The following is a 72,089-nucleotide window of genomic DNA, read 5'->3' as shown; positions in this document are numbered from 1 at the left end:
GATCAAAGGAAAAGGTCCTGAGTATATTTAAAAAAAATACTCATAGTAGCTTAGATATTTATAGTAGTTCTTCTTATGGTAGCAAAGAACTAGAAGCCAGGAAGTACTCACCAAGTGGGGAATGATTGAATTAAATCTATGACATATAAAGGTAATAGAATATTATTTAGTTGTAAGAAAGGAAGAAAGAGATAGCTTCAGATATACCTAGGAAAACTTGTTTTTAACCGATGCAGAGAGAAGTGAGCAAAACCAGGAAAACAATTTATACTGTAACAGCAACATTGTAAAAAATGAACAATTTAGAAAGACCTGAGAACCCTAATCAATGCAATAATCAACTTGATTCTAGACAATTGATGAAGATTGCTATCTACTTCCTGATGGAATGATGGACTAAACATGAGAACTTATTTTGTTTTATTTTATATATTAAAAGGGTTTTGTTTTTCTTTTCAGTGAGAAAGGAGAGGTGGAAGAGAGGAAAAAAGATAAATAATTCTTAATTTAATTAAGTGCCAAAATAATAAAAGAGAAGCATAGTTTTCACATGGGGATTATAGCAGTGTAGGATATAAATAGTCCAGCTGGCATAAATATGAAAGCTTAAATTATCTTGTAAAGTATAGAGATGAATGCTTCATTTGAATGAAAATGTTTGGTGATTTTAGGAGAGAGCAATAACTTTGATTTGTTATAATATATGATGAAGAATAAAAAGTTTCAATAGCATGAGCTAAAATGAGTGACCATTTTGAAACCTCATAACTATAGAGAAGTATGGTTCTTCAGGTTATTTGCATATAACTGTTTTAAGACATATGAAGATAAAACTAAGAAAAAATGAGAACTATCTATCTGAACATTGAAGGGTGACTAAATATGGAATGTTGATGTTACTTCATAAGTGAAGAATGAGTCACTGAATACCAGGAGGTTCTGATTTAAATCATTAACAGGATAGAAAGTTAAGGCTAAGACTAAGGTTTAAATTGTCAAGAAAAGGCAGGGGAAGAAGATTTGGCAAAAACAGAAAGTTTAAAAAAACCACAGCTTTGTTGGAATTGTTTAAAGAAACCAGCTATAGTAGGAGCAGTTGGCTGACAAAAAAAAAATACTCATTGAACATAAGCTCATTGTAAGATAGTTGCAATTTCAGTTATTGACCTTCAATACTACTTTAAGTTTGAAGAAATGAAATCTCTTATAAATTCTTAGTGTTTTTTCTTGTACATTACTTTTTAATACAGTTGAATAGGAAGAAACCCAAAGGAGAAAGATAGATTATGCATCTATTTTATAAGAGATGCTGAGAACTAATTGGATGACACAGAATTGTGATGAGTGAAGAGCTGGCTAGGCTGGCATGTGGCACTCAAGAGTCAGTTTGATGAATTTTGCAGTTCTCTAACTAAAGAAAAATATTAGCTAAATTAAAAGTCTAACACTTTTCTAATTTTTTTGTTGTAGATTTTAAACATCTATAAATGCTTTGTTCAGAAATATGAAAAAAAGAAAGAGAATCTATATAATTAGAGAGTTACGCAGAATAGCAGACAAGCACTTAGCAGAGAAGTAGCTTGGTATGATATAGATTTTCTTTACACTGAGCATATGGGTTTGTTTTCCTGATATTCTTCCCTTCCAAGTGGGTAAAGGTTTTGATTATATATATACACATATATATGCATATATATGCATATATATGTATGTGTATATATAATATATATAATATGTATATAGCATGTGTGTATGTATGTATTTACGGAAAGAGACAGACAGAGACAGAGAGAAAGAAACAGAGAGAGAAAGAGGAGAGAGACAGAGAGAGACAGAGAAACAGAGAAACAGAGAGAAGAGACACAGAGAGAGAGAGAGAAGAAAAAGAGAACGAGAGCAGCACTCATTAGATTTGTTGATGTATAACTTGTATTCAATATTCATTTACTTTAGCATATATAGATAATTCTATGTACCTATTCACTTAAATAAAAGCTAAAAGTAAATTTGTCCCTTGGAGTAAGCATTGTGGGGTAATGAGCCAATGAGTGTGAGAATAAGGGGCCTAATTCCGAAAAAAAAAAAGGCTATGCAAATTTACCCTAAGTTCATCCCCTCAAAGATGAAGTTAGAGCAAATTTGAATAGCTGGGTAAGGACAAGAAGTTGTACAAGTTTCCAGCCCATGTTACCTGAGCCAAGTAGTTGTCGTTGGCTTTATGCTAGGTCATTAAATTATCAATGATTATTTTAAAAGAAATAGTTGGGATCAAATGGGCTTTAAGAAGAAAGATGCATTAATCCATTATTGATGGAGCTGTGATTTATTACTCCCATTCTAGGAAATAATTTAGAATTTTGCAGTAAAGATAACTGAACTCTCTATACTCTTATTAGTTATGTCCAAAATTAGACATATAGTCCAAGCAGATCAGTAATAGAAAAAAATGTCCTATGTATGAGAAAATATTCATAACAGAATTCTTCAATAGCCAAAACCTGGGAAGGGTGAATCAGTGACCATCAGTTTACAGTTGATATAGCTTAAATGTTTGGTAGGTGAACATAATGACATTATTATGCTACAAGAAATTATAAATATGAAGAAATGTGGAAATAAAGTAATGTTGATTAAAGAAAGTAGAACTAAGAGAAAATGCATATGATGATTATAGCAATATAAGTAAAAGCACATTGGATCTTGATACATTTTACTAAACAATACCAGTCACAGAGAAATAATATAGAACTAGTTCTTCGGTAGAAAGGTGAAGTGTAGTTTGAATTAATTTGTCATTTGCTTAATTTTTCCTAAATTTGCCTAAATATTTTCCCTCTGTAGCAGAAAGAGTTCTATGGAAGTAGGGAGTTGGAAAAAGTGTATATACTAAACTGCTCTTTTTTGGGGTAGCAAATAATTAGAAATTAAGGGGATGCCCATTAACTGGGAAATAACTGAACAAGTTTTTATATGTGATAGTAAAGGAATACTACTGTGCTATAAGAAATGATAAGCAGGATGATTTCAGAAAAATTTCAAATGACTTACATGAACTGATGCAAAATAAAATGAGCAGAACCAGGAGTAATAGCAATATTTTATTATGACCAAATATAAATGACTTAGCTCTCCTCAGGTATACAATGATACAAAACAATTCCAAAGGATCCATAATAAAAAATGTTATCCACCTGCAGAGAAATAACTGATGGAATCTGAATGAAGATCAAAAATACTATTTTTCACTTTTTTAATGTTTTTTTTTCCTTTTTAATCTGTGTCTTCTTTCATAACATGACATATGTGGTAATATAAGTATAACTTATAAAAAAGAGGAAGCAATTCAACTTCTAAAAAATATAATAAACTAAGGGCAGCTAGATGATGCAATGGATAGAGTACTAGTCTTGAAATCAGGAGGACTGAGTTCAAATCCAGACTTAGACATTTTATACTTACTAGTTGGGTGACCTTAGGCAAGTCACAACCTCAATTGCCTTGCAAAAACAAAACAAATTAAAATAGGGGTGATAATTCTTGTATTCCTTACCTTACAGAGTTAGTTGCTAGAGGAAAGATATTTTGTAAATCCCAAAGTGATAAAATAAGTATAAAAGGCTTTGTAAACTTTAAGGTGCTATACTATATATAAAGATACAAAGTGGAAATCTTAGATTCCTACAGTTTTCCAATAGTGGTACCACTGAAACAAACTTAATCTCATAAGATTTTATTCTATTTTAACCAATAAACAATAATAATCCCATAAGATTGTATGGCCTATTTTATCCATTTCATTTGTCATTTAATAACTTAACTTCTTCTCACATTAAATGAAGATTGAAATAATTGTTACCTACATGACAGAGACATTAGTTAACAAAACAGTAAAATAATGTTTGCAAAGTTCTTTGAGGTCTGCAGAAGAAAGGTAGTCCTTAAATATAACAACCACAAACTGCCTTCTTTTCTCTCCTTTTCTATTTCTTAGCTTCTAGATTTTTTTGTAATTAAGATCTCTTGAAAAGACAGGATTATTGACAGTTTTAAGCGGATCTCAAATGTTCTGTATCTGTAGGATTTTCTAAATTCTCCTTCCTACAACTCACATGAAATGATGCAAACTGAAATGAGCAGAAAACATTGTACAAAGTAACAGCAACATTTTGTGAGTATCAACTATAAATTACTTATCTCTTCTCAGCACAATTCCAAAGGACACATGATAGAAAATGCCATCCACATCCAGAAGATGGTTAGAGTCTGAATGCAAATCAAAGCATACTATTTTTGCCATTTTTATGATTTTTTCCTGTTTATTCTTTTACAACCTGATTAATATGCAATATGGTTTATATGATTACTCATGTGTAACCTAGATCAAATTGCTTACCGTTTGACAATATTGATGGGAAGATGAGAAAGAGAAAATTTGGTGACTCAAAAATTTTTAAATGGATACTAAAAATTGTTTTTATATGTAATTGAAAAAAGATACTATTTTTTGAAAAATTCTCCTTTCTAAATATTATATTCCATCCATATTCAAGTGTTTTATATAAGGTTTTCTACTGATCCTCAGTATCAGAAATTATTTCTTCCTGTTAAAAGTTAACACAAACATCTACATAAATTGAATGTAAACAAGAAAAGAGGCTATTCACTTTTTGTAAACAGAATTTCACAAAAACATGCCTCTTTGCTTTGTACATCCTATAGTTATAGTTTTCTAAAATCCTAACTCCTAAACTCCTAAGTATCTTACAGAAGTTTCTCATGAATACATTTGCAAGATTTTCCACATCATTGGCTTCTGATACTAATATCTATTTTCCATTGAAACTAATTATATTTAATTATATGCATGTGTATGTGTATATCCCTAAATTTATTAATAACAAGTTTAAATGAAACCCAAAGCTTTATAATCAGTTTTCATGACCCTTTTCAATAATGAGATAATAATAGACTGCTCTTTTTCATAGTGTATCTCATTGACTCATCATTCCTAGGCTATGCTTTGATTTGTTTTTCAAACAATGATAAGAAATTTGATCAGGACCATCCACCCTTATGCTGCTCATTTATGACTCAAAACAGATATATGCAAGACATCTGGTTGAAGGAAAGTCAAGTTGACCTCAAACTAAATGAATCTAACTGGTTCACATGAATATTATACACACACATATATGTGTATAAATATATATATAGGTTTTATGTATGTCACTTCATGTATAATATGTGCAAAGCTGACAATAAAGCATTTGATAATGGACATGACCCTGATATTCCAAGTTTTTATAATTTTTATAAGCATTTCATTTAACAAGCAAAAAATAAAATGATTTGTTTTTAATTCAAGGGAATTTGGAAGGAAAAATTTAACATTAGAGGTGAATTACATAGGAATCTGAGCTTCAGCCCCCCAAAAGAAAAGACTCTTATAAAGAAAAATTACATATGCAATTTGGGTACAATTGCTTAAAATTTTACTAAAGATTTACTTCAACACACCAGTGATCTGAACACAAACTATGGCTCTTCATTGTCCAGAAGACAATGTTCAAACTTCTTAGCATTATGTTCAAGGTCTTTCTTAATCTCATCCACCTATCTTTTCAGACTTAGATCTCATTACTTCTGTCTATAAATGTCCTCTCTAAGTTATCCTACTAACTGCCTGAAAAACAGTAACTTTCATCATGAAATGCTTGTAAAATTATAGCACTAGAACAAACCTCAATGGCCATCATGTCTATTCCGATCATTTACACACATTGAGAAATGTGTGGCTTAGGGAGGTTAATGAATTGATCCAATGTCGCACAGTTAGTAAACTTTTTTGTGAAATTTGAACTTAGCTCTTGACTCTAAGCTTAGTGTTTTCTCACTGTCATATTGCTTCTTCTATAGTCTCCCTTTTTACATCTAATCCATCCTTTATGTCCTCCTCCTCCATGAAAACTTTTCTAGCTCTCTCCATCCTATAAGTATCTTTTTTTTTTGAAATTTCAACACTTATTGTTTGTACCAGTTGACACCATTTAATATCATAGATTTATTTTAACTTTATAGCACTCCCCTATTTGCATTAATACTATATAAATCTCTGTTCCTCTTCACAAACACCAGTCAATACAGTTTTATATTCTTCTGAACAAAGGGACAAAGGCCCTTATGATCACCAGTATTCCCAAAGAAATCCTAAGTTTCATTTTCATTTACTATGACTTGAGGATGAAGGCTGGGGAGAATCTGCTGAAAGCAGGAATCAGGGGCCAGGGACTTTGTTCATACCATCCACTTGGAACTTGATCATTTAGCATTTAGCCCCATGCATCCTTTTTTTTTTTTTTTTTTTTTTTTTTTTTTTTTTTTTTTTAATGTTTTGCACTCCTATTTAATTTTTTATGTACTTAGGTTCTTTCTCCTCGACTAGATTATAAATTGCAAATATGCTGAAGGTGGCCCAAATCCTTCAAATCAAATGTTAAAATTTTAATATGAGTATGTATACTTCAGAAATTTAGAAACAGTACAATAAGGATACTCTTATTGACTTACAATATTTAACAAAATGATGAAAATGTTAATTCAAATTGAAATAAAAATATTCCATAGGTATACTTTTTTCCAAAGATCTATTTGTTAAACATATATCAATATTCTACTAAAGAGAAAAGATCCTATGGCTTTTTGTATTTCCAAAGAACCCAAGCAAGAGGAAAATGCTCAGTAAATATTTGTTGATTGATTAATTCCAATCCTTCCCTGTCACTCCCATTTTTTTGTTTACATCATTCACAGTTTCTGATACTTATCGCCAATAAAAATATTTTCCACATTGAGCTATTATATTGAACATTGGAGAGGACTCATGAAGACTTCTTAAAATTAAACTAGCTACACATTGAAAGTATTTTGAGAACTTCTTTAATGATTATTCTTCAGGCCTCTGTTGCTGAGAAGTCTATTTACCACCCCAGTTTTAGTGAGATCCTGTTGTTAGGATTTTCCTTGTTTCCTTCATAAACCCTCATTTTCAGAGGTTAATTACCTGGTTGTAAAAGTGCACTCCAGAATGAAACTTGACCTACAAGGTCTCCATCTTTGGATGAATATTTTTACCAGTAAAAAAAAAAAAAAATGAGAGAAAACCATCTGTTCAACCAATTTAAATATATAAACAGAGGAGAGAAAAACTTAAGACAGAGGTCCATGGATTTTGAGCACCCTTTGGTATTTGTGAAATGCATTATGGCTTTGATATTGTGAGGTGGGGTGGGGGGTGGGTGGGAAGGGAGGATAATGCAGTGGTTCTCTCTGTAATAAATCAGAGCTAGTAAATAAAGCAGGCTTGGAAGGAGGGGTTCCTTTAGCACAAGTATTTTTTGATCATCCAAAATGTAGCTTATTTGTGGGCTATGGAAAAGGAGTATTTTCCCTTTTGAATGGCCTGATTCTAAGAAAGATAAAGCACAGAGGGTTTAAGAGAACATCAAAAGGATGTGAAGAATGTGTTTCTCATTAATATCACATAACCTTTCCTACAAAACTTTTCACTTCTCCTCCCCAACTCCCAACAGAATCAAACCAAGGATGTTGACAGCTGCATGTTAGTAAGGTGTTAGACCAATGGTCTCCCCTTTTGAGAAACTAGGGTTTTAATTCAATATCATTTTCTTAGATTTCTTCATACACAAAATATATGAAGGCAAGCTTTTCTCTACAGAAGTTAATCACCTCTAGAGGGAGGAAAAAAAAACATGACCAGTGATGGAATAAAGTCCATAAGATTCTGAGCCCTGGATTATGGACTCCCTCCTAGGCACATATGTAACTCCCATTAGCATTAGCATGAATAAAACTTTACTTACTTTACACATTCATAACAGAATGGATCACAGTGTTTGTGAATTGATACATCCTCATAAAATATATATATATATATATATATATATATATATATATATATATATATATATATATATATATATATATATATATATATATATATATATATATATATATATATATATATATATGTTGATTCTGGGCCAGATGGGTTTGTGTTTTGTTTTTTTCCCAGAGGGATACATGCCCTTCCAGAACCAAACAAATCACAAATTGTTTCCTAGCTTCCTTCTTAGTCTGAATATTCATCATAATGTAAAGTTAATATTTTAGAACACAAATAGTACTTGCTAACTTGATTATTTTAAGAAAATAAGGAGAGCTCAGAGTCAGGAAGATTGAGGTTCAAATTTTGTCTTTGATATTTAACAAGATGAGTAATCACAAGCAGATCATTTAACGATTCTTTGCTTCAAACAATTCCCGAGGACTTTCTCAAGTTATAGTGGGTACTTCACTAATGGACAAAGTTCATATAGGGAGTGTCTTATGCTGGTAAAATCATAAATCTCTGAATTATGGTGGATATATAAATTATTGTTTCTCACAGAATCTCAAGTTGGAAGAAATCTGAGATTGTCTAGTCCAACCCGTATCTGTAGACTTCAGGAACATTTACAATAAATGGATATCCAACTTGTATTGCTAAAATTCACAGAAGAAATATTAGTTCTTCTGATGCTAAATGAAATGAGCAGAACCAGAAGATTATTATACACAGCAACAAGAAGATTATGCAATGATCAACTCTGATGGATGTGACTCTCATGGTGAGATGATTCAAACCAATGAGATGATTCAAACCAGTTCCAATTGTTCAGTAATGAAGAGCTACACCCACAGAGAAAAATATGGGAAATTAATATAGACCACATCATAGCATTTCCATTCTTTCGTTATTGTTTGCTTACATTTTTTTTCCTTCTCAGGTTTTTTTTTTTTACTTTCTATCTAGATCCAATTTTTCTTATGCAGCAAGATAACTGTATAGACATGTATACATATATTGGATTTAACATATACTTCAACATATTTAACATGTATTGGACTACATGCCAGCTAGGGAAAGGGGTTGCAGGAAGGAGGGGAAAAATTAGAACAGAACATTTTACAAGAGTCACTGTTGAAAGATTACCCATGCATATATTCTGTAAACAAAAAGCTATAATTAAAAATAATAATAATAAACTGGGACAACATTTGCTCTCTTAAAAAAAAAAAAAAAGAAAAAATAGTTCTTTAGTCTTTTCCTATCTTTTCTTCTGAACTCATGAGCTGATCTTTCCCAGAGCTTTATTCCCAGATCTGTATAGCAATGAGTACAGAAACAAATCATGCATCCAACAATATAAAGCTAAAGTGTACATCTCAAAGAAAATGGGGCTAAATTCAATTATGTTCATTTATATTGCTTGATTCTATTTATTTGCTAGTAAAATCTATGGATCTCTTCTTGTAGTAACAGAACACATAGGATTACAAAGGAAATCAATTATATCGAAATACTGTTATCAAAATATTTAAATATCAAATTTTTTAAAGTTTCTGGACATTAGCTTAAATCATTGTTTGAATGTTGCTGTCATAAATCATTCTGTCAAAATGAATATGGAAGTAAAGATCACTGAACTATAAAATAAATTTTTCTCAAGTACCTGTGTATATGCTAAGACTCAACATTCAAAATTATTTCTTCAGCCATGCCCCTCTATGTAAAAATTGTTGTGCCTACATCCCTTTAATATTAAAGTAAAAATAAAGTTTTAGATATGTGCTTTGGACAAACAAAAGGTCCTTGTTGTCATTTTGACAGGTAGGAGAAAACTCCCCCACATTGCTAATTGTTCTCTGGTCTTAACCTTAGACAATGATTTAGCGATTGAATGGATTGAATTTCATCCCTTCCATTTGAACTACTCTTACAGTCACTCACTGAAGGGTTTATGTTCATCGAGAGTGACCAAAGTGCCTGGGCATGTGTGCTTAGGTCAACATGGAGAGTTGTACATGTGGGCAGGGATTGGGGCATCTTAAAGTGAAACATCTGCACAAGAAGTGGTCAAGGCATTGGAAGCAACATGATAGCTGCTATTAAATCGCACTTTGGGGGCTTCTTGAGGGCTTTGATGATTTCTTTCTTCCTTTAAAAAGTTTATCATTTTTTCCCCCTGAACTCAAGTCAACCTCACAAAACCACCTAATCCCCTCTGTCATTTGTACCAGATTTGTGCATCTGTTTCTATAAATGTATTACTGTTTGAAGGTGTTACAGGTTTTGCTTTGGTAGGGGGAGGAGGAGTCGGAGGCTTTGGCAACGCAGAATAAAGAAATGTGCTTAAGTTAAAGTAAAGCATGATGGGTGGGCAGCTTAGTGACCTATTGCCATTGAGGCATTCAGAAGGACATTCTTTATCACAAGGCATTTTTATTTACACAATTAGCTATTTTTCCACCTCTTTCCCAACATTAGCATCCACATCCCTTGCCTCCACCACCACCCACAACATGTTTTTATACTGTGTCCCTTATTCCATCCATACTGGAAGTATAGCAGCCACTCACAGGTCCAAAATTGGCTTAGAAGCTTGGATCTGCTCCACTTCCAATCTGAGCTGGTCCAACCCTCTTTAGGCAACCTGGTGGCCCCTCACTCTTGGGTACTTACCATATTGGTGCCAAATTTGGTACAGACATCCCATCGGTTTCAACTAAGAACTCACCTACTTTAGCTATGAATTCCTAAACTGAATCTACAAGTTTTAGCCTCCTCCAGTGGCAAGAATTATAGGCCTATATCATCACTTCCCCTTCTACCACTAGCTACAAATGAAAAATACATTCCCCATGATATACATATATATATACATATACATATGTGTATGTATGTATATATACACATATGTGTATGTATGTATATATACACATATGTGTATGTATGTGTGTATATATGTATATATATATTGACTATGTGGGTATCCAGTCTCCTAGACCAGATCTTTCCAACCTCAGTATGATGTTTTTGAAGAGAGAGTCTTCATTTAAGCAGTGTCAAGCCCAATTTGGGCTTCAAGTACAAGATTTATTAACTCTTTCAATGTAGTAACTTTCTCAATTGAGGAACATTTCCTCATTCTATGTGATTCTTGTGCATGTCCTATCATAAAACTTCCATAGAGGATTTAGTCAAAAAAGGCAACATGGTGTGTTATTTTTAAGAGGTAGAGGTAGGTTTAGAGTTGAAATTTCAATGGTATAGTAAATTCCATCTCTCAATGTAGAATGGCAAATGTCTCCAAGAATCTTGTAAGTATGACTAAAATATCAAGTGAAATTGGGAACTTTTAACTCTAGTTTTCTTTCCAATTCCTCCCATTTTCAACATAGTTATATTAATATCATTAATTGGCAAGATAAAGGAGATAGGGACTTTCACTGACACAGAGAACTTCTTTGTGTGGAGATTCTACTAAAACAAGTTGGCACCTTTTTGCAAATCTAAGAGAAGTACCTAATAAACTGAGAGGTTAAGTGACTTGTTTTGAATGAAAGAGTTCATAAAACATTATGACAAGGTTATTGAACAGGTTTTAATAATCCTCTTCCTTGGAAATTGAGGTGAACAAGGATCAAGTCCTAGGTTTAAGCTGATTCCAATACAAATTGACTGTGACTGTGGGCAAGTTATCTAATTTCACTTAACATTTTTTACTTTTTTTATTTATTAAAGTTTTTTATTTTCAAAATATGTATATGGATAATTTTCGCTGATCTTTGCAAAACCTTGTGTTCCAAATTTTCCTTTCCTTCCCTTCACCTCCTCTCCTAGATGTGAATAATCCAATATATGTTAAACATGTGCAGTTCTTTTGTACATATTTCTACAATTATTGTGCTGCACAAGAAAAATCAGATCAAAAAGGAAAAAAATGAGAAAGAAAACAAAATGAAGGCAAACAACAACAAAAAAGAGTGAATATGCTATGTTGTGATCTATATTCAGGTCCCACAGTCCTCTCTCTCAGTGTGATGAGAATTAGGGAAGGGGAAGCCCTTTTGGGTCAGCACAAAGATAGTCACATGATGGTACAGAGTCCCCTGTAAAAGAATTTACAGGCCTGAAAACCTAGATTGATAAAAAGGTTCATTGTAAGGATTTGGAAGTAAAGTTAAAGGTAGAAAGACGCCAGGGCCAGAGGTGGTCGCTGGGCGGGCAGGAACCCTTACATGGCCGGAAGGATACCATGTTTGGGGGGAAGGGCTGCTGCAAAGAGAGAGCTCCAGTTTGGTTCTTTTATACCTAAAGGGGCTTGTGGGTAGAGTCCCAGGCTCCTGGCGGGCTTTCAGCCAGGGTCAACGTTGAATAGAATGCAATGGGTTTAAACTGTGGGAGTTGGGAAAACTCAAGTTAGTTCAGATCCGGTGGGGGATGGGGAAAACCCACTGACCAGGATTTATAAATAAAAGTCAGCCATGGGGGAGGTTTCTTAAAGGGACCTCAACCCCTATCAAGTGTAGATGCCTCTCTTCATCGCAAGACAATTGGGACTGGCCTCAACCATCTCATTGTTGTAAAGAGCCACATCAATCAGAATTGATCATCATATAATATTGTTGCCATATACAATGATTCTCCTGTTTCTACTCATTTCACTTAGCATCAGTTCATGTAAATCTCTCCAGGCTTCTCCAAAATCATCCTGCTAATCATTTCTTATAGAACAATAATATTCATAACATTCATATACCATAACTTATTTGGCCATTCTCCAATTGATACACTCAATTTCCAGTTTTTTTCCCACTACAAAAAGGGCTACAACAAACATTTTTGCACATGTGGGTCCCTTTCCCTCCTTTATGATCTCTTTGAGATACAAGCCCAGTAGAAACATTGCTGAATCAAAGGGTATGCACAGTTTGATAGCCCTTTGGGCATAGTTCCAAATTACTTTCCAGAATATTAGAATCACTTCAAAATTCTGCCAACAATGTATTAATGTCTCAGTTTTCCCATGTCCTCTCAAACATTCATTATTATCTTTTCCTGTCATCTTAGCCAATCTGAAAGGTGTGTGGTGGTACTGCAGAGTTGTCTTGATTTGCTTTTCTCTGATGGATAATGATCTAGAGCACCTTTTCATATGACTAGAAAATGGTTTCAATTTCTTCATCTGAAAATTGTCTGTTCATATCCTTCTACCATTTGTCAATTGGAGAATGGCTTGAATTTTATATAAATTTGAGTCAATTCTCTATATGTTTTAGAAATGAGGCCTTTATCGGAACCCTTGAATGAAATTTTTTCCAGTTTATTGCTTTACTTCTAATCTTGTCTGCATTGGGTTTGTGTGTACAAAACATTTAAATTTAATATAATCAAAATTATCTATTTTGTATTTAATAATGTCCTCCAATTTTTCTTTGGCCACAAATTCCTTCCTTCTCCACAGATCTGACAGGTATCCTTTGTTCTTCTAATTTTCTTATAATATCACTCTTTATGTCTAAATCATAAACCCATTTCAATCTTATCCTTGTATAGAATGTTAGGTGGGGGTCAATACCTAGTTTCTGCTATACTAATTTCCAATTTTCCCAACAGTTTTTGTCAAATAGTGAATTCTTATCCCAAAAGCTGAGGTCTTTAGGTTGTCAAACACTAGATTACTATGGTCATTGATTATTTTCTCCTGTGAACTTAACCTATTCTACTGATTGACTATTTCTTGGCCAGTACCAAGTGGTTTTGATGACTGATGCTTTGTAATATAGTTTTAAGTCTGGCACAGCTAGGGCACCTTCATTTGCATTTTTTCATTAATTTTCTTGAAATTCTTGACATTATGTTCTTCTAGATGAATTTTGTTATTATTTTTTCTAGATCTGTAAATTTCTTGGGAGTTTGATTGATATGGCATTGAATAAGTAGATTAATTTAGGTAGTATTGTCATTTTTCTTATATACTTCATGGCATTCTAAGAAATTTTCTAAGATTATAACTTGTAGAGGACATTGGTGGAAGGAGTCTTTTCATCCAAGCATTCCCTAGATTAGGAAAATCAAAGATCCAGTCCATAACCCTAACCTTTGGAGAAGAGTGATAGACTCTATTTAAAAAAAAAATTGTATTTAACTCCTTGCTCTGTCATTTATAATCTATGCATCACTAGAAAAATAATTTAAACCCCCAAACTTTTGTTCTCACTAACTTGAACCAAAAATAATGTTAATTTCTTCTATTGATTTAGTCCTTTACAAGCTTTACAAGCACTTTATAACTATGATTTTCTTAATGACATACAGTGTCCTCAAAATTTTAGTGGTTTTAAATTTTAAAAGATGATTCTCACTTGAGCAAACTGGAAAGTTTTAAGTGGAAGTCTGTTGGATTTATGATGGGTCCCCCATTAAACTATGAGCTACTTGAGAACAGGATCTGCCTTTTACATATTTTTGTATCTTTAGTGCTTCACAGGTTGGTATTCAATAAATGTTCTTGTTTGATAACATACCTATTGTCTGAGAATCAGCCCTGTTAAATTCAGAGAAATTTCTTTATCATGAGGTTGGCCTTGGGGTATTGACTTTTTTTGTTGTTATTTTTACCACAACTCTCAAAGGCCATGCATCTACTAAGTTATATTGAGATTACAAAATGTGTCAATGTAGGAAATCTGCCTATAAAATTACAAATTTTTTAACTTTTCAAGTATTTTATATATACAAAAATTAAATGCTTTATATCATAAAAAAGGACAGCTCAAAAATATTTTTCTGAATAGATTTAATAATCTTGTTTATTTGGAGGAGAGGACAGGAACAAGTAGAATTAATACCCTCATACTGAAATGTTATGCGCATAATTTTTGAAGTTATTATAATATGGTGTCAGCTTGAAATAATCCATTTTTGCTCTTTAGAAGTATACTCAGGTAGCAGCTAGGTGGTGTAGTGGATAGAGCACCAGCCCTGAAGTCAGGAGGACCTGAGTTCAAATTTGATCTCAGATGCTTAACACTTCCTAGCTGTATGACCTGGGGCAAGTCACTTAACCCCAATTGCCTCAGAAAAAAAGAAGAAGAAGAAATATATCCCGACATGGCCAATGTCATCTGTTGAATCCAAGATCCCAATTAGTTAAACTGTTCTAAAGGTAAAATTAGCTTGATGTTGTTTTTAATACAAAATGAGAAGGCTACCTATAGAATAGAACTTGCAAAGTACTTTGCCTTCATGATATCATTCAGTTCTCAACATAGCTCTGTGAAATAGTTGCTATGATCAACATTTAATTGCTTTATTTATCCTTCATTTTGAAAGAGGACCTTGATATCATCCATGAAGTGCAACTGAATTGAATTTAAGTGAAGGAGTCCTGTGCAAAGTCAACAGCCTCACTTTTTCTTCCAAAGTCATCTGGATTCACTGGCAAGATATAGATCAGAATAAATGGAGACGTCCCAGGGTGCATTGGTAATCCTTGACCTTTTTAAGCTAAAGTCTTTAACTGGTCTCAGTTGACTGAGGCAATGCCAGGTCAGTGATTAATGCTGAGTAAGAATGAGGCAGCAAATGGCCTCTTTTTTACCTAGTACAAAAAAAAAAAAAAATCAGCCAATTAATCTAGGAGGGGAAGGCTGCTTTTCTGGGCAAAACAGAACCATTTACCATTTCTATTCATTATAATCCAACAAGGACCAAGTGAGTGGGACTGGTCAATCTTCAAGTGCCAGAGTAAGGAGAAAAATCAATTGATTTATATACTAATAAAACTAGTAACTATCAAAAGCTAGATTTGAAATGCAGTGTTCTTAACCCCACATCCAGCCTTCTACCCCCTTTGCCATACTTTCTTTCCAGAACTAACCTCAGACAAACCTACCTCAATAATTTTTTTATTAAAATGATCAAACTTATTGATGAAAAGAAAAACATGGAGTTAAAGAGTCAGCCATTGGGGGGCAGCTAGGTGGCGAAGTGGATAGAGCCCCAGCCTTGAACTCAGGAGGACCAGAGTTTAAATCTGGTCTCAGACACTTAACAGAGCCTAGCTATGTGACCCTGGGCAAGTCACTTAACCCCAGCCTCAGAAGAAAAAAAAAAAAAAAAAAAAAAAGAGTCAGCCATCAAACCTGTCCAAAAGTGGAAAACTATCGTTTCATCCTACTGATGACCCTTTTGGGGTTATACACTATGACTGTAGGGACAAAGAAAACTAAGCTAAGACCACCAATTCATTTGAATGTTTTTCCAACAGCAATTATTATGGACCATTTGGGGTACATTTCAAAATTTCCTTATTAATTTTTTTAAATCAGTACTCAAAAGGACTCATACTATTACTAATTTTACCAAAGATAGAATTTTCTCCAAAAAGGCTTTTTAAAATTATTTCATTTTAAAACCCCAATTTGTTCTCATACAAGAGACACAGAACTAGATTTGGAGTCAGAGGTCACCTGAATGATATCAGTAAATCACTTCAACTATGGGTCTCCATTTTTTTTCATTTCCTAAATGAGGTGATTGAATGAATTGACCTCTAAGAATCTTATTACAAATACATAACAATATGATGCAGTTAACTTCATTTCATTGTCTAGTAAGTTAGGTGCTTAGAGAAAATTCATTAGACTAGTAGGCTAAAAAAAAAAAAAAATCATTCCACTCTCCCCCCTCCCAACCATATTCTCAGACAATAAAAGACAAAATTTCAAGCCAAATACCTTTTGGGGAAGAGAACCCTAGATTAGTGAATGTTAATTCACCTGTAAGTTTTGATCATTTGTATAATATAACAAGAGCATATCCTTGTAAAATCAAGAATATTTACATACTGCTGAATGAAATAAAAAATTAAACACTGCTTTTTTTTTTCCTGCAAATGTTTTTGAACTTGTAAATTTGTAAATGTATAGGATAAACTGAGCTAAGAGTCTCTCATAAGGATGTGGTTTTCATCTATGCTCTAAATATGACAACAACAAATTAAACTATAGCTAAAAAGCTGCAAGTGTTCCATTGTCTTGAATGAATATTCCCCATCACTTCTTAATTAGCAATTAAGCATTTCCTTTAAAGACAATTTATTCTTTTGTTTTGGGGATAGATTTTGTATTTAGAAATCTATACATACAACCCCAGACAATGGGAGAAAGGTATGGGGGAAGGGGGGGGGGGGTCTGTTCTATTTAATCTTGTGTTTTGCACTTTGTGCTTTGCACTCCTTTAACTGACACCTTGTTAGTTAGGAGTTGCCCTTTCTCCTGAGGCTGTAATAAGTCCCTTTTTGCTTTTATTTACCCTAAGAATCTTTTATTTTAATTTGGGTTCACTGTGCCACACAGTAAAGCTATTCCTGTTGAGGTCTGGTTGAGTACAAAATTACAGTTAAACATGGTTATTATAGTAACAGCATTAAGTTCTGATAGTTTATTTTTTTCCATTTGTATTATTGTGGTTGCTGTGCATATTACTTTGCTACTTTTTAGTCTTTCACTTTGTATTAGTTCATATAAGTCTTCCCTTCCTTCTCTATCTTCTTTGTATTCATTGTTTCTTATGTTGTACTAACTAGTTATTATATTCAAGTATCACAACTAGCTGAACTATTCCACAATTGGTGGATATCTACTTTGTTTCCAGCCCTTTATTACACACACACAAAAAAAAATCCTTTTGAGCATTTTGGAGGCCCATAAGTGGTTCAATAGATAACAGTACTGGGCTTTGGAGTCAAGAATACTTGAATTCAAATGTTGCCCCAGACACTAGCTGTGTGACTCTGGGCAAGACATTTAATGCCTTACCCCTGCTGATGAAGGAAATGTCAAACCACTCTAGTATCTTAGCCAAGAAAACTCCATGGACATATTGACATTCTATGCTCAGGGGATTACAGAAAGTCAGACATGACAACAAATGTGCAGGACAAGTAGTGACATAATAGATAGTGTGCCAGGCCTGGAATCAGGAGGGTTTGAATTCAAATCTAGCCTCTGACAATTACTGTCAAGTGTGATCCGGGGCAAGTCACTTAACTCTGTTTACCTCAGTTTCTTCATCGGCAAAATGAGCTGGAGAAGGACATGGAAAACTCCAGTATCTGCCAAGAAAACACCAAAATGGGTTGGGATCATAAAGAGTAATACATGATTAATTCACACACATATACACATATACATATGTATGTGTGTGTGTGTGTGTGTGTGTGTGTGTGTGTGTATACATAGAGAGAGAGAGAGAGAGAGAGAGAGAGAGAGAGATTTTATTTGACCTCATTGGAGTATATACCTAGAAATAGAACACCAGAGTCAAGGAATGGAGATATTTCATTGTCATTTTCTTAGTATAATCCCAGATTTTTTTTCTTTCTTTCTAGAATGGTTGGACTAGTTAACAGCTCCACTACCAATGTCTTCTTGTGCCGGTCTTCCTGAAGCCTCTCCAAGACTAAATTTGATAATTTATTCAGTTCAAAATGAAGTTTGCCTCCTTATAGAATTTTCTAGGATTAATCAGCTGTAGAATGTATATCCTTGTAGGTGCCATTAGGGGAAAAAATTGGAAATATGGACAAGTAAGAATGTTGTATTATGTTGTTTCCCTTCTGGGAAAAGCCCAGTGATTTGTTACAGTATAATCTTTGGAGAAGAAAGGACCCAATCACTACCACCACCCATCTTGTTGATTGCCCAGAAGCAATCAACAAGACCCATAGAACCTAAAAATACTCACATAGAGATAAAATTTACATTAAGTTAATATTAGTGCATATTTAGTACCTAAATATGTTATAGAGGCAGTTAAGTATATCTAAACCACTTAGCTGGACCATCAATCAGAAAGACCTGAGTTCAAATGTGACCTTAGAAACTTACTAGCTATGTAACCCTAATAAATCATTTAATCTGCTTGCCTCAGTTTCTTCAACTGCAAAATGGAAGTAATAATAATAACACTTACCTCCTAAAGTTATTGTGAAGATCAAATGAAATAAATCTCTGTAAAGTGCTTAGCACAAAAAATTGCACAAAGTTGGTCCTTAGTTTCCTCCAGTCCTTCCTGGGATTCAGGAGATACTTGAATTCCATTCTTGGCTGTTCCACCTATGTGCCTTTGGACAAATAGGTTAATATCTATAATTCAATTTCTTCCTCTGTAAATATCTATATATTTTATCATTCTAGATTCTAGATAAACTAATAAAGGAGCAAGGAGAAGGCACACACAGGAGCAGGACTAGAAAAGGTATGAGCCAAAAATTAAAAGGCAGAAAAAAGAAAAAGCAGGAGAAAAAGAATGAGAAAGAATGGAGAGGAAAAAAGAACAAATAAACTTTTTCTTTGGTTGGCTTTGTAAGTTTGTTGTTATAACTATCTTATTATATTACATAATTTTCCCTCTTATACCTCCCATAGCTCTTTGTTTTGTGCCTAATGCATTTTCCAAACTACATTATGTAACAGCTTTCAGATTTCATGTCTCATCCCCTTGCTAGACTATATACTCCAAAACTGTCTCATCTACTTAGTTAGTGCTCTACACACTTTAGGTAATTAATGTTAATTGTATGAAGCTGAGCTGGACCTACCCTCCTGGAAATCATTATTGTTCTTTCTCCAAACGTACCCAAGTGAAAGAATTGTTCCAACTGTGTGTCTAGAACAGAACTCCATCTCTCTATTTAATTAAGGTGGAAAGGGAGTACTACTGGCTATCCTAATGTCTTCACCATTCCTTCCCAAATAAAAATATTAGGCCAGCAGCATAAATTTAAATTATAGACCATAGAGGGAAAAACACTCTTAATGAGACCTCATCCAATATTACTAGTAAAATAAAGAGATATCCAATCTTTCTGAAATGCACAGGCTATTAAGACAATATTTAACTGAGGTGGAGACTGTAAGTAAAAATTGTATCTACAGAGATTTAGAGAGCTTGGGTAACATTTTGTAAAAACTAACTGGTTTATTTAGGTACTATTAAGCTTAGTGCCATTGGTATTAGGACAACTAAAATGTTTAGATTTGTTAAAAAAAACTTTTCTGAAAAGAGAAAAACATGAATTCATTTCAAATACTGTTAAGCCAAACAGAAAGGGCTGCACTATCTGTCCTCATAGTCTCTCATTCAGAAAAGGAGATGAAAAGAAAAAGATTTGCTGGCTTTTTTTTTTTCATCCATGCTATTACCGTGAATATAACTGTGCATGGAATGGGACCCTCCATGTTAATTGTCTGAAAAAATATATATATATCATGGATTGCAAAAAGTTTTGTGAGGCAAAATCCTAAAATCCTTTATGATTTAGAAGGGAAAAAAAAACAGAAATAATAAATTTATAGATGAAAATTTCCAGAGTATTTTCTATAATTAGCATTTTTCTCTTTGTGTGTTTGGTTTTTTTTTTTCTTTTTTCCTGTTACTATTTCTAGCTGCTATATCTGGAAAGGGATAGAACTTCCGATCCCAAAGTTGAATGCCTTCTGGCTAAAATCACAGACCCTGTTTGGGACTGCAATCTTCAGGGCTGTGCCTTTCAAAAAGTCAATCGAATTCAATTCAATTAAACTGAATTTAACATTTGAATGGCTTGCCATAAAGTCTTGCCTTTTCCCTCCTAACATTTCATAGTGAGGCAACTTTTAAAAGCAGAATGCCTCAAAGGGTTGCAAATCCTCCTTCATGATTCCATTCACTATATGCTTCAATACGTGTACTTCACTTTGATTTCTTGTTTCTATTCCATTTCCACCTTCTCTGACTCCACCCTTTAATCTAAATTAATTGATTCCCTCAAAAAAATTAGCCAAAGTGGGACATAATGTTTTAGGAGAAAAAGTTCTATTATACATGATTCTCTTGTAGTAGGAGAGAACTCCTTCCCTCCACAGGGGCAGAGCAGGAGAAAATTATATGCAATTCCCCTATGGCAGTAAAACACTCCTTGTCACTTTTTTGTATTAGTATCCCCAGCTTTCTTAAAAGTTAGATTCTTTTCTGAACTCTTACTCTTTGAATGATAATTTAGAAACTTACCTATATAAATGTCATGTCATCTCAGCAGACTAAAATCCTCTAGATGAGACTATTTTTTGTCCTGTCTTTGTACCTCCTAGTACCATGCCTTGAACATAGTAGGACATAAGTGTTTGTTGAATTAGATAATAGCCAATAATAGCTATCATTTATATGGTGCCTACTATGTGCCAAGCTTTGTGCTAAGTACTTTACAAATATTATCACATTTGATCCTCATTGTACTCCCAGGAGGTAGGTACAATGTTTATCCAATTTTACAGATGAGGAAAATGAGGCAAAGAGACATTAAGCAATATCTGAGGCCAAATTTGAACTTGAGTCTTACTCCAGACACAGCATTATAGGTACTGCACAATCTAGATTGTCTTTAATAAGTTGCTAAAAACTGAATTACTTTCCAGTTTTAGATACTCTGCTTAAAAGAATAATTCTCAAACTTTCTGATCTCAAGATCCCTTTACACTATAAAATTGCTGAGATCTCTAAATAGCTTTTGCTTTACATAGGTTAGAAATATAAATATTTACTGTTTTAGAAGTTAAATGAAGAAACAATAAATATCAATAAAACTTATTTAAAATAAGTAAATATTTTTAAAGAAAACATCTTAGTATCAAGTGAGATAATATTTGTAAAGCCTAATAATAAATGCTTTTTCTCTTCTCCTCTGCCCCCATCATTTACTCTTTCCAAGGAACTGTTTTGGGTTATATATATATTCCAATTAAACAAGTAAAAAAAAATTTTTAATTAACCAGCCATTCAGATATTTCCAAATGTTCTGACATTTGATATCCTGTTAAAATATTTGACTGAATTTGACAGATTATAGACTATATATATATATATATATATATATATATGCATATATATATGTATACATATATATGTATTATCTATAATATACACATATAAGAATATATGTGTGTCTGTGTATAACTATACATATATTCACACATATGTATATATGTATATACATAAATTATATTGTATATCTGATATATTATATACATGTATGTACCATCATATGTGCATGTACATACGTGTATGTATATGTACATGCATATATTCTTTAGGTAGTTTAGGCATGCACACACATCACATATCTCCCCAAGCTACTTAATATGTTTTTAGGTTATGTATAATCCATGTATCTGAGTAAAACTTTAAAAGAAATTAACTAAACATCACAGTTTCAAATGGTCTGATATTTGACAACCTGGAGACAAAAAAGTAAGATAATCAACTTTTTTTTTTCCACTTTTAAACTCAGTTACTTTACAAGGGACAATGGAAAGACATACAGAACTAATGTTACATGAAGTAAATGCAAACAAGAAAAAAAATACTCTTTAAAAAATCAGCATTACCACAACCATGTAAATAGAAAGAACAACCAGCAAAAAATTTCAAAACTGCATACAGTGCACTGACTGATAAGGCACAACTAGAAAAACTTCTTTGCAGCAGTGGGGAATTGTAAAAGTAGACCATTAACATTGCATATGCTGCAAACTTAATTGATGTATTCCATTGCCTGAAATTTCTTTCTTTGTCTCTTTGTGTGTGTGTGTGTCTCTCCTCCCTCCTTCTCTATTTCCCCCTTTCTCTATCTTTGTATGTGTATGTGTATATGTGTGTCCTCCTCAGGACTTCTTGGAGGTCAAAGCTATTTTCATAATAATGTGAAGATGTTTAAATTTCTAATGTAGTCAAATATTGATATGTATAACCCTATTAAAAATTGTTGGGGAAACAATGCAGTTTAAGATATTTTAATAGTGTAAAAAAGTTCTGATATCAAAAAAGTTTCAGAAATACTGGTATAACTAATGACTCTACGAGTGGGCAAGTAGAAGGAGAAAGATAAGAAAATAAAGCTAATGTTTAGTGGGGGGGGGGGGTTAAAGAGCTATTAAATACAATTAAGAAAATAACTCCAAAAAGCAGTACAGGAAAGGTTTGGCATTTTAGAAATAGCCTTCCACTGGATATCTTCAGCATAAAGAAGATCCAACTCACTTCCAGTTGATCAATGATGGACAGAAACAACTACACCCAGAGAAGGAACACTGGGAAGTGAATGTAAATTGTTAGCACTACTGTCTATCTACCCAGGTTACTCATACCTTCGGAATCTAATACTTAACGTGCGACAAGAAAATTGGATTTACACACATATATTGTATCTAGGTTATACTGTAACACATGTAAAATGTATGGGATTGCCTGTCATCTAGGGGAGGGAGTAGAGGGAAGAAGGGGATAATTTGGAAAAATGATTACAAGGGATAATGTTATTTAAAAAAATTACTCATGCATATATACTGTCAAAAAAATTTTATAATTATAAAATTAAAAAAATTTAAAAAAAAGAAAGTGACTAGTAAAAAAAAAAAAAAAAAAAGGAAGAAAGAAATAGCCTTCCACATTGGGGAACAAAAGTTTATTGCTGTTAATATTTGTTTTTTAAGAAAACATTAGCAAGTGTAAAATGATGTTGGTTGGGGACAGTGAGAAAGAATTAAGTCAAATAAATACATAAAAAACTATGTTTCTGAGAATAAGGTTTTCACTGTGATTATAAATATAAATATATATATAAATATAATATAAATTATAAATATAAACAGAAATTTAAAATTACTGAATTCTTAGTCAAATCATTTATAAATTTCTCAATCTATGCTTTATAAGGTATTACTAATTACAAAGTTTGTCAAGAACAAGTAATTATATCTTTCAGTTACATGAAGAGGCTGTATGTAGTGCTGGAGAAAGTTGTTGTTCAAGTAAGGAAGCTGAAGATCCAAGCCTTGTCCCTGGTGTAACATTGCTATGTTATCCATAGGCAAATCACTTACCCTCTCAGTTCCCCCACCTTATCCCATTCCCAACAACTCTCTTTGGCTATAAATTAGGCTGTTATGAGTCTACTTTCATAGACTCAGTTTTATACAGTGATGAAAACACAAGTCCAAACTTGATCTCTCGTTCAAAAAAAAATACAAATTATAATCCAAATAATCATGAATTCAAAATTAAAGGCAAGTTTGTCATCATTCCTGCCTTCCTACTGATAAATTTTATTTCCTCCCTTTCCTCTATACACACAATAACTGGGTTCTTCCTTTATTATTTTTAAGATGAACTTTTATTAAAGCCCTTTTTTATATCTATTTCTGAATGCACTCCTCCTCCCCTTCCTTCCCTAGATGATTGTCTGTTGTTTAAAAAAATTAGAAAACAGCTCAAGAAAATCACCCACAGACATCATCTGACAACGTATGTAGTATTCCATATTTATAGTCCCAACCACCATCATCTTTATGATAAAATGAAGGAGGTATATTTTCTCAGTTCTTTTCCAGTGACAAGTTTGGCCTTCATAAGTACACAAAACCCAATACCTTTTAGTTATTTCCATTTGTATTATTATACTCACTTTGTTTATTGTTTTCCTGGTTCTGCTAACTTTATTTTGGTATTTCTGAAATATATGTGTATGTGTACATGTATGTGTGTGTGTTTGTGTGTGTGTAATAGAGAATTTATAATCCAAAGAACATGAATTCCAGCACCCTCTTTTATAGATGAGAAAATTTAAGCAGGGTTAGTCAAGTTGACTTGCCCAAGGTAATACAGGTAACAAATGGTCACAAAAGCTATTTAAAGCCATATAGTCTGAATCCAAATGTTAGGCTCTTTCCAGTATACACACTGCCTCTTCTCTGAGCTAGAACTGAGATGCTACAATAAAATAGATAATCATGTCAATTGATGAACACAATATGTGATTCTTGTCATCAAGGAGAAATATGTACCTGTTTAGCTTCTTATTAGAAAAAGTCATTTGAAAGCTATCAAAATATTTCACTTTCTTTTTTCATTCTATACTTATTAATATTTCCATATACATAGAAAAACAAAGTTGATTAAGCTTGAAAACTGGAATAATCCTTATTTTAAAATCAGAACCTCTGACAAAAAGATAATAGACTCAAGGTACAAGAAGCAGCATAAATTTCTGGACATGGTCAATGTGGGAAGTTGTTTGATTTTATAAATGTGTAGGAGAGAAAATAAATTATTATTAGTTGAAGAAAAATAAAATAGAAATTACATTAAAAGTATAATACACATACAGCACACAAGGGTAGCATATCAATCAATAAACATTTGTTAAATGTTCACTATATGGCAGACATTACACTCAATTAAGAATTAGGTATATAAAGAAAAAGAAAAAACAGTGGAATTAAAAAGAAGTTATTAGATATACTTGGAGGCAATTTTCTGCTTTGCCTAATTTGTCTTAATAACAGTGGCTGAGTTTCTTGCTGAAAGAACTTTTCTCACTTTTTTTTCAGCTTGTTAGTCTTTGTGGAAAACTTCTTATTGATATTATTTGATTATTCAAGTTTAATCACAGTTTGGAAAAGCACAATATTTTTTGATATATCTTGTTCCACTCTATAAATGACATTATAAAGGAAATTTGTTTAATAAAACATACATTATCCTTCTAAAAATATAATATTGAGATCACATACTTGGGTTTTTTCCTGCTTTTAGAAGTCTTTTAAGATTACAGCTATCTTTGAATTAGTCTTTCCCCCCTCTGATTATACTTTTTTATGTATAGTGAAATTAATAGAAATAACTGGACTATTGGCAAGAAAAAAAGAAGTCATTTATCAGATCAGATGATTATAACTAACCTGTCATTCTCCTGTATTTCCATGTCTAGACACTGATGAACCAAATTTCCTCCATTCCCTCTTAAGTTTCTCCATATATCTCCACCCCACCCCATTTGCTTTTTTTCCATACCTTTTAAAGTCATCACTTGGTAGCTATACCTCAAGAAACATTAGCTTTGTTCCTGTTAATTCAGTTTTTTAAACAGAATAAGAAACAGGGTCACAAAGAAATACTTTGCTCTCATAGAAAGGCTCCATTTTATGCCATGATGAACTTCCTGACAGTCTTAGCAAAGGACAGGGAGGCCTGTCTGGTGCACTGTGTGTTTGTCACCCAGCACAAACTGGGAAACCTATTACCTACAAAGGTATTAGGAAAGTGCTCCCAGCTGAAAGCATTTATCCAATTCCAATTGTTGTTGGAAAAGCTAAAACACTAAAGGCAGTATTGTTCCAGTAGCTACTGTTTAAAACAATGCAAGGCTTGTTTAAAGTAAAAAATTGTGGCATGAAAACTGAGAGTTGATTTTTAAAATAATAATAATTGTGCATCGAAAAAAGCATTCCTAAAAGGAGCATTTACATGCTCAGCATATGTTTTTTCATTGTAAGAGCATTAACCTATATAAATGAATATGTAAAATATAATGGTTGCTCTGCTATTTTGATGTTTTAGAATGGCACTCTATCTTCGTTTGCAAACGGAGTAATGAAGAATAATGAAGAAAAATCTTGTAGCTGTCAGTAGAAAGTGGTTGTGGTTTATGGCATTACTAAACACAGTGTTGTATTGAAAGTTTTCTGTTAAAAAGTAATTGAAAACTGCCCCCCTTTTTTAAAAGAGTAAATATATTTATATTATTGTAGAGCAACTTCAGAGGAATGGCATGGCGTACACATCCCCAATCATAATCATGTGTGTGTGTGTGTGTGTGTGTGTGTGTGTGTGTGTGTTTTTCCTAGTGTATAAAAGCATAAAGATATTTTAAAGAGTCCAATACATCATTTCCAGTTTTTCACTTAACAAAGCATTAACATCAAAATCTTCATAATTATCTAAGACCCTTCATTTGAAAATAATGTGGCAAAGCATGTTGATAGTTAAGAAATTCAGAATGTAATACTAAACAGATTAGCACAATGAAAATCACATTCAAATTTTTTTTAATTTTTAATAATATTCCAGAACAACTCTTGAGTAAAGAAAATTCTTGTGAGGAGAAAAAAACCATCTCTTAAAGCTGTTGCTTCCCCTTTCCCTAAATATTAATGCCACGGACCTATAAGAAGATGGCATAGAAAATATGAAAGGTCAGCCAGCCAGGTTTATCTCTGTATTCTACTAATAATTATAATTTATTGCCTTGAAATTTTGACAAACTAGAATTTATGAAATGTGCATCAAATTCAAACTGTTTAAACAGCAATCCAAATAAGACAGGAAGAATCCAAAATTATTGAGAAGTAACTAGCTAGAATTCCTAAAACTTTTTTTTTTGGGGGGGGAATAACACCATGAAATAAAATAACTTACTACTGACTAAAATGAATAGGATTTCTTCTCATTGGTTCCATTTTCCTCCTCTGTGGTTTTACTATGTTTCTATCCACACTTTTCTGATTCTTAAGCTAAATGGCAAAAAAAGAAAAAAATCAGGAAATACTCTAAAGATTCCTATTTTTAAAAATACCTACCTTTGAAATAAGTATGTCTATTAGAAAGCAGTCCTGAAATAAACTCCCTATAGCAATCCCCCTTCTATCCCTGTACCCTATGTAAAAATCTCATAGCTCAAACAAGATAAACTTCAGAATATCTATCTACATGAGACTCAGAAGTGATAAGAGCACTTGCAAAGAAACTAAATATAACATGTATACAGGTACTATTCAGTGTTACCTCCCCTTGAACATAAAGCGTGTTCGTTGATAATTATCTTTATAACTTCAGCTGGAGTAGGTGGGGTTAAATCATTTTGTTTTCCTCTTATGGAGAGAGAATCCATAAAAAGAGATTTATTACTATATTTTCCTCTTGAAATGTAGTATTTGCTTTGGACTTTAAAAGTGGTCTTCAGCATAGAACAGAGTAAATATTACAGCTTTGTTAAATAGCAGCCAAGGTTTAATTGTCTGTGAAATATAAGGCTTAGGACATGATTTGAGTTAACTACTGTTTTGCTGATACAAACTAGCGGCTGCTCGCACAGTGACCAAACATACCCCAGGTCTGATTTATACAGAAGGGCTATTGCAGGAATTAAAGTGGGCCAGGGGCAGCCACATGCATGCAGAAACCCATCCAAATTGCTGCGAGTTTTATTCTTCCTGCAGCAGATTTAAAGTGGCTTTGGACAAAAAAGTCAAACAAGAATAAGCAGCTGTAGAAAATAAAACAAATCATATTAACAGTTCGGATAGGGGGGCAGAATCCTGTAAAGATTAGACTGGGGTGGGAGAAAGAAAGAACCCCCTGTAAGGACACAGAATAGATTTCTGTGTCCTACTGACAAAATCCAAGGGGGGGGGGGGGGGGAGAAACAAAGACCAAGACGAATGTATTAGAATATTACAATGGCTAGAAAAAAAAAGGTTAGAGAGTAACTTTTTTCTTGGGGTGGGGGGGAGAAGGAAGGGTTTGGGTGGTGGTGGGGAGGTTAAACTCCAGTCGATTTCTGCCCAAATTTCGGAGAGCAGTGGAGGACGGGTGTCCCTATCATACACACCCCCTCTCGCTCTCAACGAGATCACCCCCTCTGGCGTCCGCCCGAAGTCTAAGGGGGTGGGCACCAGGGCAGTCAGTCAGTCCTCTCCGGGGCAACCGAAGCTCTTCCCGCTGCCACTGGGCCCTCGGCCGATTTGCCCCAGTGGCACCGGAGCCACAAACCAACCAGTAATTACAAAGCAAACAAGGCTGAAATATTGGATTGGTCTCAATCGTGACAAGATCTACGCTTTTTGCCGCCTATTTGTTTGTGCAGCTATATTTAAAGGCACTTGATTGAGGAAATGTTGAAAATAGCGGTGAGGGTTTCCCTAATGAGACCTCTAGAGGAAAGCAGTGGCATTCGAGGGGGTGCAGCTAGAGCCAAAGAGGCGGAGGGGGAAATAGTTAACTCCTTCCTACCCGCTCCCTGTTTAAAAAAAAAAAAAAAAAAAATTGAAAGCAGAAGAGAAAAAATGATTTCTCTTCCTGCCTCCACCACCACCACCACCACCGCGAGCGGGCCTGGTAGAAAGGAAAAGGGGCTCCTCCGTGGCAAAAATGAGAATTTCATCAGGACGAAAAGGGGTCCCAAAACCTAAATGATATGGGATTGCCTGGGAATCCGCAGGTCTAAATCCGAGCGACTGAGTGTGGACCTATTTGTATACTGAATTCTTCCTTCCCTGGCAAGTTCTCGGCAGCTAAGGTTGTTCGAGGGCCGCCTCAGCTTTTCCCTGTTCCTCATACAACTAACTGGTGAAGTCAGGACTTGAGACTGATGGGTCGATGTAGCATCAAATTTTTTCAGGGCCGATGGGGGCAGGGTGAAATGAACTGCAATCAGATCAGGACGGACTAAAGATGTCTCAGGCATTTAAATCAAATGTTCTGTAATAGATCTACCAACCAAATGGTTGCAAATCTAATCTGGAGACTAAACCTCTCTATTTCTGTCATTGTCCTTTTCTCCTCTTTGGCCCGGCAGAGAGAGAAATCGAAAGACCGTCGTTCCTAGTCTTGTATGCACAAATGGTTAGGGCAAAACAAGGGGTTAGAGCAGGAGATCTAACATGAAGGTACTCAATACTGACTCCTCTGGAAAGAGATCTGGATATGCTTTGCTGGTGAGAGTTGAAAGTCTTCTCCCGCCCCACCCCCCAAAAGATGCGTGCTATTCTAAGTCTCAGAACTTCTCTACTTCTGTCTTTTCCCTTCCCCATGTGCTTCTTGCCTTACTCTTTTTCCTTTCTTTGCCTACTTGCATCTCCCTCCTCAAATTGTTCATCTCTGTGTCTGCTTCTCTATGCCTCTGTTTCTCTTATCCCCCCTAAATCTGAGGGGAAAAAAATCTTCAATCCCTGTCAGTTCGTCCAACATCTCTCTTCTGAATATAGAGAAAGAATTGAGGATGGTAGAGATTAAAGGCGGGGATTCTGGTTCATTCCATCTCATAAAATTGAAAAAGATAGCTGGACTCAGTGGTCCCAAAAAAGAAATGGCAGCAAAACCTAGTCAGATCCAACACCCATCTTTTCAGTGGATCCAACAAGAAGGGGATGATTTTAATGCATAGTCCCAAGTGATCGGTATTTAATAACAGACGATTTAAATATTTTAATAAGTCAGTTCTGGAAGCTAAGAAAAATTTGGCCAAACTTTTGAAATGTAGGCTAAACTGCATTCATGAGTCAGCTAAAATTATAGGGCTGCTTCACTCGTCTATGGACCAAAAGGGGTTACACGCCTATACATGGGGTTATATTCAAATGGTCTAATTCAAGACTTTTCCATCTTGGTAGGGGAGATTTATCCAGTTGTCTCTCAAGCTACCTTCTCAGCTCAGCTGGACTTTCCAGAAGTTTGTATATAGGGCAACAGCTATCTAAGGGTGGGAAGAAGATCCGAGGAGACGAGGCAGGATTTAGAGAGGAGGAAAGGACAGTCAACTTATCTTTGGAGTTTTTGAATGCAGAGTTTTCTTCATCTAAACCAAATACTAGTCGCATAGTTACTAGGATAAGATGGAGGTTAACAGTCAATGGTCTTTTTTCTATGGGTACTGGACAGCTTGAAATACACTATTTCTAGAGTTAGGAACTGGATAGAAATAAAAGTGGGTACCTTAGGAAAGCGATGGCCCCAGACAGGATCAAGCTTAAGATCTCCAGGATAATGTAATCTTAGAAACTTCAAGCAGAAAAATCTGAGATCGAGTTGGTGTACTCCTCCAAAGAATTGTGTATTTTTATATAACTATTTTTTTCGTTAGGGGGGTGGGAGATGGCTTTGTAACACAGTTAAAGCTGAGTCACTTTTTCTTTCCTTGGGGTCTTGGCCTGTGTTAACTTGTGCGGGCTCACACACGCACTAAAGAGAAAGCCATCTCTTTTTTTCTCTCTCTCTTTGGAAAATGGAACAAAGCAACGCCTCACCAATCACATTTCAGATACATAATCTGAAACAACAAATTACCCTCCTCACGCATTTCCAGCCAGCATTCTGCCTTCTCTGTTTATATTATGACTTTTCTGTTTGCAATTATTTTTATTTTAATTTTCTGTCACTTTAACATAAACCAGAGCATTTTCTTTTAATGTTTTGTACACAACATGCTCTTTTTGATAAGATGTTCTTTCCTATTCTCTTTGAGTTTTCCTTTCCGTGTTTGGAGTTGTGTATCAGGCGTTTCTAATATTCTCCCCCCTTTTTTAAGGACTTGTCCCTGTCTTGCTTTATTTGTTTGTGTGAAATTTAGTTTGAAAGGAGATCAGAGGGAGCAGGAGGGGTTTGTAATAAGAGAATGACCAAATGACCCAAAGGCTGATTATATGTCATTAACTGGAGACTTGGTGTATCCAAATTACCAAAAAAGACCTCACTCAGCCAGATTCATTACCTTTGGATATATGTGCAGATAGTGGGATGGATACAGCTACAGAGTAAGGAGCAGGGTGCAATTGTCAATAAACCGATCACAAGATTTTCTATATTAGAAGGATGCCTTAAAAAACCGAACTTTGAGGTTCTGTGGGAAAAAATTTATTAGAATCTGACTGCAGAAACAGGTAGAGAGTTCTGACTGCTCCATTCTCACACACCCCCATGGCAGTAACATTTACATAACTAACATTTTTGTGTTGTGTCGTTGGAAGCAAAATTACAGGTAATTGTCTAAGCTCCAGAGAATATTTGAAAATCAAACCAGGCTGCTTTTGATCTATGCACGCTGCTAAACCCAAACCTCGTAAAAAATCGAGTTTTTCCATTAATATTGACAATAAAAGTGTTTCTTTTTGTTAGCTTGAAACCTAACAACCCTGTCTAAAGTCGTTTTTCTGTATAGGAAGTCCTCTATAACGTCCAAGGGGGAAAAGAGTTTGGAAAAAAAAAAAAAGCCATCCTGTAGAATCCTGTAGAAATCCCATCCACGTGGAGTTACAAAAAAAGCTGCAAAACACTATTCCCCAGGATGGCAGGCAATGCTGGGAGTTAGAAATGTAAATGCGACCCCAAATTCGGTAGTCAGAAGCAAGTTGGCTCCGTTTTTCAAATTGTTGCAAGGCTCCTTCTTCTAAGGTGCATTTCTCTTCTAAATGAAGATTGTCATGGAGTCTGCGCCGCAATCTAATTGAAAACCGCTACTTTCCACAGATAAACGGTGTGTTTGCAAAATCACAACTACTTCCTCAATCAAACTTCGAGTGGTTTCCTTCTGACAGGAGGTAAATGCTGCCCTTGCTGGTGTAGTGCTTCAAGCCAGAGTGGGCAAGCCCTTGAAAGGTCTAAGTAACAAAAAGGTCAGTTCATTTCAGTTCCTTTTTCATGCATTATAGTCCCACAGAAGTGTAGAGAAGATTATATGGCTTACCCCTTGTCAAAGTCAGTGTAGACACGTCCTCTCTGGTCACCACAAGCCTTATTTTCCCTATCACACGCAAAAAACAAACAAACAAAAAACCATTGAGTTATTTCTCCCTTATCGTTTAAAAAGTTCTCTCTCCAGTAAAAGTTTAAATTTAAGATTATCTAGTACTCTTAATTTTTAGCATTCATAGAAAGTAGAAATCTTCAGAAGGAGAATTAATATTAAGATAATTCTCTGTTATTTGTTTGTTGTTGTTTTTTTCATTTAAAAAAATGAATTCATTGCTTTTCACTTTGGTACACAACTTCCTGCTCTATGACAGACTGGACTCTGCAAATACAAACACAGGAGGGCACAATGGGAGTCAAGACAGAGCTCGGAGATAATCTGAAGGAAAGGAATTAAAATTCGAAAGTAATCGATGACTCCTATAATGAGTTTAAAGTTTCGGGAACAGAAATTAATTGAAGGAACTGCATCTGCCCCTAGTCTTGTCACTGCCACTGACGCCGACATGGAAAGCTCCATCTCCCAGGACAAGTCAGAACATTAGGGGAAAGAGGAGAGAGAGCCTTTCTTCTATTCTCTTCAGTCTTACCCACCCCTATCCCCAATGTACTTCCACTCTCCCACTCAGAACTATGTTTAGACATTTGTGGGACCTGAGTATCTTACAAAAATTACTTCTCCCAGTCTACAGTGGTAAATCTTGGTTTGAAAACTGCGCCCCCTATATGTAACAGTTGATCGTAGAATTTAAGTCTAGCGCAGGAGACTTGACAACACAGAATAAAAATCCAGGTGTTGTCGGCAGTGAAATTTTCTGGTATTAAAATTATATGCATTTTAAAAGTCACATAAAATGGCATTCTCTTTATGCCCTTCTTGCCTGTTGAACCCTAAGTAGTTATATAACTTACCTGACTCTAGTCCTTGTTTCTATTAATATATATCCACCCCAACCTCCAAATATAGAGAACAAGCTATCTTATTTAAAATGGGATAAACCAATGCCAGTTACACAAATGACCCCCCCATCTTTAAAAAAAATCTACTTCTTACAATGATAGTAAAATAGATAACAATCTAGATGAATTTTACCTATAGTTATTTCCATAAAAAAAGGACAGAGAAAAACATTCAACAGCTCAGTGTAGAGATGTTAACTAGTTTTTCTTCAGAGTAAAATTTTCACTGTTTCAAATTCCCTACAAGTCTTAAAACTGTAATGTTGACATTTAGTAGCACTTAAGTTAATGGGGGGCGGGGAGGAGAGAGAGGGAAAGAGAAGGAAAGAGACAGAGAGACAGAAATAGAGACTGAGACAGAGAAGGATCTAATTGGTTTGCAACCAGCCGAGTGGTTCCATGTCACCTGAACAACGTTGCTGAGGCCTGAAAAATCAAGTGTTCCATTTGTTTTCAAAACATTTTATATTCTCCATACAATCTCCCTATTTCGTGCTTGCTCTCAGAAGTTTCTGAAAGTGTGCGGTATCCTAAGACATTATGGAAGCTTGAAAGCAGGGTCAAAGTCGTTTCTCATGTGACCATTTGGAAAATGTGAAATTAGATTTGAAAAAAGATGACAAAGGAAATTGAGATATAATTCCGTCAACACAAAACATAAATTTATGGTCCATCTGGCCTGATTCTTTTGATTCCTCTTTATAGTCCAGTTTATTTTGAATTATCCAGCATAAAACATAAGATAGAGGCAGTGATTTGCTTTGAATCATAAATACAGGAAAAGGAGCTCTATTTTCTGCCACAAAACAAGTTCCAGCTTTTCTTCAAAATATACAAGATGAGTCTGACTGATTTTTGTTAAGAACTAGTATCACACAAAGACCAAACTCTTACAAAATAATGTCCAGCCTTTTTCAACACCTTTTTAGTCCATTCCATGTATGTAGGTGGACTGAAAGAAAGACAAGTAACATGGACACAGATAAGAATTTGTGCCTGATTATTTTTTTTTGGGGGGGGGGAGGAGAACACAATCATACAGTTTACAAGAAGAATTGGAATGAAGACAATTGGTCTAGAATAACTAAAACCTCTTAAAAACTATGATTGACTCCCAGAGATGCAGATTTCGGTGCCCAGGCTGCAGGGATGATGGGGACTTAGATGAGGATTTGCTATCTCTGTTAACAGTTGACTTAGAGAAAAAGAGATTTCCCAGGGGACCTTTAGACTGTACCTTCCCTAAAATTGAGACCCTAGTCCCAAATCAGTTAGTCAAATGGAGCAGTTACTCTGTGCCTTTACTTGCCTGACTCAGATGCATCCAAGATGGCCAGCCTTCCTCCAGATTTCTGGTGACCAAGGTTTGAGTAGTAGAAGGTAGATACTGGGACAATAACCGTTATTAAGTAGTGCTTCACTGCAACAACAACAACAAAAAAAAAAAAAAAAAAAAAAAAAAAAAAAAAAAAAGAAAGAAAGGAAAAACACTTTTCTCCTCCTTTCTTTCACTATCCCTGCTGCCCACCTCACCATCAGCCCCTTCATGCCCTCATTATTAAGTGCTGATATGTCCACTGAGTTGCACCTAGGTCATCTGAACTGGAAACAGAAATAGAATTCGCTTTTATCTTACCACAGGATTTAACACCTTATAGAAAAAATTGCAAGAAGAGAGGAGAAAGGGCAGACATTTTTATATAAAGGAAAAAGGAAAAAAAAGAGAAAAGGCAAAGAAAGATCTTTTACCTCCTCTCTCAGTCCAGGTCTTCACAAGAATGGAAGCAAAGAGAATATCACGGAGTCATAAGTTTTGGCCAATTAATTTAGTTGAGAATACAAAGATTGTTTCCTGATATTTTCTGCCTATGTCACTGCCCTTCAACCTGGTGGAACCGCTTCTCGCTGAGGCGGAAGAATCTGGGTCTAGGTTTCCAGAACCTCTTGAGGCGCTGGAATTCTATACCTTTTGGTACCACTTATAATTAAACTCTAATGATGCTATCCCAACGTACTGATGTTCAGATTAACATCTCCAGCATCCTTTAATGCTTTTTCTTTGCCTCCTCTTTTCCATTTCTTTCAGCACTTAAGATCCTATCTGCACAGTGGTAGTGGTTTACCGCAGGGTTTTGGGGGGGTTTTTTTGTTGTTTTTTTTTTTGTTGTTGTTGTTGTTGTTGTTTGTTTTGTTTTGTTTTGTTTTTTCCTCAGTTAAAAATAAAGTCAAAAAGCCTGTATAATAGAAAGCTCCCGAGGCTTTGCTTTTAAGCATAAATGAAGTCCCTCTGGCCAATGTGGCCTCTCTAACCCATTTCGGCTTCAGTAAAAAGGATTCCACCTCCTCTTCACCCCTAAAACTCTTCGTGCAACCAGCCAGAACGTGTCCCAGGATTCGACTTTTTTCTCCTTTCTCATCTGCTTCTGGTCCAGTTCAAACAACATCTTGCTTCATCTACCTGCTTGGCTGCCCTGGACGTGTTTTTATAAACACAGACATTTTAAGAAATATATCAGATGTCAGTCTGTGGAAGGCCTAGTATTTATGCATTCGGTGTTTGCCTCTGCCGTGAACCTATACACAATATGGGCTGACTACACTACCAGCTTTGTTCCCTTGATGAGGCAACTGGAAACCAGAGAGAACTCTTTTGGTGCTGGCCTTTAAAAGAGTATTTACATCTTAAAGACGGAACTGCAGACCTGCCTAGGTTGTAGCTGAGTTTGGTTTGGGATTTGGGGTATTACTTTTCTTTCTCTTTTGCAATTTTTTTTTCTTTCCGCGGGGTGTGGAGGGGGGATACAGTGGAAAAGTGTGGGAGGACATAGGTTCCCACGAAGAACCTGGCTTCATATATATATTGTCTCTCTCCTTTTAAGGCCCATAATTTAGACTTCTAGGAAATTTTGGCCCTCGGGGTAAGTGGGCGTTTATGCAAATATGCATTCCGTTTCTTGGCCTTCCCCGAGAGAGAGTTTATACTCTTTTCACAGAATCCAATCAGCAAAGTGAAACTCTAGACATCTTCCTTATCATTGTCTGCTGCCCTGGGAAAGGTGATCTGGAGGTGGTGGCCCCTTCCTTTCGATGCTCAAGTGGAAGTCAAGTCAGCTGGAAACCCTACGCCGCGCTGGAGTAGGCAGCGTGAACATAAACCCCCCGAAGCAAGCACAGCCTCATCGTGGTGCCCTTGCTTTCACTCGGCCAGCTTCGCCGTGAGGGTCCCTCGTTTTGCTAAGAAAATAGGTCGCGCCAATTACAAGAGCGGGACCTTAAAAAAGGTGCATATTCTCTGAAAGCTCTGCAGCTCTACGGTAATGACGTTATGAACTATTGTAAATTGAATAAATTCATAAAATACCTTAATCCAGTGGGTCATTTTCCACTGATAAAAAACATTTGTCTCAGCGCCAGTTTCTCTCTTATTTACCTACCCAGAAGTCCCAAGTCTGCCTTTTCACGGATCTCCCCAACGACATTGCCGTTCTCTCGGAGCTCTGGCAGAACCTGGGCTCAGGGTTTCTTTGTCTGCTCCAATCTCTCTCCCTGGCTCTCTCCCATTTATGGCTCGCACACTCCTGTTGACACCTTTGTCCGCACAGAACTATATTATGCTGAATTCTAATATACACCAAATCCAAGTCCTCTCCTGTCTCGGTGCCAAGCCAGTCCAGAACTGATATTAGCTGTTTGCACTGATGATATCCTGTTTCTTTTTAAAAGATGACCACGGAGTCTTGGCTCAAGGTGCCCTTCAGCAAGTTACCCGTGAGTTCCAGTGAATTAGAACTGGAGAAACATTTTCTCGTTATGATGCGTCTGAGATCACCCAGCCTAAATATCCAAACATCTCCTGGCTCTCCTCGGGCCTGGCTGTTAAAACTGGGGTTTAATGATTCCCCTTCGATAACTAAACCTGGTTTCCACAGATGCCTGCTTTTATGGGTGAGACAGGAATGCACAGATATATTTATATGTTTGTTCGTAAAAACTGGAAAATAAGCTCTGAACACGCTATAAAAAATATTCAGTTACTCACCAAACAGGCTAGTTAAACTGGCAGAAAACCGATATCGGCCACACCACTGATTCGAGGGGAGCGAAGTGCCGACTTTTTAAACATTCCGCAAGCTGGAGCAAACCCATTTGGGGGTCTTCTTGGTGTCCCCTGCGAGAACAGTGACAATCATTACATTAACCATAGCCGTATTCAAAATCGAGGGATGTCACAACCTTTTGACTCTGCAGTCAGTTGATCGATGTTCACAAAATTAGCCTTCCCTTTCAAGACTTTAGCTTAATTAATGGGAGATTGGTCAGGGAAAGAAATACTCTTACAGATGCTGTAGCCTCGTCTCCCAAGTAAAACCCTTCCTTAACAGCAGCTCTGGGCTTCGGGACGAGAAAGGGAAGACTGTTCCTAACGTCATCGGTTGTATACATAGAATGCATATGAAGGCATGAATACAAACCTAGACTAGACTTGGTCCTGGGGCTGGCACAAAATCGACTTTATTTTGCTACTTCAAAGACATAGGGAAGAATGCATGTCGGGGTTTCCTTTTATTTTTTAATCCATTTTTAAAAAGCTTTTTAAATTAGCATCTGTGCTTAATCAAAAAATGATAATAATGACAAAGGGAAATGATACCATACCTGGCTTGAGAAGATCCGGTTATTTTAGAGGATATAGATATATATATATATATATATATATATATATATATATATATATATATATATATACATATATATATTAAAATAGTAAAGCATCTGCTAAACTGTTGCATTAACCCACTGGCTGATTTAAAAAAAAATGTTTAAAAAAAAATTCCCTTCGTTTTAATTATCTAATGGATATGAAAGGATAGCCAATCCTAAAAGAGGACTTCAGCAATTAGCAACGTGAACATCAAAAAGTTTTATTGCGGAGAGCCCAAGGCACCGCCCCTGCCTCGCCGCTATTGGCGTGGACAGCCTCTGACGACATATATTAACCCGAGCTGCCCTAAAGATGTAGCTGTACATGGAGTTCTTGCTGGGGAAATAGGCTTGTTCCCGGCACCGCCACCAGCCCAAGAAAGTCGCCACCGAAACTTTCGCAGCTGCCGCCGCCGCCGTCGCTACCTCTACGGACCGCGAGCTTACCCCGGAGTCAGGCAAGCCAGTCGCAGTCAAGCAGAACCAAGCCGTGGGCCTCGCTGAAAAGCGGTCGCGGCCCCGGCGCCTTCCGAGCCCCAGAGGACGCAAGAAAGCGGCCAGAAAAAAATGGATGCGCTGATATCGCTCTGAAAGTCTAAGGACCCAAGAAGAGAGAAGAGGAACGGGAACGAGTTCTCAGCGGCAAAAGTCACATTCAAGGACAGACAGAAACAAACAAATCCCCAACCCCTCAAAGCATTAAAGGGGGAAAAAAAAAAAAAGACCCAAGAATCAAAACGGGGGGAGGGGGTCTGATTGGGGGAGGGGAGAGGGAAGAAGAGGGGGGGAGGGGAAAATCGGATGGAGGTGTTTTCACTGTGACTGGTAGATTCCCCTTCCCGTGGCCTCTGAGATTCGGCCAGTCCAGCTAGACTCCTCTCCCCATAGTCTCAGTGCCTCCCTCCCTCAGGGCTGCGCTGCGGGCCCTACAGAATCCAACTCTAGGAAGTGATCCGCCGAGCAGTGGAGAAGAGCGGGAGAGAGGAACTGCTTTCCCTTCTTGCCCCATCTGAGTCAGGGGCAACCTGGTAAAAATTCGTTCGCCAGTTGCTGCTGCTCTTTTGTCGCCTCCTCGATCACTGAGATTTGGAAACCCAGGGCCCTGGAGATACTTTTGGAGGAGAACAGGGACTTTTGCATGAGCACGAAAGGACACCCTTTCCATACTGCAGCAGCAATAGCCTCGATTAGCCAGGAAGAAGGAAGAGGCAGAGCAGACGAGGAAGGAGAGAGCCTAGCTGCGCATCCGTGACCACGCCGGGAACTTGGCCAACTCTATGGATAGCCTCAGGCTGGACCGGCGCTGCTGAAGCCCCTCTGAGGACCTGCGGGGCTGGGGGGAGGGGAAGGGGTGCTGCTACTGCCATTACTGCTGCGAGGTAGGGGAGGCTGGGGGGTGGGGGGTGGGACGGGGTGGAGGAGGAAGAGGAGTGAGGAGGCAGCAGCTTCTGGCCCCAACCCCCGGGTGCAACCGGTAGGCTCTAGGGCCTCGTGGTTGAGGACACCGTGGGACTCTAGGTTGGGGCCCAACGTGCGAAATGAGTCTCGTGGGAGGCTTCCCACACCACCCGGTGGTGCACCATGAGGGTTACCCCTTCGCCGCCGCTGCTGCCGCGGCCGCCGCGGCCGCCGCCAGCCGTTGTGGCCACGAGGAGAACCCCTATTTCCACGGCTGGCTCATCAGTCACCCGGAGATGTCCCCCCCTGACTACAGCATGGCACTGTCCTACAGCCCCGAGTACGCTAACGGCGCGGCCGGGCTCGACCACTCCCATTACGGGGGAGTGCCACCAGGGAGCGGGCCTCCGGGCCTGGGGGGACCCCGTCCGGTGAAGCGCCGGGGTACCGCCAACCGCAAAGAGAGGCGCAGGACTCAGAGCATCAACAGCGCCTTCGCAGAGCTGCGGGAATGTATCCCCAACGTACCCGCGGATACCAAGTTGTCCAAGATCAAGACCCTCCGCTTGGCTACCAGCTACATCGCCTACCTCATGGACCTGCTGGCAAAGGACGACCAGAACGGGGAGGCGGAGGCCTTCAAGGCAGAAATCAAGAAGACAGATGTGAAGGAGGAAAAAAGGAAGAAGGAGCTGGTCAGTAACTGTAGCGGTGGGGGAGGAGGAGAAGGGGAGAGATGGGGGAGGGGTGGCTATGTTACTGCTGGCTGAAGGCCTTATCAGTATTGAGAATAACAACAATATTCTCCACTCTATTTATTTTCACACTTTTTTCCTGTGGAAGGAGGAGGAAGTCTTCCACCTTTACCCGTCACTGCAGTAGAGCAGACTTCGTTTAAGCTAACTTACTCCACAGGCCAGATTGCTAGCATCCATGTTAGCTGTAGGATTAGTCTTAGTTAACACCTATAAGCAATTGTAGTGTTTTAGTATCAAAATGTTTTACTAGGTAAGGAGAAGACTCATCATTTGAGAGGAATTTGGAGACAGGCTAGTGAAATTTTTACTCTGAAGTTGTATTTATTTTTTGTTTTGTTTTTACCTTTGTGTTATTTATTAAAAGAGTAATACAAAGATCTTTCAACTTCAGGACTTAATGCTGTTGCAAGGTCGAGTTAACAGCCTCAAAAGAACTTATTATAAAGCAGAGATACCTCCTTAGCTAACCTATTCCTCCTACCCGCCAAAAAAAAAAAAAAAAAAAGAAAGAAAGAAAGAAAGAAACCTACTCTCTTTCACTAACTGCCACATTTCATCCCTTATTTTTGTCTCGCATACAGCCATCCCTTCTGTTCCCCCTAAATTGAATCCCTTAATAACAGCCAGATCAACTTAATTTGCCATTCCAACATGTGAGTGAATTTTTTTCCAATGAAAATAATTCTATTTCCATGATTTAGGGGTTCTTAAGAGCTTTGTTGTTGAGTTAACCAAAAATTAGAGACAGGAAAAAGTACAACATCGTGTTTGATGAGGCTGAAGATAAGGAAGTCCTAAAGAATCTTGAAAGGTATAGCCCCACATCCCATGCTTGACCAGCAGGGAAATACTGGAGTCAGGTAGATGGGTATGATTCCTGGACATGTGCAGTTTTATTTAAATTCGATTATGAATTTTCATTTGAGATACAATAATAAATTTTATTGTTTCCACTAGTAAGAATTTTCAAGCCATTTTCAGAATTCTTTTTCTTAAGAACAAGAATGGGCGATATTCATTGTCTTGATTGTTCAGAAGAGAATATTCAAAATTATCCCACTTTTTTCCCCTAAGGACTAGGATGCCTCAATCTTTGCTAACTAGTATAACTACAAGAGTGTGAGTATTGCCTATTTGAGCTTTCACTCAGCTCCACTATATGTGTGATAAGTATAGGCTGACATTTAAATATGTCAATGGATACCAAAAAAGTACCGGAGAATTGGGGTTATCCGAGGGTCCTTGGGCCAGTCAAAAACCCAAGCCAGCAAAGGAAAGCCAGAGGCCGAGAATTAGGCAGTGTGTGACTTTGAACTGGGGAAGTCTTTGCCCAAATCTCTCCACCACAAGTTTTCGGTTGCCATTAAAAACATCCAAAAACAGACTCCCCCACCCCACCCCCCAGAGGCACTCCACCCCCCACCCGAGGTACACATCTGGCATAAGGGAAAAGGCCCCCAGCTTTGCTATAAAAGACTTTAAAAACAGGCGGTGGTTTTATAAACTTTCCTCCGATGCAGGAGGGTTCCTACTGCAGACAGGAGGCCTCTCTCTGCCTGAGCCCGAGCCGCATAGGTCTTTGTAATTTGGTTTGTCTCCTCTGGCCCTGGTGGAACGTTTTGCAGTCTCCCTCCCCCATCCTGGCCCCTTCTTGCTCTTTCTTCTAAGATGGGATGGAATAGGGCTGTTGAAGGAAATCTCATCTCATCTCTGAATTTCTTCTTTTCTCTTCCTCTCTACTCAGAATGAAATCTTGAAAAGCACAGTGAGCAGCAACGACAAGAAAACCAAAGGCAGGACGGGCTGGCCACAGCATGTCTGGGCCCTGGAGCTCAAGCAGTGAAGAAAGAGAGGAAAAAAAGAAACAGAAGAAGAAAAAAGAATGGAAGAGTCCCACTGCTGGACTTGAATGAAGGACTCAAGGAAAACCTCTCCTGGAAGCTCTGCAGACATCTGCTCCGAGGACTTTTTGTATTTGGAATCAGCCAGTTTATTTATGTGCAATTTCCCTCCCCTTTCTCCTGTTCCCCCTTTTGAAGCACCCTATCCCCATTCCCTCCTTTTAAAAAAGTGGATATTTGAAGAAAAGCATTCCATATTTTAATATGAAGAGGAAACTCCAGCGTGGTAAGGGGTTCTATCGTCTCATAGGTTTGATTTGCGTTGGGGGTTTTTGTTGTTTCTGTTTTGTTGTTGTTGGGTTTGTTGTTTTTTTTTTTTAAGAGTGTGTGTCCGTGTGTGAATGTTCCTTTTCTGCCTATATAGGACACAGCATTACAACTCAAGCAACCCAGCTAAAAGACTCCTGGCATCAGTGTGTATGTGAAGTGTATCTTTAACTCTTGGCCTTTTTGGATATAAATATTTCTGGGGATGACAAAGTTATATTTCAAAGCAGAAGTGAGGCCACTAATGTTGTTCCGTTGGTTCGGTATGTAGTGTTGCCATTTTATTAGTGAGCTTTCCTTATTTGAAGATGTTCCCAACAGCTACTTGTGTTGTGCACTTCCGTCCTCTAAAAAGAATTAGTGGAGTTTAATTAATATTGAAGGTGTAAACATTGTAAGTATTCAATAAACCACTGTGTGTTTTTTTACAAAAAAAAAATCTTTTTATGTTTTATACCTCAAAGTGTTTTGAAAACAAAATTGTTGTTCTTGTTTTCATACTATTTAAAAGATTCAGAAGTAAACTAAGTTATAAAGATTGCCTCTAATTTTATTTTAAAGAAGTCACTAATTAAAACCAATCCACATATATAATGTCCCCCATTCCAGGACCCCCAGAACTTACACCCAGAGAGCTGGTGATAGCAGTCTTAAGCTCTAAAGGCCATAGGGTTTTCCAGGTCAGCTCAGAGTGATCTTTTAGATGCAAGGCTTTAACTGTCAGACTGAAAAGTAATCAGGAATCCTTGGTTAGCCCAAAATGTGGGAGTATTTACAGACCTTCCAGAAAGATGGAATAACTTTTTCAAGAGTTTTGTAATCCAATGATGTGTGTGTGTATCTGTCTGTCTGTCTGTGTGGTTCAGATTGTGACCAGTGTAGACTCTCCCCATTTATTCCATTGACAAAATTTTGTAGGGTTTTTTTCTTTTCTTTAATTTTTTTTTTTTAGAGAGAAAGGTACATACTAAAAGTGGGGGAAGGAAGAGGGATAAGGAGACAGAGAAGAGGGAGACACAGGGTGACATTTTGCAAGGGTCCGCATTTCAGAACCCTTCTAATCTATTCAGGCCATTGGAATAGAGCTGGAAGAAAGGTTTAGAGTAATGTCTTTGATTAGGTAACAGGTAATTTTATGTCAAGTTAAAAATCGAGAACAAGATCAGGGATTTAAGTTGGGGGCTAGGGGTGGGCTCAGAATGTTAGATTTACAGTGAGTCAGAAGGAAATAGAGATGAACTTTTCTGATTCTCAGAATTCTCTTGGGCTGCACAGGCGGTCAAAACGAATGCAACATCTTCCCCCCTCTGCTCCCCGCTGTTATCCCTGAAGTCCTCAGCCAGCTTGAACTGCTCTGCTTTTCAGTCATTTTTTGTTCCTCTCTTTTCTCTCCTCCACACCCTAGTCTTTGGTCCTGTGGACTGGAAGGAAATTAATTTTGCCTCCAGCCGAGATCTAGGTCTTGCTTTTGTGAATCAACCCAATCCCAAATAATAGGAGAAACTTAAGGGTCATAAAGGACTTTCCAATAAGCCTGGAGGTGATGGTGGTAGAGTTGGGGTGTAGTAGTGGGGAGGAGGAAGGGAAGGGGAAAGGTAAAATGTACTGAAAAGTGATTTGTTCAGGAAACTCGCATATATTTATATACCTGGTGTTTGGCAAAGCTTACTAAAGTTCCCATCTTGTCCAAAAACCACCTGGCTCATAAACGATCCATCAATACCAGGCTGGTTCTGCCCTATCTTGCCTGTCGCCCTTCCCTGACCAGTGCTTTGAGGTGAGCCTGAGCCAGGAAAAAGGGCAGATTTGCAAGGTCCATTAAAAAAAGATAAGAAAAGTCTCTTCACTGCTTCTTTCGGTTCCTCTGACAACGCTGAGGTTGAAGGGTTAGAACAACTAGACCAAAGCGATCTGAACTTTCTCCTCTCAGGTCAGCTTGAGCTGGCCGGTCATGGCATGGGCCTGTGTTTACAGACACTTGCCTTTGTTTATAACACAGGAGAGGAGAATCCCTCTCTTATTTTCTTTAACTCTCCTGGTCTGGCAGTCAACAAGCCCCAGCTTTCCACGTAATGGTGCCCTCAACTTTTTTCTTTCACAGGCTCTATTTATGTCAATTGTAAGCCTGGAATGATCGTGTTAAAAGTGTTTAAGGGAGAAACAGACCCGAGAATTAATTCTGTGCTCACCGCGTTGCTATATGCGAATGAGTCTTTGAGAAGTTGCTAGTTCTCTCTGAACAATGTGCAACAAATAGTGCGTGTGTTATGTGAGAATGTGGGACGTGTGAGAGAGAGAAAGAGAGAGAACCGGATTTATCTCGAGTTTGTGAGCATGTGTCCTGAATCAGCTCAAGACTTAAACTGGTGAATTTCATGTTATTTTTCTAATAAACGCCAGCTAAATTCACGAAGGAAGTTGTGCTTTACAGTGGCGGCGTTGTAGTAAATATAACTCAAAAATCTCGCCTTGAAAACTCTGGCTTTCGAGCTGAATCGGTTCCGGATTCCCTGTCACCCCCCCTGTTCAGTCTCAGCCCCACCCGATACACCTTCTTTAGAGAAGGGCTCTAGTGCCTTGTTCTAAAAAACTGTTCTGGCTCCTTGCATCTTAATAAGTCAGTCCACGGATCACTCGTTCGGCTCGAGGGGGATGCGATCAAGTTCAGGTGATTCCCCACCCACCAACTAATCGAAAATTCTCTTTTGCCCCTTGGTTCTCCATTTTTTAATTTTTCCAAGTGTCTGCCTCGTGGGACAAGCTAGAAGGAATTTATTTTAATTGCTCGGATAATGTGGATGTTGCCATTTTCTTAAAAGCAATCACTCCTGGAGCGAAATCACAAGAGCTCTAGACAGGCCGGAGCCGACAAAAATGTAGGTTTTGACGTTAAAAGCTAAATGGGGAAGCAGGGCGGCAGAAGGTAAATTGATGGTAGATCGGGATGTCAGTGGCCTGGCCCCAGACCGCCGTGTTCAGCTGCGTGCTTGATAACCTTGGGAATATGAAATGGGCAGGAGAATTGTTTGTGATGGTGGTGATGGTCGTGGTCGTGGTTTATGTGATTGTGTGTGTCTGTGTTTTGGCTCAGCAACATTATCATCTCCTTGGGGAAAAGCTGGAACAATATTCCCTGGAGCATTACTGAGAAGGCCCGCTCTCTATTTCTCTCTCTCCTCTCTCCTCTTCTCTCCTCTCCTCTTCTCTCCTCTTCTCTCCTCTTCTCTCCTCTTCTCTCCTCTTCTCTTCTCTTCTCTTCTCTTCTCTTCTCTTCTCTTCTCTTCTCTTCTCTTCTCTTCTCTTCTCTTCTCTCCTCTTCTCTTCTCTCTGTCCTTGTCTCTATCTCTATCTCTTTGTCTCTCTGACCCCTGTCTCTGTTTCTCTTGTCCCTGTCTTTCTGTTTTGCCTCTGTCTCTGTCTCCCCTCTCACTCTCTCTCTTTGTGTTTCTTTACCTTACCTTCAAGTATTTTAGAACTGTTTCTCCTACACGGCCAAGGCCAATCAATTCGTAGTATTTTGTGAAACCTCCCCCCCCCCAAAAAAAAAAGAAAGAAAAAGAAGAAGAGGAGTGAGGAGAAAGGAGATAAAGGAAAAGAGAGAGAAAGAGGAAAAAAGAAAAGGAAAGGGAAGAGGGTGAGAGAGAGAAAAAAAGAGTGTAGAAAAGGAACAAAAGAGAACCTAGCCTAGTTAAGACAAGACCAATTGTTTTATGCCTTTTTCAGTCTTTTAGGGCTATAGCTAATCTTGGAGTTTGAAAATGGGGGATATCACTCGTCCTAGAAAATCAGCTGTTTTTGTTCAAAATCCGACAGGAGAGCATCAAGTATCTATTCCTGCCTAGTCCATCCACACGGAATGGATGATAACAAGGATTGAGTGTGTGTAGACCCAATTCTTTGCCGTTCACATGATCGACTACGAGCAGACGGAGAATCACCTTCCTTCCAAACACGATTGTTTGGAGTGGAACACAACTATAAACACACATTTCAGACCAAGTGCTCCCAAGAAGAGGTTGTGTAGGTTTGCAGGATGGAGGATGCGGTGTGGAGAACGTAGGAAAGGCACACGAGAAGGTTCTCACACCACAATATGAAAATAGTTCACAGAGGAAAGTTTTCCCTGGAAGATCGGATCCTCTCTGAAGCTGAACAATGCCTTTACCCAGCCCTAATGAAACACTGTGTGTAGTGCCTCGGGTGGGGAAAGGAGGCCGCCCTGCGGGGCTGGGTGGTTATTTTTTCACTGAGTTAGCCTGCTGCTGAAGGTCCGGCTCAAAATCTTCGTGCTTAGTTTTAGAAAGGGATCGGTTATGCAGTGTGCTTTTTCCACTCCCCCCTCCGCTCCGCCCCACCTTCCTCATTTCCACGCCAGGAACGGTGTTGAGATGGAAAAGCCAAACAAAACAAGTCAAAAACACGCAACCGCAGAATGCTCAGCCATTCAGCCCGGAGACTTGGCAGAATCCGAGAGGCTGGAGGGAGAAACTGCAACTGATGGAGGGTTGATACTGTCCTCAGCCAAACCCTGGCCTGTCACCGTTGGCTATTTTACGACATCCGAGGGGCCAGTTGTTTTGGCCCACAGCCTCTCTACTCCTAGAAACAGGGATGTAATCTGCGGTTTCTAGATCTGATAGCTAATGGGGGTTCATATGTTATCAGTGTCAAAGACGGCGTCACCGATAAAGGGGGAAGGGGAGATCGGGGCTGAGACATCCTGCAGGCAGGCTGATGGGCCGCAGTTCCCTAGCTCAGTACCCTCGGCGCGACCCCGACCCTGAGGCAGTTGCAGAAATTGTCTAAACTGTTACTGCCAGGAAATGCTCAGAGGCGTCCCGACTCTCTCAGGGGACGTGGCGATAGTGTAGACCTGCCTTATTATTAGGATGCCTTCACGACACTTGGAAACGTCTCTAAGAAAAGTTGTCTTCTGAAACAGAGAGAGAGGATAGAAGGGGATCGAGAGAAAAGAAAAGGAGAGAAATTAGAGGAAGATAGAAAGAAATTGGTGGGCAAGTAAGAAACAGAGCGACAGAGAGAGACAGCCAGCTTTAAATTGTTTCATTCCCCCTCCCACCCCAAATAAAGGGCAAAACTAAGAAAAGAAACACATGCCACAGTGCTACAGAGCTAACCCGCTTTGAGATTCCGGCCATCTTATCATTTCTGCCTAATATGAAATATGTGCCCTTTCAAGAATAGCTCCAATCTTTTCCATCTCTAATTGGCCAATTACAGCTCAGCTGTTTTAGCTTGCGTAGTATAATGGAGATTAAAGTGCAGTTGTTATCTGAATTACATACGTACCTAAGTTTTATAATTTCTTCCTACCCCCACTCCCTAGCCAGTCAAAAACAGTTTCCCTTCGAAAAATCGCCCTGGCCTTTTCTCCTAAACTAAAGCCCCACGTTTCCCTAACACCGCGCTTCTTCCCTCCACCCCCACCCCCTACCAACACACACTTGCCCTTTAAATTCTCCCAGCGTTTAGACCGCTTTGATAATCAGATGGCAGAGCCCTGATTACAAATTTATTCTTGGGCACCATATAAGTCTTAATATCTGCTATTAGACACATCTGGGAGTGATTAAAGCCTGGAGCCTGCTCCGGCCCTCCCCCAGCCCTCGTTCCCTCTATCTTGTAGTGAGGGCCCAGAGACATGTTGACGTCAGATCAGACGGCTCGGAGCCATCCTGCTCTCTAGTTGGGTGTAATCATCGCGTCGCTTTCCAATTCCATCAAAAGTCCAGTCCGGCGGCTAGCATTCAGGTGTTTTGGGACAAGGATTCAAACACATATGAACATTAAGCCCGGTGTTTTTTTTTTTTATTAAGGGTAGAGAGAGGAAGTGGTGATGGGGAATTTTAAAATATAGATGTATATATGTGTATGTGTACATATACACATACATACATATATATATATATATATATATATATATATATATATATATATATATGTATATATATATATATATATATATATATATATATATATATTCCAGAGCCTTAAGGCTTTTTCTTTTCCACTTTTTCTTTCCACTCTGACAGCCCAGAGGATAGTGCACAATGCTTCCCATCTCGAAAATAAACACTCTCCGGCCCGCTCTCAGCGGACTTCTCCCGGTACTTGTCTCTACTCCAGCTCCACTCTTTTCCAAAACAAACAGCAATCGGGTAGCGCGGTTCTCGGCCTTTCCAGCACAGGGAGCCAACTAGCGCCTAGAAAGGAAGACTGGGTCCAGGCGGCGGGCTTGGCTGCCTCCCACCCCCGCAGAGCCGCGCCCCAGGCCGCTCCCCCAGTCTTGCAGCCAAAGTGGTAGTCGATGGATTTTCTAATGAACTCCCGGGTCCAAGACTAAGCTGATTGCAGAACAAGATGTCTCTCGATGGAATCCTCGGCCAAGCCCGGGTGTTCACTTTGCACCTGTTATTAAATTCTAATGAATCGGGGATTCCTAAACTGGCTTCCCAGACTTTCGAATGGTTTTCGATGAAGCCTACTTTTTTTTTTTTTTTTTTTTTCCTTAAGCGACGTGCTGCAGGCAGGGGATGAGGGTGGGGTGGAGGGAGTTGGATCCAGCCCAGCAAAGGGCCTAGAGTGCACTGCTGAGTCAATGAGCTGACTAGTTCTGGCAATACGCCCCGCCCCCAATCCGCAGACTAAAGGTCGGGGGCGGCGGCTGTAGTTGGGGTTTGCTTGGGTCTTAAGTTTGGTGACTGTTTGGGGAGCGAGGCGAAGGAGGCCTGAATGTTTCAAAGCGCTCGATTGGGCAACAATATTCACGAAGATTCACTGGATTTTGTACTTTGTTTCTTTGGGGGGTGGAGGAAGGTATGAGGGAATTGCTATTTATGTTTAATCTGTCAATCTTTCTTAGCAAACTCCAGACTGAGACCATTCACTGCACCGCATTATCTGTTGCCCTACTCCTTTCCACCTGAAAGGTCCTTGGGTGTCATTTCTATTCCACATTTATCTCTCCAAACTCCTAGCCCAGCAAGCTTCTCAGCGCTCAGAATCCTAAACTTCGAGCAAGAAAGACTTTTAAATGTCATTTAGTCCGACTCCGTTTTTTTAAAAACACGTAACGAAATCGAGGCCCAAAGAAGTTAAATAACCTAGCGAAAGTCACATAAGTAGCCAGGCAGGCAGTGTGCTGTCGCAGAAAGAGTGCTAGCTTTAGTAAGAAATTCAGCATTCTAGTGCCAGCTCTACTTATCTTGGATAGATCACCGGAATTATCTGGGTCGCAGTTTTCCTTATCTGTGTGTTGGGGACAGGGTGGGGGGGGGAGGGGAGGAGGAGAGAGATACTAGATGGTCTCTTCTAACTTTCTAATCTAAGATCTTTATTCTAAAATCCAGCACTCTTTATCTGCAGGCCGTCAATATAACGTTTTTGTAGGGAGGGGAATCCAAACTGTATGTTCAAATTATCACTAAAGGATGCATGCGGGAGGTGAAAATGGTTACGTTGGCTATAGTCTAAAACTGTAAATAAGTAAATAAATCGCTTCCTCCCAGTTCTTTCTTTGTTCCAGTTCAAGACACCAATACTCCACCGTGTCGCCCTGTAATCTAAAAAGGAAAAAGAACATTTCCTTGCTAAGCCAGGGAAAATGGCATTTTGTGAGTTCAGTTCTCTATTCCAGCCAAGAGGAAAGGAAACATCGAGCTTTGTGGCTTTGGGTGGGAGGTGGGGAGGCTGGGAGGAGTAGCTGCGGAGGGGGCGGGGGAAGAGAAACAAGTCTGAAACTTTTATCCTACTCTACCCGCAAGCAATCTGGAAGATTCTTGGGCTCTCAATTGCCTTCAGGGCCCTATGATATCAACCCCAAAGGCTCCATCTCGAGAATGTTCAGTCTTAAAATGGCCCACAACCCCTAGTCAGTCTTTGTGGTCTGTATACAGGAAACTAAATTAATTATATCTTTTTTTCCAGATACATTTAGATGTTGAAAATAAAAACGTCGTTTCTTGGTTCGAATTATCCAGGTAATCTCCTCGATTTCTATAAAATACAGGCTAAGGGTCGAGTTCGAGTCTTTATTTAACAGGGGAATAAGAAAGTGTTTACCTCCCAGGTAAACCACCTTTGTTAGGAAACTCTGGAATCTACAACTGAAGTTAAAACCACTCATCCCAGAAGACTTTCTTTTTTTAATGTAAAACTAACCACGTGCGACCGGATGTCTCTGTATGACAGGACCCCAGGGTTTAAAAATATCTGTCTTTGTTGTAGCGCCAAATCATCTTTCAATTCAGTTGTGGTGAATAAGAAATTAGGGGCCGAAGAGAACTGAAGATTCTCTCTGATGAGATACTGCTGAGCCACATGAAACAATTTAGAGTAAACCTGTCACTAGTGGGAGATAGGGGGTGTGAGAGGGGGAGGGGGACACAGGACTATTCTAAAAACTCCGTCAACGACTCCAGAATAGCAAAAAAAGCCAGAAGAAGCTTTAGTCTAAGTATAAATGGCAGCAACTTCGCTTTTCCTAGAAAGACTAAAGTCACTGGCCTTTTAAACTGCTTCAATCAAGCCCCAGAGTATTGTGGGAAGAAAGAAATCAACTTTCCAAATATTAATCACAAAAAAATGATAATAAAAGTCCAGATGATATAGCAAAGTAGCTATCGTCTTTTATCAGACATCTTGCACTTCAGTATTTGAAGAAGAAAAATAACCCTCCTGAAAATCTCCATCCCCTTATTTCCACCCCTTAAGAAAGAAAAGAAGGAAGGACGGAAGGAAGGAAGGAGAAGAAAAAAAAAAGAAATTAGAAAAAAGCAACTTGAGTCTGAAACTGGAAAATGGTGCCCATTGCAAAAGGAAACTCCAGTAGGTTGTAGGGGCGGGGGTGGGAGGGAGTCGCTGGTGGCCCTTCTTGACCATCCGCTTTGAGAATCTGGTTTTCATATACTCTTCCAGTAATCACCTCAAGCCTCTGGAATTATTAATTAATGCAATTTTCGGGAACTTTCACAAAATGACTGTTTTACATTAATGGTTCTTTACGAGATATGACTCCACTCTCCATCCTCTTGTATTTTTTTTTTAATTCAACTAATATCTCAAAAAAAAAAAAAAAGGTATTGGGGTTGGCAAGTGGGGCGGGAATGCTGGAAAGGTGGTGGGGTGGGTGTGTGGAAGCAGGGGGATGAAAGGAGCAGTATTCTTTCTTCCTCCCCAGCCTGGTAAAAAGAGGCTCTGAGGCTCGCTGCAGTCCAGCAGACACCCTTTGATTGAGGAGGGTATTTGGGGAGTTGCAGTGTTGTGCAGAAGATCATGTCTTTGCCCCACGGTGCTGTCAGCGGTGACAGATCCCAGATGGAGCCGCTACTGTATGGCAGATTGAGTTTCCCAGCAGAAAACTCTCTCCCTCCCTCCTAAACGTCTTCAAAAACCTTCTCCAGATACTCTAGGTCACTTCGTCTGAAAATGAAAAAGCTCGACCTCAAAGGTTGGGACTTCTTCTACTACTTTTTTTTTTTTTTTTTTTTTTTTTAAATACGCCGTAGTTTCTCTGCGCTGCCTCTCTGTCTGCCTGTCTCTTCGCCCAGCACGGACTCCAAAGGCTGCTGTTGCTGCTGAAAGCTAGCTTTGCAGCTGTAACCAGATGTTACTACTCTCTCCCGCCCTCGGGTGCCAGATCGGAGAAAGCTGCCCAGCCCGGCCCACCCCTAGAGGAATTCCCGGTCCAAGGCTGGTGCCGAAGGACTCTCCGGACAACCAAAACACTGAGTCGTCCCGGAGCAAATCCTGTGCCGGGTAGGTGCTGGGACTCGGGTGAGGGGGAAAGGAGAAAAGAAGTTGGAACGAGGGTGAAGAACCGGGTGGGAATCGCCTGCTTTGCGGTGCGCGTTATTGCTGTATTTTCCTCGAAGAGGGGATCTTGGTAAAGAAGTGCCAGAATGGCACCGGCTCCAATTCGCCTTAGGCCGACGGAGAGGGGGAGTGAAAAGAGAGGGAAGGAAGAAGAGGGGAGGGGAGAGTAGGGGAGATGTCTGCAGAGGGAGCGAAACAGAGAGCAGCTCCATTCTCTTTCCTTCAGCTAGATTTCCTTCGTGTTCTCCGCCAGCTGCCCAAGATTTCGCAGCCGGGTCTTCCCCACCCCCACCCCGGGCGTCCTCAGTAGGCGAGAGGGCTCGGAAAACCGGAGAACGTAGGACCGTTAGGTGGAGGTGGAGTGCCGTTAGCGTAAAGCAAAAGCTCGTCATCTCCCGGAGCCTGTAGTCGGGTGAAGCCGGGTCACGGAAGAGCAGAACCCGAGGTGTCCTTTAAGAACTGCAGACAAGCTCTGGGTAAAGAAGTCCTCTCGGGGCGGAGCTGTGCAGTGGGGAGGAGGGCTGAAGGTAGGGAGGGGATAGAAAGGTGAGTTCTGGGAGATTGTCTGGGGCAGAAGCGGGGAGACGGGACGTAGGGCCTCTCCTGGGTGGGAAAGAGGGGATAAGAAGCCAAGATCAGGAAGGCTTGGACTTCCACTTTCCAAACGAGAAATCTTCAGGCTGCTCTGCGTTTCTGAAGCCTCCATCCTACTGGAGCGGCGGCCCTCTTTTGCTGCCGGAAAGGAAACTCGAGTTTTGAAATTCAATTGTAATTAGAGATAGTTAGAGATACAAATGATAAAGGTATAAGTTCAGATATGTGGAACATGTATGCTTGTGTATAAAATACATATTAAACCGAGAGCTCGAGCTTAAAGGGATGGCCTTGGAACTGGAAGGAAAGGATGAAGGGAGGATGTAAGGAAATGAGCTTTATCTTAAAGGCTAACTTTCAGCTACTGGGCTCTCATCACACTTTTCTTCCTATTTTGCTTTATATACGGAGCTCTAGTCATACAATGGAATTTTAATTACACTGGAGTTAAAAGTGGAGCAGAGTTAGAGGACACACACACAGAGACACACACACAGACACACGCACACACAATCACCCCTAAGGACTCCAAATTAACAAGGTTGAAGATTTAGTCATTTAGTCAGCGGCTCTGGATTTGCTGAGCCCTCCTTTTGGAATCTGCTAGGAGTCCTGGGATTTGTATAGAACTCCTCTTGAATCTTAGGGACCCCTTTGGGAAATTTCTTCTTTCCAAGGGGGCAACTAATTGCTAGGGGACACGTCTGGGGTACAGTGATGCCAGCTAAGAAAACACGCCCGATTTGGCAGCCGGCAGCACATCCATCACCGTACTCCTGAGTCCAGCATTTTATGAAGATTATTTATTTCAAAGAAGCCAAACCTTCCCGCATGCTGAAGCCTGGCTTCCTAATAAAATCGGGTGCCAAACTTTTAAAAGTTTTCCAATCTTCTACTTCCGTTCCTTCTCCCTTCTACACAAAGAAAAAGCGGGGAAGATAAATAGACCTTACTTTATATATTAAAAAAAAATCTGCCGGATTTAACCTTTAGTTTCTCAAAAAGAAAATTCATTACACTCGTAGAATTAATGATATTAATTGTACGTCGATGTTCCTTAGCCATTATAAGTAGACGTATGAAAAAATGCCTTTAGCTATCTCCCGAAGATCTCTTCCCAAATCTCTCATTCTCCATTCCCTAAGTCTCCTCCTTCAAGTCCCCTTCTTTATCAGTTAAAATGCTAAGCGCCTTATAAAAAGAAAAAGCACACACTGAATTTCAAAACTCCCGCTTGCTCTACCCTTAGGGGAGAGCAGGGAAAGAGTGATTTTTTTTTTTTTTTTTGATTGCACAAGCTGGATGAAAATGGTTTATTTTGATTTTTTTTTCTTATACCCACATGTCTTGTAAAAGGCTCCCACTGAAGGCAGTCCCAGTCTTTTCTCTGATGAATGAAGGAGCTTTCTTGCAGACTTCAGACCCCCATCCCCCTTGTGTTTTAAGTTCTTGCCTGTAGCAGAGGTGTAATTGTGACCGTTCCTGGTCCTCAGAGCCTCCTGTTGGGAACTGTTAGCTGGGGTTACATTAGGGCTGAGGACCTCCCAAGTGGCGGTGGCCTGGTGTCATAGTCTGGGACTCTGCATATTGTCCACTCTTCTCTGTTCCCCTTTCCTAGTTTCATTATCCTGCTCTCCCATTTTTCCCCTCCTTGATTACCTTTTCTCTCCAATAAGATGCGCCTCCTTTTTCTCTTTTTTATTCCTGCTTCTTTCTCTTCTCATTTCTCTTTTACATTTAAGTCCACCTTTCTTAGTGTTTTGAAGAAACTAATTCACAATTGCTGCACACTATTCTTTCCAGTCCCTCCCCCCTCCCTTCCACTTCCAAGATTCAGAACCATAAAGCACTTTTCCCCCCATAAAGTTAGAACCACAAATTGTAACCTTTCCTGGAGATCTGTCAATATGACGATTTACAATGAGACGAAAAAGCCCTACTGCAGCACTTGATCTCAAAGAACCATCTTAATGAACTGGGCTGGGGGTAGGGCGATAGAGGTGGATAGATTGTTCTGTTTTGTTTGTATTCTTAGAAGTAAACATTTCCAAGAACCCTTGAAAGAACCTAAATAAAGATAGAAACCTGCACAACGCTTAAGCGACGCTTAAGTTAAAAGAATGAGTGAAAGATAAAATTCTCAACTTCCTGTCAAACTGCAGCTACCTGTTTTCATGTGAGTGGATTTTTAGTTACCTAAATACCCACTTACCTCTGCCTGATTTAGAGGGAAAGAATCCTGAAAAAAGGGCTGTGGATATTGAGAGGCAGAGGCTGGGTTATTCACACCTTTCTTTTTCAAACTAAATATCTTTCCATATTTTAGATAGCATTTAAAATAAAGGCACACAGGTTCCTATTATACAAATATAATGTCGAGGAAAGGCAGACTGTCTATTTTCAGGTGATTCAGCCTGGTTCATTATATGTTTTTCAATTCAATAGTCTTTGTTGGGTGAGTTTCTATATCTTCTCCCCTTCCGTCATTAGCCTTTCCAATATGCCTGTATGTATTTATACTACTACTATTACTACTACTACTACTACTACTACTACTACTACTACTACTACTACTACTACTACTACTACTACTACTACTACTACACACACACACACACACACACACACACACACACACACACACACTCCAAAACAACTATATATGTTCTGGTAGGACAAGGGAAAGGATAATCAACTGATATTATACAATTATTTTCTAATAATCAAGGACATTTAACTCTATGGCAATTTAGTTCATAAAACATTCTCCTCCCTGAAGGCAATGAGTGAGTAGTTTATGCCGGGTGCCTACAACATACTCTGCTGAAACAAAGCCTAGAAGAGAACTGTTGGAGAGAATAGGGGAGAGACATCTAGAGAAAGTTTCCTTCTCTTTCAGTGGAGTCCTCCCTTCACTGAAATCCTAAAATTTTTCAAGCAAAGGCATCCGGGATGAACAAAAAACTCTGCAAATCATAAACTCCCCAGCGCCAGGACGCAAGTGAAAGATACATATCAATTTTAAGCTTCCCTAGATCGCCTGGACCCTCAGGAATGAATCTGATAGCTATTTAACTCCTGGAAAGGAGTTTGGGCGAAATCTTCAGTAAGCGCTGAATAAACCCTAAAGCAGAACTTTACTTCCCTCATTTTCCTTTAAGCAAGTAAATTCGGAAGGCTTAGGGGCTTAGAGTTGCCACTTGGAAGACACTTGAAAAAGTAACAAAACTAGTTGAAGGCTTTGAGACCGAAACCCATCCGACACTTGAGAAGCCAAATTGTCTTACTGAGCACTCCTTAAACTAGTTATGTACGCCTACCCGTCTCTCGGTGTTTTCTGTCCATGGAGTGTACACAGTCATAGGCACACAGACCTCCCACATACCCACAGACAGACCGACAGACCCCTACAGATACACAGGGCACACACACACACACACACACACACACACACACACACACACACACACACACATATTCATCTGTTTGTGCATTTATGACCTAATGAAAATGTATCCTTTGGGGAAAATACTGCCTATAAAACGTGAAATATGAAGAGCCCGCATAGATTTTTTTCTTTTTTTTTTTTTTAAGTTGATCTTGAACCATTTCAGCCGTACACCTTGACTCCTTCTGTTGCTCTTTAATTGCCCTGTTATTTTTGCTAAATGCTAAGAATTGGTTCCAAGTGACCTCTGCTCAATGAAAACCATTTTCTATCATTTTGAATGAGGTCCCCCCTCCCACCCCAAGCAAAGCATTAGGATTATTGTGAATTGCCTGATCTATTGCCTGCTTTATCTTTATGGGGCAACGGGGGGAGGGCGGAGGTTGCGTTGGAAAGATCATCTTGCCTTTTCTCCTCTTTCTATAATTAGTTCCCTCCAAGCATAGGCTTCAACTGCTCTGGACAGCTGGGGGAATCCATCAAATCCTTGACAATCTAGCAACCTCCCACAGCTCCTTCACCGTCGCCTTTTAATTCTTTTCAAATACGTTATTTTTCAAGGGCTTATTTTGCTGAAAACTTTCCAGATTCTCCATCGAATCCCATTGCCCTGTTAACAACAGCAGCAGGAAAAAAAAAATCCCAAATAGTCACCACTTGTTATGGTTGCTGTTGTTCCTCTTCTTTTTTAAGTTGGGAAATAATCTATAGTATCATAGCACGTTAGCACTGGAAGGGACTTCATGCTTAGGATTCTGTGCGCATACTCTGCCTGAAGACTTAGTAAGACAGGTGAACACAATAAGTTTCTGCTCTTTCCGTCCCTGTCGTTCCGACGGCATACAGTTGTATGCCATGATTCTCTCCTGGAATTTGCCCTTCAAAATAAAGACAAGTTTATGTAGCCTATTGGTCCATATGCAAGCCAGCAAACTTGACAGAGAAAACCGAAAAAAGAAGCAAAATGATAATAGTATAATGATATCTTGCCTGTCTCAATTGGGGTAGTATTTATTTGTTTGCCCAAATCTTTATTGAAACTTGATGAATGCCCATTTTACAGTCGGTAATATAGCTAGAGATATAATAAAATAAATTTTCCAATCTATAAAACTCGAGATAATCATGTAATGCTAAACAAGAGTGAAGAGGAAGTAGTTATTTAATTCCCTTCTTTTTTTGATCATTTTTTAAATTTCTTAGTTTAAATCATCTTTTCGTTATACAAATAGCTTTAAAACGTGAAGTTTCAGTGGCAAGATTTGACTAAAGGAACATTTTGCACACACTTTAGATCGCTGAATTCTGGTTGGCTGTCTTCCCTCCATAATTTTCAAAGTAATTGAAATTGATAGAAAAAATTTCCATCTTTCTGAAAAAGACAGTTGCCAAGATACAGTAGAAAATAGGAGTCCGCTTATTAGTCCCACACCGGACTTCGGCATTTCACTGCTAGGGATCAAACCCATCTTTCGAGTCTTTATTCTTATCTACCCCACTCAGATGCGTATTTTTTTTTTAATACGAATTTTTCCCACTGTGAGGAACCCGCAAAAAAAAAAAAAGTTCATTTTCTTTCTGCTTTTACAAAATCTGTTCTATCAAGTACCCTCTCCTTTTTAGCCATCTACAAAGAAATACAATGCCCAGTTAAGGTAGATGGACTATTTCCAAGTGACTAGGTCTAGTGATTAAAGATTCATACATATTTGATAATCCATTAACGTTTGTTGGATGACTTTCTAAATCTTCCACTTTCTCCTCCCCTCCTTGTGATCTTGTGCCTGTATATAGTATATTTTTAGAAAGATATATTTTGCTCCAAACCAGTTATATCTGTTCTGTTGGGTAGGGGAGGGGTTGCTAGAAGCTTTGAAGGAACTAAAAAAGCTCACACCGATACACAATGTGACCAGGGCATGAGACTGTTCCTAAGCATAATTAAAAATATATGGAAAAGAGATGGGGCACATGCAAAACAAATTATTTTTTCTGGCTCCAAAGAGCATATGGCTTGACTTTTTTTTTTTCATCAAGGCTCAATTCAAATAAGAAAGAAGAAAGAATGGGGAAAGGGAGAGAAATATGGGAGAAGGGAAGGATGGAAGAAAAGAAGATAGGAAGGAAGGAAGGAAGGGGAAAGGAAAGAAGAAAGGAAAAAGGAAGGAAGTAAACAGGGAAGGAAAGAGAGAAGGGAGGGGGAGGGGAAAGGAAGAAAGGAAGGAGCAAAGGGAGGAAAGAAGGACACAAGGGGAAAAAGAAAGGAAAGAGGGAAGGAAGGCATGAGTTTTAGTGAGATAGCATGGATTTGAACCTTCACTGTGCTTTAACTCCTTGACTTTAATTTCTGAGTCTCAGTTTCTTTATTTTGGAAAATGATGGGCTTATACTACATTGTAACTAAGAACATGAAAAGTTCGACATGACTAAAATGACTGAACAATAACAATCACTAAGCTACGTTTCATTCTCATATTTTATGACTCTATAGAGAAAGAGAAGCAACAAAGATTATAGAAAGAATAATGAAGAGGAAGGGGGGTGAAAGTGGAGGGAGGTAAATCACCAACTCTTGAGTCATGAGTCAGTTTCTTATAGTTCGTGGTTTTTTTTCTTTATCCTCTTGGAAGTCAACTTGCAAAGGATTAAGAGACTTTTTAATGTGTAAAATAAATAAACTAATAAATAAAATTTGTTCCTGCTGTATGATAGGTTTTGCCAAGTTCCTGCCTGGAAATACTTTTTATGAGTTATAAACCTGGGGTGGGAGGAGAGAGAAGTTTATAATCAAATGACTGAAGTAAATTCTGTCATGTTTAAATAAATCTATGCATACTATTATAGACAGAGTACATTCTACCTGCATTGCACTGATTCCCTACGTTTTCCAATCTGCCCATTTGGAGGATTTCCTGACCATGTGTAACAACCTGGGGGCTTTGAGAATTCCAATGTGGATAAGAAGGTAATATTTAGAAATAGTACACTCCGACGAGGCTCACCAAGAGGTCTGGAGGTGGTTGTTTTGCTATTTATGCTTTGATTCTCAAAAGCTCTTTGACTAGTTGCAAGCAAACTCCTCAGAGCAAAATTGACTTAGAGGTAAGAAAGAACCTCTTAATTTTTCCCGTTCCATGTTGTCAGAGCAGTAGCTTTTCCTTAATTATCGGCGTGGGGAAAGAGAAGGCAGACTGAGGTAGATGAACAATGAACTCTATTAATAGAGTATCTCCTCCTCCTCCCTCCCCAATAGGGTTCTATTGGTCCTTAATCTTCTGATGAAAACAAAATCTGTTAGAAATCAATGATTTTTACCCAAGTCACTGGAAAATTGGACTATAGGTATCAAATAGTGGAGCTGGGTTTCTAAATAGGTGATAAAGGGGATTTTGGGCAAAGGACTCTATATCCTGGCAGGCGATACGTACATACACAGAAACATAATGTTTCTCGCAGTTTACAGATGAGGAACTGCCACTAATAGGGAGTTCCAGGAATACCAATCAATGCCTTTATAAAGAAAGTTGCCAAGTGCACACTGTTCTCTCTCCTCTCTTTAATCACTGTCTTTCCGACTGCCTGTCAATCAGTTGTTCAATCAATCAGTCAATAAGTATGTCATAAGCGCTTCCTACACGCCAGGCACTGTCTTAAGAACTGAGGGATACAAGGGCAAAAACACTGGGCCCACTTTCTCAGAGCTAAATGCGACTCCATCGTCTCTCTTGCTGTCTGTCGGATTCTGTATCAGTCTCCACTCTGTCCCCTCACTGGAACCCTCCTTAAACCATTACTGACTAGTTTGCCTTCTATCTTCCTTAAGGGTCTATGAGAGGCAGTTTTAGCTGAAGTCAAGGAATTTGGTTCATTCGTTTATCTATCTTGAAAAGCGACAGCTGAATCTCCCTACTCCTATCTACATCATGAATCCTATAACCTTGATAAGGCTGTTTATAGTGATCAACTCTGCCTTCCCAAGTCCCACAGGAAGGAGAATATCTTTTCTGCCTCCTACAGTACTATATGGCCATTTCCTCAGACATCCAGCTCAGGTAACATAACTTTAATAAATATGTTTATATGCTGGACCCTTGCTTTGATTGGTATGTATTAATGGACAGAGTCTAAGGGATCAGAAATAACAGACTAATGAATTGTGAGCCCATTAATAGACTTTGAAATTAATTTTGTCCAGGAAACTTTCAAACTGGAACATTATTTTCACTTTATAGAAATAAGAGAAAATGGAGTGGAGAGGATAAGTATCAATGTTGAGTACCAAAAGAGAAAAACTTCATTTTTACAACTACAGAAAATAACTGAAATATGCTTCTCTTTATCTTTAGAGTTTCTAAGTTCTTTTCTCCACCGCTTCTCTCTTCTTCATTGCAATAAGAAATTTTTGCAGAAAATTTCACAGCTCTAAGAGACCTTAAAAATAATCCCATGCAATTCCTCCCATTTACAAATCAAGAAGCAAAACTCTCGATTGAAGTGATTTGCACTCACCTAGTGTCAGGACTAAAACCGAAGTCTACTGATTCCCAGTGTAAGAAGGATCATCATCAGCCTGTTCCTCTGTGATAGTAACTTAAGTAAAATTATTTAAGCAGAATCCTGTAATCTATTTGATGCCTTTGCAACACAGGCATGCTTGAAAAGTCGATGGAAACACAGAAACCTTTCACTTATAAAGAGTTTTAAACAAAAATATGGTGTAGAAGAAGAAAATATTGGCCAATTAAGATACAGCTTCAGGATGATTTATATAATGCAACAGTTAGGTCTAACCTATTTCCCCAATGACTTTATTTAGCTGAAGAAGGAAAAGCTGTTTAAAAAACAAATACTTTTTTTTTTTAACACGTTAGGGAAAGTAGATTTATCTTTCTAGGAGAGAGAAGGGTTGAGGATTTCAGAAAAGGAAACTGTATATTTGTTCTCATCAAAAGCACTGGTGGATCTATTGACGTGGTATCATGAGTTTTATTTTAAGACTAGTTGAATGTCTGGAGATGAGGATGCTGAGCAGACATAGACAGACCTCTGGAGTTGATCAAATGCAAGGGAACTCCAGCGGTTAATCGCAAATCGCATGTTATTATAATGCAACCAGATCAAAGAGAAGGCCAGGGAAGGCTGAGACCTAACAATACATATTTCTTTGTCTCTCTGAAAATAGTAGTTGCAGGATTTTACTGAAATCCTTAAAGGTAAAAGTTAGAGAAAAAAAGAGGCAGAAAAAGAAAGTGACACACGGAGAGACAGCGACATTGAGAAATAGAAAGACAGAAAGAAAGCATGAAATACGAAACATTTATTTCCTGCTAAATGAATCTTCTCCGAGCTAGTACAAAATTTAGAGGTAAACTTAATTTGCTGCCAGTTTGTAGCTAACAAATTACCGACATAATGTGGGAGAGGAAAGCTTGGGGTAGGGGAAGATCCGAACTATTAGACTGTCTATTTACATTGGATCAAATAATTATCTACATTTCCATTTAACTTTGTATCAACCTTGCCCATATAAGTGAGGTTCTTTGATGCTTCTGTGAGCACTGTGTTAGTCAAGATCAGTGACTCTGGGAACTATCTTGTCATTTCCCAAGAAAGACAGGAATGACAACCTGACTGACTAGAAAAGACTTTTGGAGTACCATGATTTAAGTTTTGTTTTTTGTTTTGTTTTTTGTTTTTTGTTTTTTTAATGGATAAATGTGACCAGATCTAGAACTTATCCTCTGGGAGAGCTTTTTAATGTAAATATAATTTGTGATTTCTAAGAATCACTTTTAGTGACTCTCATTGAGGAATAAATTTCTACTTAATTATATAATGTAATGGAAGAATATAAAAACATGTTAATGGTTAATTAAATCAAATCATATTTTGAATAGTTCTGCTATTATTGACTGTAAAAATATATCTCCCTGTTTAAGTTTGCCAGATTCAAGTGAGTATATACTTTGAAAGATTAGCATTAAAGTGAGAAAACAAAATGACAAGAAACAAAAAAAAAAAAATGGAGAGAGACAGACATATACAGAGAGACAGAGAGGGAGAGAAAGGGGGGAAGGCAGGATTAAATGGTGGGGGGGAGCAAAGGCTGCTTTCTTCAAATGTTGAAAGAAGAGCTGTGCTCTCCTCAATTCAGCCTGGACTTCTGTTTTTGTGTCTTGGAAAGGGAAAATGCCTGGCTCTTTAAGTCATCTGTCTAAGTTGGATTTCGAGAACTATTTCCTTGCCTTTTTCACCTCCGACCTCATCTCCTTTAGAAGAGATGGCACCTTGCTGATAAACAAGGAAGCTGGGAAAAGAGCAAGTATCGCATCTGTTTCTTTCTTTTTCCCTTGGGCACCCCAACTAAAAGGAGCTGATTTTCAGCTGCAGGAAAAGATAGGATTGGAAAAGAGGAAGTGATCTCACTCAAAGTATTGCTTAAATGGAGGAAAGAAAGGAGATTTCTATTGCAGTCCAAGAAAGGTGGTAGCTCAGTTTAAAGACTGGAGAATTGGACTCAGAGACCCCAAGATATCAACCTGATACTAAAGGCCCCAGAAAGGATCCAGAAAAGCTTTCTCTAAATCAGATTTAAAGGCTTTTTTTCAAATTCTGATTCTTGGATCCAGACTTTAAAGGATCCACAGTCCTAGAGTTTAGATCCTGAAATGGGAGTTGTAAGTCTCAAGTTCTTTGCTACATATCAGGGCAAGAATGACAAAACTTAAGCTAAGGGAATGAAGAGCCTGAGGGGGTTGTGGTTCTAGGTATAGGGATGACTGAAACTGAGTAAAGCAATCCATTACTCTCACTTCCATTCTAGAATAGACAGGTGCACACTCCAATGCCAGGCAGTTCAGGTCATCTTGCAAGGCAGTTTACAAAGTTTGAATTTATGGTCAAAACTTAAAGAGTACATGCCTGCCACTCCTTGCTGCCAATTTTTGGATACATCCCTATACTTCTAAAGAATATGAATATAAAGAGCAGTCTATTACCCCAAAGTGATGACACATCAATCCCAGGATAGTTTGAGTTTGCTAGAAACATCATATGGCTGGGGCAATCCAAAAAACTACAGAGTCAGCAGATCAAATTTCCAGAGTTTGACTAGGAATTTATTGGTAAAGAGGCAGTATGGGGTAATTTCCTACAACTGGGAGTCAAAAGAAATGAATTCTAGTTCAAGCTCTGGCACTTATTAAGCCTTTTGATTCTAGACAAGTCTCTGAATCTTTTTAAAAATTATTTTTTCAAAAATGTTTAAACACAACAAACACCAAACAGACCGGGTATTTTCACATACATAGAATGGGGGGGGGGGGAGAGGATAGTACATACAGTGGCAGATCTCTATTATGCACAATTTACTTTTCTTTCTTAGGTCTATAAGATTCAGTCACCATTTTCAAAGCTATATTATTCAGGTAATTTGCTTAGTGGGCCTTCATTCTGTTCTATGGAAATGTTTCAATAATCCTCTTATCTTTTTTTCTTTCTTTTATGTTATACTATTCCTATACCCATTTTCAAAGGAAAGGAAAGGAGAGGAGAAGAGAGGTGAAGACAGGAGAGGAGAGGAGAAGGAAGACAAAGGAAGGAAAATCCAAATATACATAGTTAAACAGAACAAAATACCACAATGACTGAAAATGAGTTTCTCATTCTGCATCTTAAGACAATCACCATCAAGAAGAATGTAACAAGCTTACTCTACCTCTACAATTATGATTATCTATAAGAGTTCTTAAGTCTTTCAAGGTTGTTTTTTTAACCTGAGTCTTTCTGAGCCTCTATGTCCTTGTCTGCAAAATGAGGGTACCAAGCAATGCCTTGCTCTGCATTCCTCATCTAATGACTGTTAGTATTGAATGATAAACCTTTTCTGAAAACCCTAACCAAAGTGTCAGGAATTATCTACTTTTTGTATATAATTGAATTTCAAGATAATTGATTTCCTTTGTAATCTTGTGAATTTTATTTTATGCATTTACAAGCAAGCAAGCAAGCAAGCTACAAGCTATTGCCATGCATCAGGTACTATAAAGGATCTCTTACTTTAATCAGAGCAAGCCTTCAAAGTTCTTCACTACAGTTTCTTCCAGGCCAGGGTCCTTCTTTGTACCCTCTCAGGGGGTGGCTGGGGAAAGGTTGGAATCAGATTCCCTCTGGCTCCCCCTAGCTGTTAGCATTCCCAATTGATTCCTTTCTTTTCTTCCTTTTTCCATCTCTTGCCTCTATGACTCAAGGTTCATATTTCTCCAGTTGAAAAAGGAACTCCTTGAAAGTGGAGTTTCAGAAAGTGTTAAAGTATGTTGACTGAAGGACCCTCTGGAAGGGAAAAGAAGGGCCTTCCAGGTAGTTAGACAATACACATATACACAGATATGTACACACACGTGTATATGTTCAGATACATCTGAGGAAAATTACAGGCTGGGATAAAATGAGAGAAAAAAGAGCCTTTGGCAGAAATCTGACCGTTTCAGCCCTCAATTCTCTTAGAGAAGAGTCGTCTGGCTTCTTCAAATTACAAAAATATCTCTCCTACTAACTCATCTTTTAATCTGTATATGTCATAACATTCTTCTGCCTTATACCTAGTCTCTTTATTTCTTGTTAAAAAATTTTAAGATAAATATATATTGATATATTTCTACATTTCCCCTTTTATTTTCCCTCTTCTCCCAGGGAGTCATCCCTGAAAAAACAAAAGTTTGAGAGATCTAAAAAAAGAAAAAAATTCATCAAAACTGACCAATATATCAAAAGTCTAATGTTAGATGCAATATTCCACATCCAGGAACCCCAAGCCTCTACAAAAAAGTGGGGGGAATGTTTTATCCTATCTCCTTTTTGAATCTCAATCTCTTTTAAAAGACAGCTTTTTTTTTTAAGTGTGCCACTTTCATACTTAAAGAACCCAGACTCCAACAGCACCTGGCTTGTAGTTTCTTTATGGCAATGGTTCTTTTCATTAAGTTAAAACCCTTCAGTTAAAAGCCTAATGAAATATTCCAATGATTCTTATTTATCTGTTTCCTCTTTCTATTCTACGCATACACCATCCTTAATAATAGATCCCTTCCATTCTGTACTGCTTTCTCCTTGCCCCAACATTGCTGCTCAGGAACAGGTCTATCTTAGTGCCCTAGGACCCTGAGTGCTTGAATCCTTTCTGGAGAGGCATGAGGGTGTTTTGCTGCTGGTCTGGAAACATTTCCTTTTCCCACAGTATTTTACATTCATATTACTTTTTCACACCCTGTTAGGCAGTAATGGCACTGAAACTGCTAAATACTTCCATGCTCTATGCTTGCTCTCCAGAAATTCTCCAGAGGCTATCAGATCCCCTCAGCTTCTCCCTGTGATTTTAAAAGATTTAAGCTATTTTTTCCTTCTATATGCAATAGCTTCATTTCTATTATTCTCCACTCCTCTCCTCTTCCCTCTCTTTTTTCCTCCTTCTCAATTACACTATCTTCATTCTGTCAATTATTTCTTGTTTATCTCTCATATAGCTTGTCTTTTTATATATTTATTTGCTCGTTTTCTTCTTCATTAGACTGTAAACTCCTTGAGGGCAGGAATTATCTTTTGACTCTGTTTTTATCCCCAATATAGTAGTTAGCACATAGTAGATATTTACTTAATAAATATTGATTGGTTAAATTAATATGGCTAGTCTGAAATGTTCACCCATTTTTCCTAGTTCACTAGGGCCAAACAAAACAAATATAATTTCTCATCTATGAGGTATCCCTCCAGATACTTGAAATCAGCTCCACTGCCAGTTCTTTGAGGCTGATTCTCTATTACTCTCCCACACCTGCCTGCATTCTCTTTTCTTTTTTCCCTATTGTTCATGTTTTGTTCTCCTCTTTTTTCCTTCCCTTTCTAGAACCATGATCTTCTGAAAGAGGTGCTAGGTTTTTTAATTAGGGAATTTGTTTCCTCTCTGGAAGCTTTGTTAGCCCATAGGCCTTTCACTATCTCCAAACATTTAAGAATAAGGTAGAATTAAAGGGTCAGGCTGGACTGGAATACGAGTCTACTTTTAGAGCAATTGTTTGGAGCTAACTTCTACTGCAGATTTGATAATACTTCAGAGATGTGAGGTAAAAAGAAAAATATACTGCTCAACATCTGTTCCCAGACATTCATATTGTTGAATCCTCATTGAACTCTCTCAGGGTGTTATAGACAATGAACATAGAGGCCCTGTACTTTTGGGACAACTAGGTACAGTATCTCAGTACCAATGTGGATAGGGAAAAGAAGAGATCCTGAACAAAAAGCAAATCCAAACACACCACTTAATTCTCCAGAACATTTCTGAACTCTCCCAGGAGGCTTAGAATAGAACACCCTTCCAATTAAGTACTCTCTCTGCACTTGGACTGTGGTTGATATGAGATATTAAAAGAAGCAAGTCTTGTAAGGGGAAGAGCCTATATGATAATGCCTATAGTAAGAGAACCTTTTTTAAAATCATAGAATTTTAGAGCTAGGATTTGAGAAATCAACAAGACTAACTTCTGCTCTAGCAAGGACAATTTCCACTTAAAGTATATGGTAAAGTCCACAATGCATCATTCTTGGTTTGTTTTCTTAAGTAGATAATATAAGTGTTAACTCGGGGGTGGAGGGAAGAGGGAGGGAAGGATAAAGAAAAATTGGTATTAGCAAAGGGAATAGAAATAGTAGACTGCAAAAGAGCTTTTTGTTTGAAGCCAATTTTTAGAAATGTGAATCAAAAATTGCACCTGCTGTTAACCTGATATATCTAGACCTATGGATTTTGATTTGTTAAAATAAAACCAACCTTTCATTTTAGGTCTGAGAAAACTGAAATCCTGATATTAGAAGTGATTTGTTCAAAGTCACAAAGGCAGAAGTGGTGAAGCTGGTATTCACATCTCAGAGACCATCTAGTCCAAGCCAAACTTAAAGAGGAATTCTTTCTACCATATTCCTTTTTAGTGATCATTCATATTCTGCTTGAAGATCTTGAGTGATGCTGAACTCATTACCTCATAAAGCAGACCATTACACTTTGGAACACTTCAGATTGTTATTTACCTTATCAGAGTCCTCTTGGTTCCAGGAATTCTCTCTGGCTATTCCCCATTCATGGAATGTTTGTCATTTTCTGTTCTTATTGCTGACCTCTCTGGCTTTCTTTTAGTCTCAACTAAAATCCTATGTGCTACAGAAAGCCTTCCCCAATCCCTCTTAATTCCAATGCCTTTCCTTTATCAATTATATCCAATTAATCCTATACATATATAAAACTTGTTTTTTATAGATTCATTTGCTTGCTTTTCCCCCATTAGAGTGTAAGTTATTTGAGGGCAAGAACTGTCTTTTGCCTCTGTTTTTATCCCCAACACTTTTTACAGTAACTAGTACTTAATATTGTTTGACTTAAAACTGGCTACTCTGAAGTATTCACTTATTTCTCCTAGTTCAAATATGGGAAATCAATAAGACCGATCAAAGTAAATAAATCAAATATAATCTTTCATTCACATAGCATCTCTCCAGATATTTGGAGCCAGCTCTAATTTCAGTCCTTTAAGGTCAAATTCTCTTAACAGTAAGAGTTTTGGTCTTTCATATCTGTTTGTACTCTATCTTTTCTTGTTTTCCCTATTTTATTTATGGAAGTACTCTAGGATGAACTTCAGAATGAGGACACAGTGAATGACTGAGACATCTTGGAAGGGGAGACCCTAACCTGAATTGGGGGTGGGGACTCTGATTCTACAGGAAAAGATTTACATAAATTAACAGAGGGGCCTTTTCTATATCAACAGACTTCTACCTCAAACTTCTAGCTCAAACTACATTGTAGACAATTCTTCTAAAACTCCTGATTGCCCAATTTAAAGACTTTTAATGATGCTAATTTAACACGAATTTAAGAATAACAATAACACCTCTACAAAGATAGCTCCTTACAAGGAAGTCTTTTGACAACAAAATTTATATCATTTCCCTCATATTACAGATGAAGAAGCTGGCCCAAGAAGCTCGGTGGATTGCCCATTATTATACAACTAATAAATATCAGGGGAAAAATGGACAGCATTTTAACATGTATCATTCCAGTCCTGACCCTTACTACTTACTACTTTTCCCTCTTACCTAACTTCAGAATGAGCCAAAGGGTCTCAAGAGGGTTACCACAAGGGAAAGCTAAAGGCTGGACACTTGCCCTTAAAACGTTTTCTTCTACTTCTCCACACACATACACACACACACACACACACACACACACACACACACACACACACACATACACAGTAAAGCAGCACGTAGAGTCTTAGTATCCCAGAAGTCAAGAGAGAAAAAGAGCATTATCTTTTTTCCTAAAATACTTTTTAATATGAATTAAATTCTTGACCATTAGTTAAAAGGTTGTGCTTAGGTGGCCTGCTAAGGAGGGTGGTAATTATTCAATGGAGGATGCTGAAGGGAAAGAAACATAAAGATTAACAGAGGCAGAAACATTAAAGAATACTGCACTAGAACTTGGAAAAGTGGGTTGGAATCCCAGACCCACCACTAATAAACTATGAGCCTTGGGAACACTAACTTCTCTCTCAGCTTTTTTCATCTCTATAATGGGGATGGGGACATCTTGATCAGAAGTTCTCTGAGGTTTCCTCTGGTTTTATGAATCTTTCAGTCTCTCTCCCCTGCCCCATCCTTCCCTACTCTCAGGGATTCCCTCTGTTTGAGATGCTTTTGAATCCATCTGAGAATTCCAAATCCAGGCGGCTTACCAAAAAACTATGCATTCCTGTGGACAGTCGATGTAGTCTCCTGGTGACCTGAAAAATATGATTTACCTCTTTAAAGGGCTGACAAATACTGCATAGGAGTGATTTAGAATGAACTGGAAACCTGGTTCAAAGAGTTAGTAGCACTCTGTACAAAGGAATTCCACACATTATCATTTTTATAACCATTCACAGGCACGTAAAGGTTGCCTCAACTATGCTGATTAATTTGAGAAAGGCTGAGAATCTTCTATAAATGTTTTCTCCTCTTCTGCTTTTATATTTTCCTTGGAATATTACAGTAGAGAAAGAAAGTGGGAGGACAGGTTAGGGAGGAGAGAATAACAACTCATTTAAAACCCAAACTCCCACACTTACACTCCATTCCACCGAGCTGCCCCCTCTTCCCCACCCTGTTTATCTTCACCCTGAACAACAACCAAATAAGAAACTTGCTCAGATTTATTCAGTAAGTACTTAGAGGAGATATGAGAGGACTCCATTTAGCCATGATGTCACTATCTTAATGAATACCAAGGGTTCCCTGGAAAGTGGGATAGGAATGGAAAGTTATGTCCTGAACCACTCAATGAGATGTTTTATTTTGTTTTCTCTTAATACTTTGGCTTCCTCAATAGAAAATTCTTGGGGGGGTATACTTAGCAGAACTTTAGGATCCAGTAGAAAATCAAATCAAGAAGGACAGAGGACAAGATCAGGGTAAGTGTAGAGGAGTATTTTACTATATGGAATTGGTAGAGAGCGGGATGGTTTTTATGCTTTCTCTCTTACTGAAACATGCACTTCAGGAGCCTGTCTTCCCTTAGCATCCATATTCATTTCTTCTGTCCCTCCTTACTTTCATTATTTTTAAGTCTCTTTTGTGGGGGGAAGGGGGAAACAGAAGAGAGTGTAAGCATAGCTAGGAGAAAACCTATGAAATTTGTCTTGAATAATCAGGTCCACAATTTGGAGGATTTTAATATTAATTGTTAATGATTAATTGATTTGAATTTCTAATCTCCTCTCCCCCTTACCCTAGAAAGCACTTTGTACCCCATGCAAAGCTCATAGAGGCGTTCATTTACAACAAACCCATACTTAATTCAATCACAGAACTGGTCAAAACCTTTCTCTCTTTTTTTTTTTCAGTAGGACGAGACTCACTGTTTTTCATTTCATTTCTCTGGGTCTGAGAAACATTTCTTAAAAACATTTCTTAAAAAATGCTGGCCCCTGATTTCCTTCAGATGGAAGAAAATTCTGAGATTGGCAGCACTGAAATGAAAGTGTTCAAAGGATAGTGTGACTGTAGTAACTTCTTTTCTGTTTTTTGTTGTTTTTTTTTTAAACTCATTTCTTGAATACCCATGATGCCTCTCTCCCTTATCTGGCCAGTTATTAATATTCAATCATTAAATAATATTTTTTTTCTTAGTGTGACTTGGATAGTGGATAAAGTGCCAGACTCCACTAGAATAAAGAAGACCTCAGTTAAAATTATTCCTCCAACATTATGTGATTTGGAGCAAGTAATCCAACCTCGAAGTACCTGAAGGAATCCACTAAAGCAAAAATAGATGTGATTTTCATTGGAAGAGTAAGTTCTCATAAGTGGAGGTTGCCATGTCTCACAATCACTCCTCCTCTCATTTAAATAAATAAAGATGTATAATCCAAATGAGCTATTTGTGGTTAAATAACTTGTTGGTACCGAGATTGTACCTCTTCCTCGACAACTTATGTTTGTATTTCTTCATCATTGTCATTTTCCATTTACTGGGCTCATGCTATCTTTTTCTTTGCTGTCTTACTGGTACAGAGAGAACTATGGGGTGGGTAAAACAAAGTGAACAATTAATACTTAGAACAAAACATTTAGGGTTTGCAAAGGCAAATGGGCAACAGTTACATATTTTTACAAATGCAAAAAAATATCCTCACATACTAGAACCACTTCAAGGTTTTGAAGAATGTCAGTATATATTAAGGTCACTACCTCAGTATATAATTTGCCTATTTTGTAATGAAGAAGGTTCTGTATGTTTTAGTAAAAGTTGAAAGCATGGTGTACTTTGTAACAAAGAATTTGGGGTGAGAGGAATTGCAAAATTATCAAACCTTTCCTGGGACTACTTCACTGATTTGCCCTGTCTCTGCATCTAGACATGATGAAGACAAATTCTGGTCTCTACCAACAAAATTCTTTGGCCCAGTTATGATACTGTTTTACCAAAATGAATTGAATTTACAACATCTCTTCCTGATCAACAGGAACTCGGGGTAGGGATAGAATCACAGATTTAGGGCTGGGAGGGAGACCTCAGAGTCCAGTCACCTCATTTTACATTTGAGGAAACTGAGATACAGATGAGTCAAGACCCTTGCCTTTGGTGGCCCAGTTATTTAAATGTCTGGGATTTGAAACTACAAGGCAAAGGATAAGAGACCTGTAAACTGAGAAATGGGCAATCCAGCGGAAAAGAGATGTGGTCACAAGAGATGTGGAAACTCGAAGAGCAGTGGGGGGAGGGGGGGGAGAACAATCCCCTGAACACGGAAAATTTTAAAAAGAAGGCAAACTAAGACGAAGAGAATCGGACAGCTAATGTAGTAGCCAATATAGAAGCATTAATCAGGACTCTGACTTTTTGACATTCTGGAGTAAAGCATTAGTATTTAAGGATGAATTGCAAGGATTTCCCTGTTCGGCACATAGATATCTCTAGGTTTTTCTGGGCTCTGATGCACGTCTTAATTTGAATATTTAAAGAATTCGGGGGGGGGGGGGGAAATCTGACGTTTGTTACTAGCTAAGAACAAAAATTATTTTTAAGCACCAGGTTGGCAAAGGGAAGGAAATTGGAATAAAGAAGCAGAAAACATTGTACCCCATCTGCTCTGCTCGGATGCCGTTGCCTTTTCGAGTCTTCCAGTCCTGGGAGTTCCCGCTCTATTTCCAGCCCTCACAGGTGTTGGAGCCTGGTCTGGGGGCAGCCCCCACAATCAGCTTCCGGCTTTGAGCCGTATCCGATCTGGTCCCCTGAAGAACTTCAGGGAATTCCCAGGCACTCACTTCCTTGAGATTCACACCCTGATGCAAGTTTGGAAACAGTCCTTTGGCCAGAGGCAATCCTATTAAAATTATTAATAACAATAATGATCACTAATGCCTAGAGTTACAAAAACAAG

General features: G+C 38.2%; 1 protein-coding gene and 2 long non-coding RNA genes across 3 annotated transcripts; 1 reads left to right on the top strand and 2 right to left on the bottom strand.

Annotated features, from left to right (window-relative positions):
* Positions 1 to 14,683: 14,683 nt before the first annotated feature.
* LOC141545408 (uncharacterized) lies at positions 14,684 to 21,048 on the bottom strand. The gene is made up of 4 exons (XR_012483008.1): positions 20,963 to 21,048; positions 18,884 to 19,034; positions 17,969 to 18,023; positions 14,684 to 15,506 (listed from the first exon to the last, which is right to left on the bottom strand). It is a non-coding gene; the product is annotated as an uncharacterized LOC141545408 (long non-coding RNA).
* A 10,350-nt stretch (positions 21,049 to 31,398) lies between these two features.
* Positions 31,399 to 39,543, bottom strand: LOC141547697 (uncharacterized). The gene is made up of 5 exons (XR_012483593.1): positions 37,865 to 39,543; positions 37,248 to 37,376; positions 34,518 to 34,628; positions 32,244 to 32,300; positions 31,399 to 32,157 (listed from the first exon to the last, which is right to left on the bottom strand). It is a non-coding gene; the product is annotated as an uncharacterized LOC141547697 (long non-coding RNA).
* HAND2 (heart and neural crest derivatives expressed 2) lies at positions 39,446 to 42,771 on the top strand. The gene is made up of 2 exons (XM_074276169.1): positions 39,446 to 40,002; positions 41,810 to 42,771. The coding sequence occupies exons 1-2, from the start codon at positions 39,448 to 39,450 to the stop codon at positions 41,906 to 41,908; spliced, it is 654 nt and encodes a 217-aa protein (XP_074132270.1). The 5' UTR covers positions 39,446 to 39,447; the 3' UTR covers positions 41,909 to 42,771.
* Positions 42,772 to 72,089: the final 29,318 nt, after the last annotated feature.

The sequence above is a fragment of the Sminthopsis crassicaudata genome, chromosome 6 (assembly GCF_048593235.1).
Source record: "Sminthopsis crassicaudata isolate SCR6 chromosome 6, ASM4859323v1, whole genome shotgun sequence".
NCBI classification, from domain to species: domain Eukaryota; kingdom Metazoa; phylum Chordata; class Mammalia; order Dasyuromorphia; family Dasyuridae; genus Sminthopsis; species Sminthopsis crassicaudata.
This window is presented reverse-complemented; position numbering and strand designations above follow the sequence as displayed.

What these genes read in the sequence shown, in the direction of transcription:
- HAND2 (XM_074276169.1), top strand. Translation starts at nt 39,448, where the DNA reads ATGAGTCTCGTGGGAGGCTTCCCACACCACCCGGTGGTGCACCATGAG. An exon ending in AAAAAAGGAAGAAGGAGCTG is followed by an intron (nt 40,003 to 41,809) that starts GTCAGTAACTGT and finishes CTCTCTACTCAG; the next exon opens with AATGAAATCTTGAAAAGCAC.